The sequence below is a fragment of the Macaca mulatta genome, chromosome 6 (assembly GCF_049350105.2).
Source record: "Macaca mulatta isolate MMU2019108-1 chromosome 6, T2T-MMU8v2.0, whole genome shotgun sequence".
Lineage (NCBI taxonomy): Eukaryota > Metazoa > Chordata > Mammalia > Primates > Cercopithecidae > Macaca > Macaca mulatta.
Window position 1 is genome coordinate 185,564,980 of NC_133411.1, and position 68,995 is coordinate 185,633,974.

The 68,995-nt window shown below is 54.6% G+C and overlaps 3 protein-coding genes across 13 annotated transcripts; 2 read left to right on the top strand and 1 right to left on the bottom strand.

Moving 5' to 3' along the window:
• Positions 1-3,239: 3,239 nt before the first annotated feature.
• SNCB (synuclein beta) lies at positions 3,240-13,493 on the bottom strand. Of its 4 annotated transcripts, none has more exons than XM_028849113.2 (6): positions 13,245-13,493; positions 12,501-12,630; positions 9,715-9,744; positions 9,383-9,501; positions 4,247-4,336; positions 3,240-3,876 (listed from the first exon to the last, which is right to left on the bottom strand). In XM_028849113.2, exons 2-6 carry the CDS (start codon positions 12,619-12,621, stop codon positions 3,844-3,846), a joined length of 393 nt encoding a protein of 130 aa, XP_028704946.1. In that variant the 5' UTR covers positions 12,622-12,630; positions 13,245-13,493; the 3' UTR covers positions 3,240-3,843.
• A 7,935-nt stretch (positions 13,494-21,428) lies between these two features.
• Positions 21,429-30,397, top strand: EIF4E1B (eukaryotic translation initiation factor 4E family member 1B). Its single transcript, XM_078004379.1, has 8 exons — positions 21,429-21,499; positions 25,825-25,936; positions 26,871-27,067; positions 27,443-27,538; positions 28,183-28,246; positions 28,929-29,042; positions 29,176-29,315; positions 29,657-30,397. Exons 1-8 carry the CDS (start codon positions 21,429-21,431, stop codon positions 29,769-29,771), a joined length of 909 nt encoding a protein of 302 aa, XP_077860505.1. The 3' UTR covers positions 29,772-30,397.
• A 597-nt stretch (positions 30,398-30,994) lies between these two features.
• TSPAN17 (tetraspanin 17) lies at positions 30,995-43,051 on the top strand. 8 transcript variants are annotated; one of them, XR_001445675.3, is made up of 9 exons: positions 30,995-31,600; positions 35,612-35,662; positions 35,750-35,896; positions 36,746-36,916; positions 38,903-39,028; positions 40,087-40,143; positions 40,704-40,820; positions 40,899-41,164; positions 41,520-43,051. XR_001445675.3 is itself a non-coding variant. In XM_015141468.3 (9 exons), exons 1-9 carry the CDS (start codon positions 31,514-31,516, stop codon positions 41,698-41,700), a joined length of 999 nt encoding a protein of 332 aa, XP_014996954.1. In that variant the 5' UTR covers positions 30,995-31,513; the 3' UTR covers positions 41,701-43,051.
• The last annotated feature ends 25,944 nt before the right edge of the window (positions 43,052-68,995 follow it).

A 68,995-nucleotide genomic window follows, 5' to 3' on the forward strand; every position in this document is an offset into this window, starting at 1 on the left:
CCCCCACCCTCAGCCCAGAGCCCGTTTCTAGGCAACAGGATGGATGCAGGGATGGTTTGAAGGGGAGAGAGCTATAAATAGGGAAGGGAGAAAACAAAAATAAAGTTCCAGAGAAAGCTGTGGAGCTGCATTACTGGGGGTGGGGGTGGGGAGACCGACGAACAGTGGGGACGGGGGACCCTCCCCAGCCCTCCATCAGTGGGAGAGGGCAGTTTTCAGGTTAGCCGCCCAGCAAGGGTCCTCAGGGTGCTGACACAGGTGGAAAGGCAGTCTCTATGTGCACAGCAAAGCAGGATGGGGGTGAGGAGGAGAAATCACTTCCAGTTAGAGGACTAAGGAAAGCTCAGAAGAGGGAGGGTTGCAGCAGGCAGAGGTGACGGCTGCTGTCTGGGTGGAGGAGGAGGCCGGCAGACAAAAGGAAATCATGGGCCAGGTGAGGTGGGGTTGGATCCACAGATCTCAGGAGATCTGGGATCAGCCTCATGACCACACTGCTGGGGACACACAGACACACAGCGAGGTGGGCTTTTCCTCCACCCGTGACACTTGCCACCCCCCAGGTCTTCCCATACCACCCTCTTCTCCACTAGGTTTCAGCTCCAACCTCCCCTCCTCAGACAACTGACCTGGTCGCCTTATTTTAAGGTTGCTCACCACCTCCTCTTCATCACATTCTCTCACACTGCTCTGCTTTGTTCTTCGTAAAACTCAAGATTACCTCGTTCCACGTATTTCTCGGCCATTTTGTGATCACTAGGTGAGCTCTAGTTGGAGCAGTGACCTGAGGGCTGTTCCCTGCAGCCCCTCCTTCATCTAAGGACAGAGCAGCTGTGCCACGCACACTGTTGGACTAAACGAACCCACAACACTCGTGGGCAACATGTGTACATGCGTGAACACTGATGCAGACAGAGCACACTTCATGCCCATACCACCTTTGTAAGTGTGCACACACAGCTCAAACCCACCCACGTGCATAGCCTCGCTCCCTGGCTCCATGAAATTGCACAAGTGTCCGTAATCTCCACACTGCTACCTCCACATTTTCCTGTTGCTCGTGTCTTTTGTTTATCTCCCCTCAGAGGCAAAGCAGTCCCCTTTTGGAAATTCCAAAGGAGTTGAGCTTTGGAGACAGGCTTGGGGCTGAATGTGGCCTTTGCCACTTCCCAGCAACGGTGACGGTGGGCAGGGTAACTGCCTCTCCAGCCTTCATTCCTTCATCCATAAATTGGGGGTAAAAAACAAGAAAGACTTGAGGGCAGTTTCCAGTGAAATTACTGGAGATAAGCGTTTCATGGTGGGATGTACTGGGCACTTCGGAAATGGCTTGGTCCCTGTCACAAGGGAGAGCCCATGAGATGTGTGGCCTCTCACATGCACACGGTCAAGGCTTCTGACACAAGACTGGTATCTTGGCTGACACTTCTAGCCTGTGCCTGGAATGCATTGACCCTGGCAGATAAGAACACTGGTCTCTGAGCAGAACCATTCTCAGTGGGACCAGATGTGAGGCTTGGCACCCAGGAAGCAGGAATGAATCTCCCCACAAGCCAGATGGCAAACCTGGTTTTTGGCGTTTAAAAATGGGGGTCAGGTGCTGGTAGCTGGATTGGAGGCGGCATACTCAGTCTTTAGAGGCCAGGCAGTGCATGAAAATGAGTGAAGTGGATGGGTGTGATACAAAAGGAGGGGACAGACCGTGGCCAAGCGGAAAAGGTGTGTCCAGCCTAAAGGCATTCAAATTTCACAATTTTAAAACCTTGTGCTCGCAAATCAAACATATCTACAGGCCAAATTCAGCCTGAGGGCCACGAATTTGCAATCCCCACGGATTGTGGTTGTGAGAAGCATCTTAATTCAACCAAAAGGGATCTGGAGCGCGTGACATCCTCACATAAGTGACTCAGAGAATCCAAGACCACCGGTTTGTTCCCCGCGCCCCCCCCCACCCCCCGCACCCCGTCTGCCAGCTGCCTCCTACTTCAGGAAATAAAGGTCCCTACCCTGCGGGCCAAGGTGACCTGAGCAGAACGGTCTCCCGCAGCGTTCAAGGCCTTCTTCCCAGCTTGGCACCACTTCTCGCCTCCAACAACTTAGGGAAAGAGGCGCTAACACTCGGGGGCTAACTGAATAGAGCAAACTTCTTCCAGCTAGGGGCTGGAGGGCGACGCAGTCTTGCGGCACGGAATTGAGGTCGCACCGAGGTTTAGAATAGGGTAGGGTCTTGCGCAGGCGAGTTTGGGGGCCTCTGCGGCACAGCCACGCCAATATCCCGTCCGGGTGGGGGCGGGGCCTCTGCGGGACGGGGCGGGGCCTCGGTGCAAGCGCGGAAATAAGGCCTCTGCGGCAAGAGGGCAGGGGCGGGGCCTCGAGCGGGGAGTGCCTGTGCCAATAAAGGCAGCACATGGGGGGGCGGTGCCTCAGCGCGGAGTCAGCAGTATCTCCGCCTCCATCTGTCTCACTCTGAGGCGGTGTTGGGGGCCCCCTAGTGCTGATCCTGATCCGCTCAAGGCTCCCAGGCGGCATCCCAGACCTTTGCGGGCCCTCGCCCACCTCAAACTTTTGGCCTCAAACATTCCGGCGCCTTCGTGGGGGTGGGAGGGTGGAGCACCGGAGGCCAGGGCTCTGCTGGCTCCAGGGGCAGTTGCCCATTTCCCCTCCCCTTAGACAGGTTTTTCCGCGTTGGGTAGGTATGCGCGGGGCTTTGTGCGTGTCCACGTTCTGGAGTGGGAGAGGTCTTTCAGCGCTCGAATGGGAGCGCGCTGGTCTGCACGTGTTGGCCAGCGTGCGTGCACGCGTGTTTGCACGCTTGCGCGGCCAGAGTGCGCACACTCGGGTTCGCGCACTTGGACCCACGGACAGGCACGCGGGGTCCGCACGTGAGTGGGCATCGGCGCGCCTGCGCTGCCTGTGCGGCCAGATGTGAGCCCTTCCGCCCCAACACTGCGGCGTCATGGGGCTTCCCTAGATCCTGCACTCCCAGCTGGCACTTTAGGGACTAGCAGGCGGCGCCCGAGGCCACCTTCCCGCCTCCCAGCCCGGGGAGCACCCTCCCCGACCTGCCATCGGGGGACAGAGTAGAAGATGGAGACACGAAGCCAGAGGTGGCCAGTCTTGTACCTCGGCTGTGTGTGCCAGACCCCGAAGAGCGCAGAGGGGCAGACTGGGACCTGGAACACCCGCCGCCACGTGCCGCCCCCACCCGGCGCCCAGCCCAGCCCTGCCCGTGCGGCGCCGGCTACAGACAGATTAGCTTTATTCATGGACTCGCGGGGGGCGGCCGGGCCCACCCGCCCGGGACACGCTCACACGGGGGGGATGGGGACTCTCCATGCCACAATCACAACACACGACGCCCGCGTTCGGACCGGGCCGGCTGGGGGCGGTGGGAGGGGGGACATGGCACAGCCTGGCTCCTGGTTTTGGTTAAAAAAAAATGTTCTCGGAGTTAATGGGAGTGGGGCGGGGTGCTCTGAGGCTGCCCGGGGGCCCCTTGGAGAGCCACTGTCGGGGATCGGGGAGGAGCCGTCGCTTCGGATCTTCGTTTAAAAACACATAGAACATGCTACATCCGCGCAGACGCTGGACGGGAGGAGGCAACACTGCAGGGGCGAGGCTCCCAGCCGCGGCCGCAACCCCGGCCCTGTCCACGCCCCAGGGTTGGACGTGGGTGGGTAGGACAGACAGATGGACAGACACTAACACAGGCTCCGAGGAGGTTGCCTCAGAGCGGAAGGAAGATCTCGTGATTGGGGAGAAGGAGTCAAAGGACAGCCCTGGCTCTAGGGGGCGGGGCAGGGACAGGGACAGAATTGTGCTGCTGGTGGGGGCTGTCCTGGGCCCCTACGCCTCTGGCTCATACTCCTGATATTCCTCCTGCATCACAGGGATGGGGGTGAAGTAGAGAAGAGCAAAAGGGAGGAGGAGTTGGAGACCAAATGGCCAAGCCCTGGCCCAATAACCCTCTCCCTCAAGGAGGAATAGTACCTTCCCCTTTTCCTGGGCAGGGGAGGAGCCTGGAAGTTGGGGACAGCAGAGAATTCCTGGGCAGGGGTTCCTGGGGCCCAGCGCTAGACCCTATCTGCCCTCTCCTCCCTGCTCCCACCTCCTGGGGCCTGGGTTCTAGAAGAAGGGTGTCAAGCTCCCTGGCCCAACCATCTCATGCCAGGGATGTCCCACCCCAGCTAGGGACGGCAGCAATCATCCTGGATTCCCAAAGTCCCGCCCAGCCCTGCTGCCCCCTCACCTGGGGTGGATCCTCGTAACTCTCCCCTTCTGGCTCCATCAGGGGCTCAATCAGCGGTTCCTCAGCGGCTTCCTGGGCCACTTCCTCTGGCTGTGGGCAGAGAAGGGCAGGGCTGGTGAGGACAGCCAGGATGCCCCCCAAATTCCCACACTGGGAAGCTTTGGGCTGGTTGGAGTGGGGAAGGCTAGGGTGGGTTGGCAGAGCAAGGATAATTTCTAATTCAGCTGTTTATTTGGAATGCCTTGGAAGTGGGAGGGAGGTTAAGGGGGAAATTCCCCTGCATCACAGTTGAAGTGACCGTGTGGAGCGGGAGCTGGCTCTCCACAGTGCTCCCCCCATGCATGGTGGCCTCTGCACTTCCACCATTTGGATACTCAGTCACCAGCTTATGCCTCATCCTTTGTGTCAGGCTCTGTGCTGGGCATCGGGACCCCAGAGATAACCCTGGGGTTTCCCCTGGGCTGAAGGGAGCTGGAGGCTCAGGGACAGGGCTGGGCAGGGGCTCTGAGCCATTCCCTGCTACCTTCCACTCATCCCTCCCCCAGGCCCTGTGTGGCCTCATTTCTTCAGCTGTTGCTATTTTAAGATAAGCTGGAAGCCACAGCTCGTGGTGTTGCTTGGATGTGTGAGCTAAGACTCTCCCCTCCCCACTGCGTCTGCTGCCCAGACAGGCGCAGACCAGCGGGCATGTATGTGGGTGGGCTGCCAGACACATGGCCAGACACCTGCAGACGACCACATGTATGTGAACAAACACGGGACCGAGCTGGCTGCACACACAAGCACACGCGACAGCCTGGGATCCATGTACAACCTGTGCAGGGCCTCCTGTGGGCTGGCACACACCTGGGATCCAGGAGCAATGGTGCCGAGGAAGGCCTGCCCTGACCACATCTGCACCCTGGGTGTCCCAGTCCCATCCAGGCAGCGTCAGCTCCTTCACATTACCTGTCTAGGTGGGCCCTGTGGGCACATGAGTTTCCAGCTCCTGACCTGGCTCATTTCCCCACTGCACAGATGGGTATGCCAAGGCCTAGGAGGTGGGGAAACGTTATTTTGCCCCCAAGTCACCCAGCTATGACCAGAACCCAGGGATGGAATGTAGTGTTTAAAATGCCAGCTTAATAGCTGGGCACTGTGGCGCATGCCTGTAGTCCCAGCTACTTGGGAAGCTGAGGCAGGAGAATAGCTTGAACCCGGGAGGCGGAGGTTGTAGTGAGCCAAGATCGCACACTCCAGCCTAGGTAACAGAGTGAGAATCCATCTCAAAAAAAAAAAAAAAAAAAAAAAAAAAAAAAAAAAAAAAAAAGCCAGCTTGAGCACATTGTCTGGAAACAACCCAAATGTCCAACATGAGAAGAATGGATGTGTGCCTTGTGAGCTAATGACACAATGGAATACTACACAACAAGAATGAAGAACAACAATGCATACAAGAGCAGGGCTGAGTCTCACAAGCTTCCTGATGAATGGAGGAAGCCAGATACAGAATAGAAGAGCATGGACTTCATGATAACATTTTTTTTTGAGACAGAGTCTTGCTCTGCGGCCCAGGCTGGTGTGCAGTGGTGCAATCTCTGCTCACCGCAACCTTCGCCTCCTGGGTTCAAGCAATTCTCCTGCCTCAGCCTCCCAAGTAGCTAGGATTACAGGCATGTGCCACCATGTCCGGCTAATTTTTGTATTTTTAGTAGAGATGGAGTTTCGCCATGTTGGCCAGGCTATTCTCAAACTCATGACCTCAGGTGATCTTCCCACCTCGGCCTCCCAAAGTGCTGGGATTACAGGCATAAGCCACTGCGCCCAGCCTCATGATAACATTTACAATAAGTCAAAAAACACCCAACTAATTTTGTGCTGATAGAAGCCAGGAAGCAAGGCCAGGAAGAGTGGCTCATGCCTGTTACCACTCCCAGCATTTTGGGAGGCCGAGGTGGGCAGATCACTTGAGGTTAGGAGTTTGAGACTAGCCTGGCCAACATGATGAAACCCCGTCTCTACTGAAAATACAAAAATTAGCCAGGCATGGTGGTGCATGCCTGTAGTCTCAGTTACTCAGGAGGCTGAGGCAGGAGCATCGCTTGAACCCAAGAGGTGGAGGTTTCAGTGAGCTGAGATTGTGCCACTGTACTCCAGCCTGGGCAACAGAGTGAGACTCCATCTAAAACAAAAAGTCAGAAAGCAGTTCCCCTTGGAGGGGGATAGGCAGGGCCAGGACTAATGGGAGGCGGGTGAGGCTCCTGGAGTGCAGACGTCAGGGAGGCCTGGCCTCCCTCTCCTGGCCGTGCAAGTGAGACTCCATGAGCGAGTTCCCCAGACACCTCTTTTGTCTCCCCCTAGTCCTGGCCCTGGGGATAGGAACTGGAAGGGGTCACAAGGTGGGGTCCTGGGGGATAATGTTCTGTCTCGAGCTGGCTGCTGGTTACAAGGGGAATTCCCTTTGTGAATATTTCATGGAGCTGCCAGTTTTCTGCATGTACATTGTACTTCAATAAAAAGTTCACTTAAAAAAAATCCCATAGCCTGTAATCCCAGATACTTGGAGGGCTGAGGCAGGAGGATTGCTTGAGCCCAGGAGTTCAAGATCAGCCTGGGCAACATAGCAGGACCCCATCTCAGAAAACAAACAAACAACCCCAGCCTGGCCACCTGGTAGCTACCTGGCATCAGGCAAGTGATTTTGCTTCTACTCTCAGCAGCGTTGCATGGGAAACGAGGCTGGTGAGGATTCCATGATGATGGATGGAAAGCAAGCTTGAAGCAGAGAGTCTCAGAAATGCAGACCCAGGGTCTGCATGAGTCCCCCCATGCTGCTGGTGCCCAAGGAGCTGTTGTCTGGGTTATAACTCTACGATCTTGGGCTCCCTTGGGAGGGTAGACTTGAGGCGTCAACAAGCACCAGTAGGTGAAAGGTGACCAGACAGAAATGATTCTGTTCAACCACCCACATCACAAACAGCCTTGGGGCTGACAGAGAGGCTGCACCTGCCTCTCTTTTGCACCCCAGCTCACAGCACTAGGACTGGCCCTGTGCCATCACCAAGCAACTCCAGTGACATGGCCTGAGCTTATCCTCCTGACCACCTTATGAGGGAGGCAGGCAGGAACTGGGGTCTTGGGCAAGTGACTTCACTTCTCTAAACCTCAGTGTCTTCATCTGTAAAATGGGCTGGTTATGGTGCCATATAGGTACATTGTGAAGAGTCAATGAGTTAGTTCATGTAAAACATCTAGGACAGTGCCTGTTCATGAAAGAGATCAATGAATGGGAGTGATTATGGTAACATGATTATAAGAAATGGGAAGTCATGGCTGGGCGCAGTGGCTCATGCCTGTAATCCCAGCACTTTGGGAGGCCGAGGCAGGTGGATCACCTGAGGTCAGGAGTTCGAGACCAGCCTGGCCAACATGGTGAAACCCCGTCTCTACTAAAAACACAAAAAATTAGCCGGGCGTGGTAGCAGGTGCCTGTAATCCTAGCAACTTGGGAAGCTGACGCAGGAGAATCTCTAGAATCCAGGAGGCAGAGGTTGTGCCATTGCACTCCAGCCTGGGCAACAAGAGCAAAATTCCATCTCAAAAATAAATAAATAAATAAAAATAGAAAAGAGACAGGGCTGGAACTAGAACTTCTGAGTCAAGACCCTGACTTCCAACAGTGGAAGGAATCAACTATGCAAAATGGCAGGAGTGGAGGGCAGCATGGGGTCTCCCACAGCCTGGTGGATGCACTCATGCTGAACGTACACTGGTCACCCAAACCAAACGCTGCAGAAGGAGCCCCCATCCCCATGGAGGCAGGGTCTGCACATGTCCGTGGACAGGCACAGAGCATCCACAGCTAATGCCTGCACACACATGTCATGGGGGTCCACTTCCAGGCACACCTGTGGTCACAGGATCCCCTGCAGGCAGACACAGACTGCTTGCGTGATCACGTGGCCACAGTCTCTTGCGGGGCACTCACAGTATGCAAACCCAGCTCTTTACATCCATGGTTCTCATAGTACGCTCCCTGGAACTGCAGCATCAACATCACCTGGGTACTTGTTAGAAATGCAAATCCTCCAGCCCCACCTCAGACCTACTGAATCAGAAATTGTAAGGATGGGGCCAATGATCTGTATTTTAACCCAGCCTCTTGGTGATTGATACACACTCAAGCTTTGAGAATATCTAATCTATATTATCTCCAATCTGCATAAGAGTCCTATTGTGTTCACTCACATTTTACAAGCGAACTATCGGGTTCAGAGACATGGTGGGACCTGCCCAGGGTCACGCAGCCGGGAAGTAGCGGAGTTAGGATTCAAACCCAGCTGAGGTTAGGGGTAGGTGGGTTCAGAGCTCACAACTCTTAATCCCCTTTTATCAGGGAGTCCTAGTAGGGGGATCTGTCTCCATGCACACATGAGTGGCCCCCAGGAAACACAACTGCACAGATCACACCCACCCCAGCACAGCTCCCACCTGCTCCAACCTGCCTCAGGGCCTTGGTACTTGCTGTTCCTATGGCCTGAAATTCGCTTGCCACACATCTCAAGGCTGCCTCTCTCATCCTTTGGGTTTCAGCTCAACTGGTTCTTCCTCAGAGAAGAACCAGTTGAATAAAATAGCCCTGTCACCCCTTGCCTGTCTGTCCCATTGCTCTCTCTGTCTTTTCTCTGTAGCACTTATCCCCGTGGAAAGCATCCTGCCTGCTGGCTTGCGTTTTACTATCATCCCCCACTACAATGTCAGCTGCAGGAACGTAGGAACCTATTCACTGCAGCAGCCTCCACGACAATTCCTCTCTGGCATGGATACTTGTTGAATGAAAAGAAATGAATGAACAATCATTGACACATGCAGACGTGGCCAGTAGTCATCTGGGTCACGCTGGCAAGCACGATACACACAGACAGCCAGGTCTGGGGGTCCGCATCACTGGGAGCATCACACATCACACCCATGCACGCCTTTATTCAGATGCATTCTGAGCTGAGTCTAGCACGGCCCTGCAGGATGGCAGGCAAAGTAGCTTGTGTTCCATGCTGGTGGCAGGACTGGGGGGGCGGGGATGGTGACAGGTTTATTTGTGTGCCTGGTGTGTGTGTGTGTGTGTGCGCGCATGTGCGGGTCAGGAGGATCGCTTACCTTCAGATCAGTGGGGAATTCCTCCCTCTTCACCAGGCCTGTGGCTGCTGCGATGTTCCCTGCCCCAGAGAACACAGCTCCTCCCAGATGTGAGGCCTGTTCCTTGGTTTTTTCAGCCACTGGAGCAGGGAGGGGGTTGAGGAAGGGGTTTGGGAGCAAGGGGGAACCATCGATGCCCCACCTTGTATCCCGGGACCTGCCCTTCCCACAGCGCATTCCCGCAGAAGCCTTGGGGGTCTCCCCCGCCCCTGCCCTCTGGTTCCCGGCCAGATCACCGGCCTAAGTAAGAGAAGGGGCTGGTGCCAGGGCTGGGCTGGTACCTGAAGCCACACCTTGTACCACACCTTCTCGGGTCTTGCTTCCTGCAGGGAGAAAAAGCGGCACATTTAAGGGCTCTGTGCTGAGGGAACAGAAACTCCAGCACAGCATGGTGATGACAAAGTGGGCATCCCGTCACTGTCCCCACATCCTACAACCTGCACCCCCATGTTAACCCCCCTCTTATCACTGCACTGGGCCCCCACAGCTCTGTCTGCAGGAGTTGCAGTTCTCTCTTGCCTGACGCGATACCCCACCCCTCTAGTGGATGCTGGCTGAGGGCCGGTGCTGTGTAAGGTCCTCTGCCTGCCCCGTTGCACTTCGCTTTTCCCCAGCCCTGGGAGGCGGGTGCTGTTATTGTCCCTGTTCCACAGATGGAAGCTCAGTGTGGGTTCCGCCACTAGGAAGTGGCTGAACTGACATTCAAGTTCCGGCCTTTCTGGCCCTCAAACTTCAGCTACCAACCACTCTAACAGCATGTAGCCCAGGATGGGAGGCAGGTGGGGGGTGGGAGTAGGGGTGGAGCTGGGAGGCGACAAAGCTATATATTTGAAAGGTTCCCCTTGTGCCCAATGCACCACTGCCCACAGCCCACTGCCCCATTCCATTTCCTTTAAAGAGTCTCTTCTCCTAACAGGGGTGCAAACCCCTTCTTCTGGCCAAAATCGGGGGTGTCAGGCTCAGGGTGGGTCTAAAGGTGATGTGCAGATTGTGACTGGCACCCATGGCATTGGCTGGGCCTTCCTAGGAGGGTAGCACCTTAGTCACATCAAAATGGCTGGGGGCTGCTGGGAAGGCCAGAGGGCCTGATCTGGGCTGGAGGATGGAGCCGGAAACGGGGCGGGGAGTATCCCGTCTGACAATGTGGCAACACAGACAACAGCGATGGAGCCAGAACTGGGTGTCTAGGCAGGCTGAGCCTGGCAGGGGGTTGGGGTGAGAGGCTGGCGTGGGAAGACAGGGTTCTCAGGGCGACGGCCAACCAGCACCCAGAAACAGGAGGGGCAGGCTGCATGCTCCCCTTTCACTCCTCCCACAAAACATCAGTTTCCACCTACTCTGTGCCAGGCCCTGGACCAATCTCTCACTGTCTAAAGTGGGTAAGAGAACAGATTCAGTTCCTGGACCTCAAGTAGTGGGGAGAGGACTTCCAGCCTCCAAGGACTGTGTGAGGAGGGAAGGAACACTGCCTGGGCCTTGAGAAATGGGGAGCAGATAGACATCAGAAAGGAAATTGCAGAGGGTATCCCAGGCCCAGGGACCCACTTAGACAAGGCAGAGCAATGTGCTTTCAGGACAGTCCATGTGCCAGGAGCCATGGGTGTGGTGGGAAACGTAAATTGAGGCAGGACCATGAAGGGCATTGAATGCTAGGGTACAGGGAGCCGAGGCTTTAACTTGTAGGAACTGGGGTCCATCAGGGGCTCCCAGGCAGAGGGAGGAACAGGAAGTGCCAATCTAAGGGGAAGAGCAGTATGGCTTGGAGGGGCTGAGTCTATTATCAGAGAGACAATGTCAGGGAGCCAGAGGCCAGCAGGAATGAAAGACGTTGGGGAGGAGGCAGGAGGGAGGCCAGAGCTGGTATCAAGCAGACATGCAATTTAGCCTTCTCCCGGTCTCCATTGCCACCGCCCTCGTCCCTGCCACCCTCATCCTGTGGCTTTACCATCTCCCATCAGACCTCTCTGCAGTTGTTCTGTCCCCAGAGGCCCAAGCGACCTTTCTAAACTAATCACATCATGGCAGTCCCTTGCTTGCAATCTCTCGTGGCCATGATAACAACGTTTTGCCCTGGCCTGCAAAGGGCCCTCGTGAACTGTCTCCTGCCCATCACTCTGACCTCACCTCCTACCACTACTTCCTGCCTTGCCTCCAGCTCACCCCAGGGCCTTTGCACCTGGCTTTTCTGCAGCCCTGCCCCCTCTTATTACTCAGGGATGAGGCATTCTCTTCGGGGAGCCACTGGATGTCAACTTGCACTACTGAAATGCTCTGTATCACCATCAGGAGAGCAGGAACCATTCTTTCCTGTTCATTGTGAAACCCCAGCATTCGCAGGAGGCCTGGCACATAATAAGTGGACACAAAATATTTTTCAAATGGCCACAATCCAAATATGCTACAACCCTGGGCAAGTTATCTAACCCTGGCCTTTCTCCTGATACCAGCCGGTGGTTGCAAGGAAAGCGGACGGGGAGGAGAGATGGCAACGGTAAGACCACAGGAGTGGTGATGCAGGCGGACCTGGAACACAACTCAACTCAGCCTTGGAGGTGCTGGAGGGAGGCGCCACAAGGGAAGGGGTGGGGCTTCCGACTCTATAAAGCTCGTTCAAACCCCAGTTTCAGCATTTACCAGCTGGGTGACCTTGGGCAAGGTACTTAGACCTCTGGGAAGCCCAGTTTCCCTTATCTGTAGAATGGGCTGGAGCATTAAATGAGGAAATGGATGTTATGACATTTTACCCAGTACTTGGCATACAGCAAGTGTTCAACACCAGGTAACTAGTAATAATGGTAATAAGGATAAGAAAAAGGAGGTTCTCTGCTTTCATCACTGCACCGGTCCCTGGCCTTTCAGCTGGAGCTCCCCCTCATCAGCCCGCCCCGTGTCCCCATTTCCGGATACAGACCCAGGCTTCTATGGGCTGGCTATGTCCCCCGTGACCCCTGCTGACCCCGCCCCATCTGCTGACTCATATTCTCCTGCCCAGAACCCCCCGTCTCGGGACCCGGCCCCAGCTCTACACTCTTGGGGGATCCCCAGCTCTGCAGCCCCAGAAACCCCGCCCCTCGCCCACCGACGTAGAGGACGCCCTCCTTGGTCTTCTCCGCTGCCTCGGTGACCCCCTGCTTGGTTTTCTCCGCGGCTGCCACAACGCCCTCCTTGGCCATGGACAGGCCCTTCATGAACACGTCCATCCTGGCGACCTGGGGAGGGCGATACACGGGCACCGGTGCTCTGGCCCCGCACCCTCACCCCAGCCCCTTCCGAGGGACGTGGGTCCCCTCCTCCTCCCGAGACCGCGGCGCCCTTCTGGACCCTGAGCCCCGTCCCGCTTTCCCCCATCCCACCCCACTCCCCAGTGCGAAGCCTCAGGGCCGCGGAGAGTCCTAGCGTCCTTGAAACCCGGGAATGCGGGAGGGGCCACTGCCTCTGTTATCCGGGCCCTGCAACCTGCAGCCCCGTAGAACCGGAGTGCTGGTTCGGCGCGAAGATCCAGGACCCGCCTGTACACGCACGGCAGAGTCACACGGTCATGCACACAAACATACACCACGGACAAGCTCACGTGCACACACAGGACACGCAGACGCTCCAACGCGCACGAACACCCCGACCCACACGGGCGCAGACACACGTCCCCACAGCCGCCCGGGCAGCTGCAAACACCGGAGCATACTCACATACTCCGGGGTGCACACTGATGTGCATCCTCCGGACCCCCCTCCATTTTCCATCCCCTTCCCCAGCTCCCTCCTGCCGCCTCAGTCCCCTCTCCACCCTCATCCCGTTCCCCATCCCAGGCGCGCGGCCGCCTCACCTGGATGCGGGGCCGGGGCTGGGGATGGAACGGTGGCTGCGGCGGGCGGACGCGGGGGCTCCGCTAGGCCGGGACGGGGTGGACTAGGGGCCGGAGTGGGGATAGGGCCGGGGTCAGGTGCTTGGGTCGCGGGTCCTCAGCAGGAGCGCAGCAGTGCCCGGGTCTCCGGTGCGTCGCCAGCCACCGCTAGTTCCTCCCGCCCTGCGAGCTCGCGCGCTCCGGCTCCGGCTCTGGCGCTGCGGCAGCTCTGAGCTCAGCACCCGCCTGGCGGCCGCGCCGCCCCCTCGGCCTGACTGACAGGGGGCGGGGAGGGTGACTGCGCGTAGCCGATGAGCCTCCCGGGGCGGGCCCGGGACGCGCCCCTGGGGGCCCCGGCCGTGAGACTCTCGTAGTCTGTTGGGAGGTGGAGGAGGGGGACAATGCGGCGTGCGAAGAGTGGGGAAGAAATCACGCGATTGGATTTGGAGTTCTGCTGGGCTCGAATCTCAGCTGTGCTTTTTATTAACCGTGGGACCTTGAGCTACTTGGCTCTCCTTTCTGAATGACAGTTTCCTCCTCTGTAAAACAGGAATGGTTAATTCAACGAATGTTTACTGAGCGCTTAGACAAGTGGTGCAGGTTCAAGGCTGGAGGCAGTGGAAAAGCAAAACAAGGTTCCTGGTCTGGGGAAGCTTACCATGGGGGTGTTTGCACGTGTGTGTGTTCGTGTGCTCAGCGGGGGAAGACAGGACAGAAAATAAACGGATCAACATCGAAAGCAACAAGGTCATTATAGCTTGTAATTTGTGAAGGTAACGGTGATGTAACACGGGGACTAGAGGAGGGGTGCTTGAGACAGGGTGGTCAGGGAAAGCCTCCACCAGCAGGTGAATTGTAGAGACTCCAGAGAGGCACCATGGCACCACAATGGGTGAGGACAAGATCCATAGAGAGTGCAAATGCAAACGCCCCAAAGCAGTGCTGTGCTGACAAAAGACAGCGCAGCTGGAGAGCCAGGATGGAGGGAGGTGGAGAACAAAACCACTTTTTTGTGTGTTTATGGTGGGGACTGTCAAAATGATCACAGAATGCCAGGCACACAGTAGGCCCTCAGTTGGTGCTATGATAGAATTATGCCCAAGAAGCTGTAGTATCCCAGAGGAAAGGGACTCTGACAGCTCAGGGGAGTCAGGAAAGGACATAAAAAGAGGTGACATCTGAACTGTGGCCTGGCAGGAAGGGGAACACTTCATCTAGCAGGCTAGCGAGAAAGAGAATTTTTGGCTATGGGTACAACATGGGCAAAGGCACTGTGGCCAGAAATGCAGGGTGTGTAAGTGACAGGTAATTAGGTAAGGGGGCCACCAGCAGCCAGACTGCAAAAAAAAAAAAAAAAAAAAAAAAAGAAAGAAAGAAAGAAAAAGAAAAAGAAAAAAAACCCAACCAACCAACCAAACAAAAAACGTTCCCAGGCCGCTGGTAGAACTGCAAATTGGCGCAGACATTTTGGAAGGCAATTTGGCAGTGTTTACCAAAAGCATAAATGCATGCGCCTTTGGAGCCAGCAGCTCCCCTTCCAGGAATTGATCCCGTGTGACTCTAGTCGTACATGCACACAAAGATATCTGTGCAACGATTCACTGTAGCATGGTTTTTTGTAGCCAAAAACTGAAAATGATCTAAATGATCACCTGTACAGGACTGGCTAATTAACTGTGGCATGTCCACCCAGTGCAGTGCCACACTATGGTTGGGAAAGATGAGCTAGACCCATGTGTGCTGACATGGGAGTGTGCCAAGATGTGGTGTTAAGTGGGAGAAGCAAGGTGCCAAACTGCAATGTGTGGAATGAGCCAATTTTGATACAAAGGGAATTATATTTTATGTATAAGTATTTATAATTTTCTATGTGTCAAATATATATTATATACTAACATATACATACTTATCACATACTATATACATTATACACAGACACTTTATATACAAACATACGCATATTTATGGCTAGATATACAATTCTTTTTTCTTTTTCTTTTTTTGAGATAGAATCTCCCTCTGTCACCCAGGCTAGAGTGCAGTGGTGCAATCTTGGGTCACTGCAACCTCCACCTCTAGGGTTCAAGCAATTCTCCTGCCTCAGCCTCCCAAGTAGCTGGGATTACAGGCATGTGCTACCACACCTGGCTAATTTTTGTATTTTTAGTAGAGACAGGTTTTCACCATATTGGTCAGGTTGGTCTCGAACTACTGACCTCAAGTGATCTGCCCTCCTAGGCCTCCCAAAGTGCTGGGATTATAGGCGTGAGCCACCTCACCTGGCCACACATCTGTAATAATTTCTGAAAAAACTGTTAAAGGGCGTTGCACCTAGGAAATGGGACTGAGAGGGTTCCGGGAAGGAAGTTTCACATTCCATTGCCTTCCTTCCTGGTGCTGTTTGATTATCTTCCCTTGGATAGTATTTTACTTGTATTATTTTAAGAACTAGTGGCCGGGTGCAGTGGCTCAAGCCTGTAATCCCAGCACTTTGGGAGGCTGAGGCAGGCGGATCACGAGGTCAGGAGATCGAGACTATCCTGGCTAACACAGTGAAACCCCGTCTCTACTAAAGATACAAAAATTAGCCGGGCGTAGTGGCGGGCGCCTGTAGTCCCAGCTACTCGGGAGGCTGAGGCAGGAGAATGGCGTGAACCCGGGAGGCAGAGCTTGCAATGAGCCAAGATCGTGTCACTGCACTCCAGCCTGGGCAACAGAGCGAGACTCCATCACAAAAAAAAAAAAAAAAAAAAAAAAAAAGAACTAGCATGGAGGATACCTGTAATTATTTTTGGTCTGTCAGCATCAGAATTCCCCCTTCCCATGTTTAAAGGGGTCCCCCACCTTCTGAGGCAGAACCCACCTTCCCCTCTGAGAGATGACCATACCAAATAATTGCTTTCTCAGTCTTCCTTGCAACCAGGACATGTGACTGACAGGTGCAGCTCCAGACTTGGGACCTGAAGCTAGTCCCAGGAAGCAGCAGGGAAGGAGGCGGGGGTGTGTTCTGGTGTGGAAAAGTGGTGGTGGCAGCTCCTGCCAAGGATCATTGGCAGCACTGACACTCACTGTGGGAGTGTCCAACACCAACAGGACAAGCTGCACTGTCCATGCCCAGCCATGGTGTTGGGATTCTTCATGGGTCTGCCTGGTAGTGGGATTTGGGGCATCATTTCAGACTGTGTGGTCACCAATGTGGATTTTCTAGCTATCCTGGAGATTATTTGAGCTGTCCAGTATTTTTCTTTTTTTAAGAGATAAGGCTTCACTGCATCACCCAGGCTGGAGTACAGTGGCACAGTCAATCATAGCTTACTGCAGCCTCGAACTCCTGGTCTCAAGCGATTCTTCCATCTCAGCCCCTTCAGTAGATGAGACTACAGGTGCATGCCACCATGTCTGACTAATTTAACAAATATTTATTATTTGATTGTGATTTACTTATTTTTTGTAGAGATGGGGTATTTGTTTGTGATTTACTTATTTATTTTTTGTAGAGATGGGGTCTCACTAGGTGGCCCAGGCTGGTCTCGAACTGCTGGCCTCAAACTGCTGGCCTCAAGTGATCCTCCCACCTCAGCCTCCCAAAGTGCTGGGATTACAGGTATGAGCCATTGCACCTGGCCCATGAGCTGCCCAGTATTTAATAAACTCCTTATCTGCTTAAATCACCCAGAAGTGATTTCTGTGGCTTGGGATTAAGAAGTCCTGATGCCAGAGTATGAGATAAAGAAAGATGAAGGAGGATGGAAGAGCAGGGAAAGGAGGAAGGGAGAAAGAAGATGAAATGAAGTGTATCTGAACTTCAGATCACAGGAAACGGGAAGTCACTGAAGGATTTTAAGCACAAGAGACCTAATGAGATGTACATTTTATGGGGCCAAACGGAGATGGGTTGGAGGAGGATAAGGCTGGCTGTAGAAAGATCAGTAGGAGGCTGGGGCAGACTCTAGAGGAGGGAAAAGGACGCCTGAACTACAGAAGCTCCGGTGGGGCTGGAGCAGGGCTGGAAGGAGAGATGTGAATATCACTTGGGAGTAACTTATTAGGTGTTACGGGAGAGGGATAAGGACAAGTCGAGGAAGATTCCCAGGTTTCTGGATTGGACAATGGAGTGAGTGATGCTGCTGCAAAATGAAATAGGCATTGAGGGGGTGGAGCAGCTTGGTGGGAGATGATGATGAGCTTGCCTGGGGGAATGACAGACAAGCTGGAGGGGGTGTCCAGCAGACAGTAGGGTATCTGAGCCCAGAGCTCAGGAAAGCACTCCAGGCTGGCTTCAGGTGCAAATTTGAGCCACAGTGTACTCAGAAGAATTCTTTAACAAATGACACGAATGGCTCTCCAAGGTTGGGATGGGAGAAGGGCAGGCAGGAAGGAACACCTACATTTATAGTTTGCCAATGTCTGTGGGGTAAAATACACCCACTACAGTTGATTCTAAGTTGTCAGTGTGATGTCACTGAACAGAAAATTGGTTCAGTTATCTAGAATTTTCGTGATACAGATAACGTAGATAAAAATAACCTTAAGAGCACAGATAATAGTAAAATAACTAGGAAGTTATGTGTTTTGAGTATTATCTATGTTTTTAACATAATTTAACTATAACTTTATATAATTTAATTTTTAACAGTGTAATGGCTTTAACAACTGGCTCACACAATTCCTGAAGTTTTTCTTTTTCTTTCTTTCTTTTTTTTATTTTTTTTTGAGACGGAGTCTTGCTGTGACGCCCAGGCTGGAGTGCAGTGGTGCGACCTCGGCTCACCGCAACCTCTGCCTCCTGGGTTCAAAGGATTCTCCCGCCTCAGCCTCCCAAGTAACTGGGATTACAGTCGCCCACCACCACATCTGGCTAATTTTTGTATTTTTAGTAGAGATGGAGTTTCACCATGTTGGCCAGGCTGATTTCAAACTCCTGACCTCAGGTGATCCACCCACCTTGGCCTCCCAAAGTTCTGGGATTACAGGCTGAGCCACCGTGACCAGCCCAATTCCTGAAGTTTTAACAATTGTTCTTGTGAGCCAAGTGAAATCAGTGCCCCACTGGGTTTGGAGTCATTAGCATAGAGGTGGTGGCTGGAGCCACAGGGCTGAGTGTGATCCTCTGGGGGTGCATAGAGAGTAAAAAGAAGAGAGTGCCCAGAACAGACTCCTAAGATGCTGCAATCTTCAGCGGTCAGAAGCAGAGTAACCTGGAGAAAGACTGAGAAGGCCCTGGCAGTGAGAAAGAAAGAGAAGCTAAAGAAAGTGCACAGAGACCTTGGGGATAGCGATCAACTAGATAAATGCTAGAGGGAGGCTGAAGGAGACCAGCAGTGGAGAGTCTGCAATGGATGGGCAGCAAGTGGGTAGTTGGGAAGCTGAATAGCAGTGAGCCCAAAGAGGGAAGGGGCAGCAGGGGACAGCCTGCAGGAGAAAGTGACATTCGAGCTAGGTTTTGAAAGATGAGAAGGACCTCACAGGTGGTGGTGACCATTCCCAGCAAGGCATCTAGCAGGTGGGAAAGTCCAGTGTCAAGGTAACAGAAAATAGGTTAAATTCTGAGTCAGGCAGGAAGTTCGTTTGGCTGCTAGCACAGAAGCTTAGGCAAAGCAGGCATTTGTTCTTTCACTTAAACAAGTTCAGTGGTGGGCAGTCCACAGGTGGTGTGATGACTTCACAGTTATCAGGAACCAAGAATCCTACATTTCTGGTGTACCATTCTTAGTACATGAATTTCATCCAAATGGCCCAAGATGGCTGAAGCAGCTCCTGCCATCATGTCAATGCAGACAGCAGGAAGAGGGGAGGGGAGGGTAAAAAGAATACCTGCCACTTGTCTCTTTCTTTCTTTTCCTTCCTTCCTTCCTTCCTTCCTTTCTTTTTCTTTCTTTCTTTCTTTCTTTCTTTCTTTCTTTCTTTCTTTCTGTCTGTCTGTCTGTCTGTCTGTCTGTCTTTCTTTCTGCCTTTCTTTCTTTCTTTCTTTCTCTTTCTTTCTTTCTTTCTTTTTCTTTTCTTTTCTTTTCTCTTTTCTTTTCTCTTTTCTTTTCTTTTCTTTTCTTTTTTTGAGACGGAGTCTAGCTCTGTTGCCCAGGCCTGAGTGCAGTGGTGTGATCTTGGCTCACTGCAGCCTCCGCCTCCCGGGTTCAAGCGATTCTCCTGCCTCAGCCTCCTGAGTAGCTGGAACCACGGGCACATGCCACCATGCCCGGATAATTTTTGTATTTTTAGTAGAGACAGAGTTTCACCACATTCGCTAGGCTGGTCTTGAACTCCTGACCTCAGGTGATCTGCCCGCCTCAGCTTCCCAAAGTGCTGGGATTACAGGCATGAGCCGCCGTTCCTGGCTAGGTTCACCAATTATTAACATTTGCTACATTTTTCTCTCTTGCTCCATATGTGCTTCCCTCAGAAGAAGGGGGCACGAATACTGGGTCACCACTTTCTAGCAGGATGGATCCTTTCCCCCGCCACATACCCCTACCACCCTTTAGAGCATGGGGTGGCAAAGCTCGGGCTCATGGGCCTCCAGTGGCCAGTTCCTAAACCTGCAGGTCCTCAGGACTTCTCACTGTTTTTGTTCTCTCTTTCCCCAGGAAATGGGCCTTTCCGTTCTTTTCTTCCTCTCCCCTTCCTAGGAATGTACTCTGGAAGCTTCTGGGAAGGGAATGTGACAAAAGGTGGGAAAGGGTTTTAGAGAAAATCCTGGTTGGGGCAGCTGGAGCAGAGAGTTCTCTTAAGCAGATCCTGGGGATCCCAGCCCCACCTGGGTTCTGCAAATATCCAGATGTGCCTTTGTAACTGTGTGTGTGGCGCCTGGCAGGTTAAACATTTAGCAACATTTCTGCTGTCCAGAGGCCTCAGAGTCCTGCAGGGCAGGCAGGACGGGGAGCTGAGAACAGGGAGGGGAATGGGGGACATGTACTGAACATCTACAATGCCAAGTACATCCACAGCGCCAAGTACTCCATCCATTATGTCATGACGTCCTCACAGCAGTCCTTCAAAGCAGGCATTTTCATTCCCATTTTACAGATAAGGAAATTGAGACCCAGAGAGGCAAAGTCACTGGCCTTTGTTCTTTTCAATCAGTTTTCCCTGAGTGCCTACCCAGTGCCAATATCATTCCAGGAACAGGAGCTGCAGAGGGGCAAGGGCCCCTCTGGAACTCAGCATTCTAGTAGGATGGGCAGACAATTCACAACTAGTAACCACAAAAGATGTTTCCACTGTGCTGCTCTTGTAAAAATCATCAGCGACACTCACTTTGCTAAATCTATTGACCAATCCTCCCTGCTCCCTCTGACTTCTGAGTACTTCCCATCAACCAGATGCTGTTGTAGGCCCTGGGGACACAGCTGTGAACAAGAGAGGCCTTGGGGGCCGGGCGCGGTGGCTCACGCCTGTAAGCCCAGCACTTTGGGAGGCCAAGATGGGTGGATTACCTACAGTCAGGAGTTCAAGACCAGACTGGCCAACATGACTCTGTCTCTACTAAAAACACAAAAATTATCCAGGTGTGGTGATGTGCACCTGTAATTCCAGCTACTTTGGAGGCTGAGGGAGGAGAATCACTTGAACCCGGGAGGCGGAGGTTACAGTGGGCCGAGATCGTGCCACTGCACTCCAGCCTGGGCAATAGAGCAAGACTCCGTCTCAAAAACAAAAATAAATAAATAAATAAAATAAAAGGGCCTTGGGGACTTTGAGGAAGGCAAGTGATGAGTAAAATAAATCAGTAAAATATATGGTATGTCAGGAGGTGACAAATCCTGGGGGCAGTCAGGGAGGAGAAGCAGAGGAATTGCTACACTGGGGCTGAGGGGTTGAATAGTCACATACGATGGGCAGGTATCGCCTCCCCTAAGAGAGGTTAGGAAGGGAGGGGACAGCCTCTGGAAGTCCTAAGGCAGGAGGTGGCTGGCACATCTGCAGATCTGCATGACTGAAGACCACCATGGTCGTAGCAGAGGGAGGGAGAGGAGGGCTGGAGGGATGAGGGCCTTGTGGGCTCCTGCGCTGTGAGCAGAGGAGGGAGTGATCTAGATTTCATTTTAATGGCTGCTGTGTAGGGAGTAGGGAGTGGACTATTCTTGGGCAAGGGTGAAAGCTGGGGACCAGTTCAGAGGTCATCACCATCACACAGGTAGCACGACTGTCACTTGGGCTGGGATGGTGGCAATGGAGACCAAGAGAAGTGGTTGGGTCCTGGATGTTTTGAAGGGAGAACTGGTCATGGCATGTGCTAACAGGTGAGAAAGACAGAGCCCCAGGACCATTCCAACGTTTTCAGCTGAGCAGTTGGAAGGGTGGAGAAGACGGTTGGAAGAGCAAGTCTGGAGCGGGGCAGAGGAGGTGTCAGGAATTCAGCCTTGGACATGGTAGCTCTGAGATGCACGTTAGATACCCAGATGGAGCTGTCGGGCAGGCAGTTGGATATGCTCTTCTGGATTTCTGGTGGTGGCTAAGCATGTCACCGTCTCAATGACATTCAATGCCCATTACTGGATAAGGGCATGAAACAGCAAGTACTGAGAGAACAGAGAAGAGGTGCCAGGGCTGAGTCCTAGGGCCTTCTGATGCAAAGAGGAGAAAGCATCCATTTTGTTCACAGCTGTGCTTCCCAGAGCCTAAAATGGTGTCTGGCACAAAGTAATTGGTAGGTCATCATTTTTTGGATGAATAAACGAAATAAGTAGTGTTAAGCACTAAGAAAGAAATAGAACAGGGTGATGAGTTCGAGGGCATGGGGGAGAGTGTTCTTCTCTAGATAGGGTAGCAGTCAGGGAAAGCCTCTTTGGGAAGGTGACATTTGAGCCAAGCCCAGAAGGACAAGGAGAAGTTCTGTAAAAAGTTGCAGAGAAAACTGGAAGTGCAAAGGCCCTGAGGCAGGAACAAATCTGGCCTTTTGGAGGCTCCATGTGCTCAGGGTATGGGAGGCTGAATCGCCCAAGAACTTTGCAAGCCCAGGATCTGGACTTTGGATCACATCCTGGGTGTCCTGGAGGTTGTTTTTTGTTTTTTGTTTTTTTTTTTGAGACGGAGTCTTGCTCAGACGCCCAGGCTGGAGTGCGGTGGCGCGATCTCGGCTCACTGCAAGCTCCGCCTCCCGGGTTCACGCCATTCTCCTGTCTCAGCCTCCCGAGTATCTGGGACTACAGGCGCCTCCACCTCGCCCAGCTAATTTTTTTGTATTTTTAGTAGAGACGGGGTTTCACCGTGTTAGCCAGGATGGTCTCGATCTCCTGACCTTGTGATCCACCCGTCTTGGCCTCCCAAAGTGCTGGGATTACAGGCGTGAGCCACCGCGCCCGGCCTTTTTTTTTTTTTTTAGATACAGTTTCATTCTTGTTGCCCAGGCTGGAGTGCAATGGCGCGATCTTGGCTCACCACAACCTCCACCTCCCCAATTCAAGCGATTCTTCTGCCTCAGCCTCCCAAGTAGCTGGGATTACAGGTGCCCGTCACCATGCCCAGCTAGTTTTTGTTGTTGTTGTTTGTTTGTTTGTTTGTATTTTTAGTAGAGACAACGTTTTACCATGTTGGCCAGGCTACTCTTGAACTCCTGACCTCAGGTGATCCACCTGCCTCAGCCTCCCAAAGTGCTGGGATTATAGGCGTGAGCCACCACACCTGGCTTTGGTTTTAAACAAAGAAGTTATGTGACCAGATTAATATTTTAAATGATCCCCCCGAGGAACCTGGAGAACTTTCTGTAGGAAAGCAGGAGTAGAAGCAAATGGAGTGTCAGGAAAGACTCATGTAGCAGCCAAAGTCATAGCCAACTTCCCTGGGGTCAGGGGAGTCGGGAGGGAGAGGAATGAGCAGATTCAAGATATTTTAGGAACAGGATGGTAGGGCTGGGATTCAAGAGCCCCTGCTGGTTGAATCCCGACATGAAGATGTGCCCCATAGACAGACTTGGGAGGGCCTCAGGGAGAGGCCAGGATGCCTGCAGGGCCAGGGGGTTGCTCTTAAGGTCTCTCCTTAGTCACCTCAATCCAAGATTCCAGCGGCTTCCCCAGGCTGGAAGCTGTGCGAGGTGGTGGAAGGGGTGCTGTGGCTGAGAGGGCCATTCCATGCCAGGCTCTGGGCCACAGTTGTAAGGTAGCTAAGACCATGCCCGGTAATGGGGGAGAGCCCTTCCTTCCTTTTTCTTCATCAGATCTAGATTCCTGGCCGGCACAGTGGCTCACACACGTAATCCCAGCACTTTGGGAAGCAAAGGCAGGAGAATCACTTGAACCCTCCCAGGCTGATCTGAGACTAGTCTGGGCCACATATTGAGACCCCATCTCTTTTTTTTTTTAATTGAAAATTAGCCAGACATGGTGGTGTGCACCTATAGTCCCAGTTCCTCAGAAGGCTGAGAAGGGAGAATGAACCGAGGAGTTTGAGGCTGCAGTGAGCTGTGATCATGCCACTACACTCCAGCTTGGGCAACGAGTGAGACCCTGTCTCAAAACAACAACAACAAAATCTAGATTCGTGATCTCTTCCCAGCCTGGTCCTCCTCCAGTGCTCCCTCTGTCCAAATTTCTTCAATGCTCCTCCCACGGAGAGGTGGCAGTATGTCCCCTCCCTTGAATCTGGGCCTGTGACTCTAGTAGAATACAGTGGGTCTGATGTGGTGCCAGGTTTCAGGCCCAGGTCTTAAGAAACTGGCAGCTTCTGCTTCCTGTCTCCTGGGAGGCTTTCTCTGGGAACCCAGCCACCACGCCGTGAGGGAGCCAAGCAGCCACATGGAGAAGCCACGCAGAGCAATCCTGGCCAGCACCCCCAGCTGAGGCTGTGGCGGACAGCTGGCATCAGCTGCCCCACGTGTGAGTGAGCAGATGACTCCAGCCCCAACCTGTAAGCCACCCTAGCTGACCTCCCTTTGGAGGAGAGCTGGGCTGTCCCACATTGCAGGCTTGTGAGCATAATAAATGATGATGATTGTTTTAAGCCACTAAGTTTGGGGTGGTTTGTTGTGCAGCAATAGATAAATGGGACACAGTGCTTCACCCCTCCAGGGCCTACCAAATATCACTGAGTTTTCCTTCTACATACCCCTTGAATCTATCATCATCTCTCCATCTTTTCTGCCATCCCATCTGTCACCTAGACGACTACATTAGCATCCTAGTCAGTGTTTCCCCACATCTTCTTGCAGCCACAGGGTTCTGTTTCCCACACAGCAATCCAGAGAACCTGCTGAAAAGCATATCTGATGGCCTCCCCAGCCAGTCTGCACACACTCGAAATGCTCAGTGGCTCCCCACTGCTCCTAGGATCAGGCTTACCCATTTCTTTCCCCCTTTGGCTTCGCCCACATTGGCTTGTCTTCTCGTCCTCTGGTATTCCACAATCCCTTTGCCCCAGGGCATTTGCACATACTGTTCCCACTCCCAGAGATGCCATCCCCCACCCAGTTAATTATTTCCTATTATTTCTTGTTCATGCTTTAGATCTCAGCTCAAATACCACCTCTCAGTGAGCTTCTTCCAACCCAGTGGTTCTTAAAACGGGGTCCCTGACCAGCAGCATCTGGGAACTTGTTAGAAAAACAAACATCCTGGGCCAGGCGCATTGGCTCACACATGTAATCACAGCACTTTGGGAGGCCAAGGTGGGCAGATTGCTTGAGTCCAGGCGTTCAAGACCAGCTTGGGCAACATGGAGAAACCCTACCTCTACAAAACAAAACAAAACCACCACCAACAACAAAAACTAGCTGGGCATGGTGGTGCATGCCTGCAGTCCCAGCTACTCGGGAGGCTGAGGTGGGCGAGTCACCTGAGCCGAGAAGTCAAGATGGCAGTGAACCGAGATGCCACCACTGCACTCCCGCCTGGGCAGCTGGAGTGAAACCTTGCCTCAAAACAATATAAATAAATAAATAAAACGGACACATCCTCAGGCCCAAGCCCAGAACTAAGGCATCAGAAGTTCTGAGACAGGGCCCAGCAGCGTGTGATGAGCGAGCCGTGCAGGTGATTCTGATGTACACACCTGAGAACTGCTGCTCTGAAGCCCCAGCTTGGATCGTGGACTTTTTAGGTTCTCCCAGCCCTGAATCCCTTTCCTTCAGTGGGTTGTGTTTGTGATGAAACAGATTGTCTGATGGATGCGTAATCTCATAAACCTGAGCGCAGAGCCCGCTTGTTTTTTGCTCATCACCGTAGCAGCACCTAACCCTGTGCCTAGCACATATGAGGGCTTAAGGATGTGGGTTGAGCAAATACTCAGCCTCCAGATGGTCACGAGCCGGGGAGGAGCAGGGCCTTTTATACGTCTGGGATCCTAAAAGTGCCCAAGGGGAGGATGCAAAACTTTAAAGGACCTGGGGAGGCTTCAGCCTCCACAGAAAAGGGGTCATTCAGAAGGCTGAGAAAGGTGTCCAAAGCTTCCCTGCCTTCCTTCCCTATCCCAGTCCCCAACCTCCACAACCTGGGAGAACCCTCAGCTGACTTCTGTTGAGCAGGAGCCAGGCCTTGTTCTATGGGTTCTATATCATGTAATACCCTCAACAAGCTTCTGAGTTGTGTATGATTAACATTCTCATTTTACAGATGGGGAAACTGACTCGATGAAGTGCCAGCTTGGCTGCAGTCAGGCTAGAATCAGGACTGGAACCCAGGCTGTGTGGCTGCGGCCCTGACCCTCACCATCCATGTCAGGCAGAGAACACGCAGGTGGGGCAGGAGGTAAGGTGGGGGCTGTAGGGAGCCTCATGTGTCTCCAAAGGGACTAGGGGCCTGTGAGGCAGTAGGTCCAGGAGGACCTTTCCAAATTCTCAAGAGAAACCAAAAATGTGAATCTTAGTATAAAATCCCCCTATGTCTAAATGTTGGCAGATGATTAAACTTTTAAAAAACTCAGATGCCACTGGGTATGGTGGCTCATGCTGGTAATCCCAGCACTTTGGGAGGCTGAAATGGGAGATCACTTGAGCCCAGGAGTTTGAGAGCAGCCTGGCAACACAGTGAGATCCCTTCATCTCTAGTCAAAAAGATGTTTTATTTAAAAACAAACAAACAAACAGACAAACAAACAAACAAACAAACTCAGGTGCTTCCAGAGACCAGATGAATACCTGCTCTGATGCGAGGATGGGGATGGTGCCAGAGGCCCCACGGCCATGTCAGTGTCTCTGCTTCTGCCATCTGCAGGGCCATCCACCTCACATTCTGGGGTCACCCTCCATGGGATGCAGACCTTGCTTTCCCTTCAGGTAGACTCCAAATATTGACCCTTACCTTCATGTCTTGGCCCCCACGGTGTGGGGCTGGGTTGGCTTGGTCACAGCTGCTTCCCCAGCCCCAGGCCTGCGTGGAGAAGGCACTCACTAAATGTTTGCTGTTGAGGTAATCAGGCTGGCCTCTCTACCCCAGTGCACCACGGCCCCGCCCTCTCCCCCACCCCAGCTGGGCGGGGCAGGTGCTGGTGGGTTAAAAGCTGGTAGCTGGGGGCTTTTCAGATGCTGGGTCTTCCATGGAGCCTGAGCTGGGCATGGCTACTGCAGGCCTTGTGAGTGCTCCTGCCTTCCCCTCCTGGAGCAGGGGACGGGCAGGGTGGGCACAGGGACAGGCAGGGCCAGAGCTCACTACCCATCCTGACTCCTTTTTTTTTTTTGCTCAGGTGAGTGAAGCTAAGGGTGGAATCCAAGAGTGGAAGGAGGAGGAGAAGGAGAAGGAGAAGGAGGAGGAAGCAGCAGAGAGGACGCCCATGGGAGAAGAGGTTCCAAACTCTCCCAGGACTTTGCTGTCTCTGAGAGGGAAGGCCCCGATGGGGATCCCCATGGAAGTCAAGCTGGAGCTGCACCCCCTGCAGAACAGGTAGGAAGGAACCTGCGGGTGGAACACAGCCCCCTGCTTTCAGGCCAGACTCTGTGCTGGCAGCGTGGCCTTGGGCAACTGCTCCTTTCTCAGCCCTAGCTCTTCATCCGTGGGAGGCCAGAGCTGACCTAAGCCTTGGGCCCTGTTGACCCTTCCAGCCCTAACCCCTCAGAGACTGTGGGTCAAACACCCCCACTCCTCCCCTGCCCTTCAGGACAACTGATTTCATTCAACTAAGAGTGGAATTCTGCGCCCCAAATCTCATCTCCCGGTTCGCCCTTGAAGGGGAGGGTCCTCCCTGTCAGTCCAGGTGTCCCAGGAGTGGACTCAGGAGCTCTCTGCTTCCGCCTGGCTACCTCCCGCTTCCCCCACCAGGTGGGCTCTGTGGTTCTTCAAGAATGACCGCAGCCGGGCCTGGCAGGACAACCTGCACCTGGTCACCAAGGTGGACAGTGTGGAGGACTTCTGGGCGTGAGTGTCTGTCCCCAGTGGGGCTAGAGTTGGGGGTCTTTGAGCTCTGGGCTCCCTCTCTCCGGGTTGAGCCAGCCCTCCCTGGGGCCTTTAGCCTTGGTGAGGGCTGGGGCTTGGTGGGTTCTGCCCAGGGGGTGTAGAGCACAGCCACCCCCCACCCCCCCACCTTCTCTGGGCTCAAGGAGAGAACCTGGGGAGTGGGAGGAGCAGGGAGCTGACCCTGACTCAGCCACTCCATGACATCGTGACCTGGGCAAGTTCCTTCCCCTCTCTGAACCTGTCTCAGCTGCAAGGGGAGGACTCGGCTGCCCCAGTGTCCAGGTGCTCACAGGAGTGGCTCTGAAAGGGCTGCACTAAGCCCTAGGGAGGGCAAGAAGGCCTCGGCTGTAGCTGGAGGGGGGTGCACGAGGGGGTCCAAAACCCTCCCCAGGGGTTGGCTCAGCCTTCACTGGGAAGGCTCTGTGGAGAAGGTGGGTCTTGAGAGTTTGGATAAACGGGGGGTGAAATCCCAGGTGGCAGGCCAGTGTAAGCAAAAGCTTGGAGGCCATGGGGTCGGATGAGGAGTTGGGAGGGCTGAGCCCAGTTGGAACCAGGCCCTAAAAAGCCTTGACTTTTGGCATGGGGGGGCGGGGGGCTCTGTCCAGGCTCTACAGTCACATCCAGCTGGCCAGCAAGCTCTCCTCCGGCTGTGACTATGCCCTGTTCAAGGTAAGCTCCCTTTCCCTCCTGCAAAGGGACAAGGGGTTGATCCCTCCCGGCTTCCACTGCATTAATCCCTCAGAGGGGTGGGGGTGGGGAGCTACGGGCCACCTCTCAGCACAGTTGCGGTTTCTGACTGGAGGAAATGCTTTACAGGAGCCCATACTGAGTAGGTCAGGCCCAAGCCGCACCTTGGAGGACCTTAAGAGGCAGGAAGGGGAAGAGGGAGGGAGAGAGATTGCTGGCCTGGCTCCTTAACTAGGGAAGGGCATCAGAATTGCTTGAGGACACTCACTGATGCCACACCTATCCCTGGAGGGCTGACATTTAGAGATCTCCCCAGGTGACTTCTGCCCTGCCTGGGAACCATGCAGCCAAGCCCGGGATGTCCCCCTTGCCTGCACTGGGGTCTGCCCCCTGAGGCTTCCATAATCCACCCCCATTAGAATGCTTGTCTCTAGAAACTCAGTAAAGGAGACATGCACATATACAACGCTATACAAGGTGACCAGTGCTGTCTGTCCGGGGGCTGAGTAGCTGGGGGTGGAACCTGCTTGCACAGAGGGAAGGAGGATAAGAGAATCTGGCCTACTTAGGGCCTCAGCAGAGAGCGGATAAGACTGGGATGGTAGGTGGGTCCCCACTTCCCTTTGAACACAGGGAGGCAGTTGACTTGCCATCTGCCTTGCAGGATGGCATCGAGCCCATGTGGGAGGACAGCAGGAATAAGCGGGGTGGCCGCTGGCTGGTCAGCCTGGCCAAGCAGCAGCGCCACATTGAGCTGGACCGGCTGTGGCTGGAGACGGTGAGTTGGAGGAGGAGGGTCCTCAGGGGAAGAGACGGGCTGTGTGGGTCTCATGGTGGCAGTGGTCTCAAGGATGGCAGGCCAGTCCCTATGTCCCAGCCGGTGATCTCACAACTCCCTACTTCCGGTCCAGCTGCTGTGTCTGATCGGGGAGAGCTTTGAGGAACACAGCAGGGAGGTATGTGGGGCTGTCGTCAACATCCGCACCAAGGGGGACAAGATCGCTGTGTGGACGAGGGAGGCAGAAAACCAGGCGGGCGTGCTGCACATTGGGTGAGGAGGTTCTCTGGCACGGAGTGGGGGCTGGGTCTCTTCTAGAGGGAAGGTGGGTGGAGGTGGCTTGACCTGCAAGGGAGACCTCTGGAAGTCTCCATAGCCTGTCTCCTTTCTGCCTTGCTCACCTGTATGGAAGGGTCTGGTGTCCAGATTTCTAACTTTCTATTATGGCAGTGCAGTTCTCCTTTTGCATTAAGGGGGTCATACTTTGTTTTTCCACATGGGTAAGACACAACAGGTGTGGCCAGAATGAGGGTAGCAGTCTGGTGGCCTAGGTTACCTCTAGGACCCTCTGATGACTACCTGTGTCTCTTTTCCTGTGTCCCCCACACCTGCAGGCGTGTATACAAAGAGCGCCTGGGCCTCTCCCCGAAGACCATCATTGGGTACCAGGCCCACGCAGACACAGCCACCAAGAGCAACTCCCTAGCCAAGAACAAGTTTGTGGTGTGAGGGGGGCCTTGGCACCCCTTCTCTGTAATGGGACAGCCACCACCCGAGCCTCATTACTTTGTGGGGGTGGGGTGGGGTGGGACTGGGGATCAGACAGCCCTAGTTCTTACCTGTCCTCAAGTGAACAGGAATGCAAACATTCTTTAACATGAGTTGGGGCCTGGGCCCTAGGGGCCAGGTGGGGGTAGTGGTGGCAGTCTGAGGACCTAGCTTGTCCCGGGGCCACAGGACGGCAGGAGGGTGGAGGAAACTCCCGGGGGTGGGGTGAGTCATGGGGGGGAAGGAGAGCTCTATGGTAGGTGCAAGAAGCCCATAGTCCAGTGTTTACTCTGTTTCTACCCAAGAAGGGGGCGAGGTGACCTGAGAGACAGACTCTCCCATGGGTGGGGGGCTTAAGGGCACAGACACTCTGGAGGTTGAACGCCATCATTTGTACAGAGGGATATGTGGGTTGCTGAGGACTGAGAGAGCCTTGCAAGGCCGCTCCCCTTCTCACTAGCTGTGGCCAGGCTGTCTGGGCCTTGCCTGCCTCAGGACCAGACTGAAGTAGAGGTGGGGGGATGCTCGGCTAGACCTCACCAAGGTTCTGGTAGAAGTGGATAAACTTGATAATAAAAGCTTAAGCATGTTTCTGTTCCTGTTTTAAATAAATACTTCTGAACAAAGTTGGAATTATTTTTAAGAGCGCTTCAAACTGGAGTAAGATTCAGATTCCCCCAAACTTTGATCTGCCCGTGTCCTGTCTTACAGGGGCTCATGTGAGATCACTGGGTATCAAGGAGCCTGACCGGGACCCAGGCCAGTATGGAGGATAGGGGGTGCGGTTGGGGGAACTCAGCCACCAAAGGGGATTGAGCCAGGTGCTGCGGCATATGCACTTGGCAGGGTGCAGCCGGCGTGGCACCAAGGCCCAGGCCCTCGTTTGGCCTGAGTTTGAGCCCGAATAAGTAGAGCTGAATTTCCGCTGGGTGAAGGTGAGCCTGATGCGACTCCACAATGATAAAACGTCCTGCACGTGTTAAAAACTCAATCCGGACCAGCTTCCCCATTCGCCTCCCGGAGTCGCAGTTAATCTTCCCCTGGGATGGGCTCCAACAGCAGGCTGGGGATCGGGATGGCGCTGGTACCTAGCAGGGGAAGCAAGGTAGCCTCCGGTGCCATCAGCCGGCGTCCCAGGCGGGTCTGCAGGACGCTGGGAAACGCGGCGGCTGCGGCCTGCGCGGGGGCGGGGCCTGGCCGAAGGCGGGGCTGCGAGGAGGTCCGTATCAGGCTGCGGGGACGGAGCTCGGGGACCGAGCCAGATCCAGAGGCTGGGCTCAGACGGGACTGAGTTGGGCTATGGGGGCGGAGCCAGGTGAGAAGGCGGGGCTCCAAAGGGACTAAGGGCCATGGGGGCGGAGCCTGATGCAGAGGCGGAGCCCGGTCCAGAGGCGGGGCTCGGACAGAGGCGGGGCTCGGACAGAGGCGGGGCTCGGACAGAGGCGGGGCTCGGACAGAGGCGGGGCTCGGACAGAGGCGGGGCTCGGACAGAGGCGGGGACAGCAGGGCTCCGGGCAGGGCGGTCTGGATGCTGAGGGCGGTCCCTGAGGGGCGGGCGGGGCCCGACCGGCGCTCTGTGTGGCCGAGGCGATGAAGCCTCAGCCGCCCGGCTAGGCCCTGGGCGGCTCTAGCCCAGGGCGGCCCGCGGGGCGCTGGGCCTGGCTCCCGGCTCCGGTTTCCGGGCCGGCGGGTGGCCGCTCACCATGCCCGGCAAGCACCAGCATTTCCAGGAACCCGAGGTCGGCTGCTGCGGGAAATACTTCCTGTTTGGCTTCAACATTGTCTTCTGGGTGAGCGCGGGGTCTGCGCCTTCCCCTGTGCTGGGGGGTGGTGGGAGAGGGAGATTCAGTCTTCTGCTGGGGGAGACCACTCCCTGCCCCAAGAGTTTGGAGCTCGGGACCATCCCCCCAGTTCTGCCACCCCCACGCCCACTTCCAGGACTACCCGAGGTAGCTACAGAGGCCCGGATTGCTGGGGGCGGGTCCCAGCTACAGCGTGGGGTGGGGGTTGGGGTAGGGAGTCTCCCTGAGTAATCCCGAGGCCCTGTGGAGAAAGGGAAGGTGTTTCCTTGAAGACCCTAGGGGCGTGCTAGGTGCAGGTTGCCCCCTCTCTCGCCCAGCCCTCCTGCCCTCCCTGGGATGTGGGATGTGGGATGTGTGCCAAGCCCCACCAGTGGTTTAGCCGGTAGGGAGGAGATTCTGGCGTGAAGGGAGCCACCGGGCCCTTTACCCAGCCTCCGTTCCCTTCCAGTAGTACCTGGGTCAGGTGCCTCACCTTAGGCTCCTGCAAAGTGGGGTGGGTCACAGCCCTCTCCCCACCTCAGTCCTGCACAAGGAGGCTGACCTGCTAGGATGGGCAGGGAGGGGCAATAGCGAGTCCTTGGTGGCTGGGAGGGGATCTCCCCGGTTGAGAGCCTGGGAGCTGGCCTTGGGGAACAGAATTCAACATTCCACAGCTGACAAGCTCAGGCTCCTGGGCGGAGCTGCCCCTACGGGGGAAGGGAGCAGCTAGTGCCCCTCCCAGGGTGGTGTCTGTCCCCCTGGGCCATGCCAAGTCTTTTTTCCCATCTCTCCAAAGCTGTGGCCTCTGCAGTCTCTGCTCCTGAGGCCTTGGGTCAAGATGCCAGGCCCTCCCACTTGTGTTCAGCAAGACTCTGGCACTGCCCTCCACCCACATGCCACCGAGCTCACTGGTGTGGTGGGTGCCCTTGCACTGCAGCGCTAGGCTCTTGAGGGTGTGGGCAGTGTGTGGGAGCACTGGCAAGGAAGTCAGAAGGCCTGGCTGTAGCAGGCCTGGCTGGGACACCTTGGGCAAGTCACCTCTCCTCTCCAGGCCTCAGCTTTCCTGCCCGGGAGGGGATGATAAAAAATCTGCCCGTGAGGGCTGTTAGGCAGATACAATCAGTTCAATCTGTTGTGTTCTCACAACTACCTTATTATCTACATTTTACAGATGGGGAAACTGAAGGAATACACACAGAAGTTAAGTCACTTACTTAGGGTCACACAGCCAGAAAGTACAGAGCCAAGGTGACAGCCCAGTGGGCTGAGGGTGGAGGTGAGGCAGAGCTGTGAGCAGAAGCAACCTCAAATACCGAGGGGGAGCAGGTGTGAGAGACCCGGGTTTGTTGCTGGGGCGGAGCGTGGGGTGTTATGTTAAGGCAGCATGGAGAAGTGAGGGCTTCAGGTGATGGGTCTGATCTGGCTTCTGTGCTGGAGACCGCTTGCCTGGCTGATGTGTGGAGGGTAGGTGAGGGGTAGGGCCTGGAGGTTTGGAACGGGGGCAGGGCTGGGGCAAAGCTGGGATGGTGAGGTGGGAAAGGTGAGGAAGGCTGCTGGGAAAGTCAAGAGGCTGAATTGACTGGGCTGGGTCACTTGGGGCCTGGAGAGATTTCAGGTTTGGGTCAAGGTGGCCTAAGGGAGGATGCCTGTGAAACAGGCCCAGAGGTTTTCATGTTTAATGTCAGGCAGACCCTGGTGTTGCTCTGCTTGGAACCTGCTTGTGGTTTCTTTTTTTCTTTTCTTTTCTTTTTTTTTTTTGAGACAGAGTTTCACTCTTGTTGCCCAGGCTGGAGTGCAATGGCACAATCTCGGCTCACTGCAACCTCCGTCTCCCGGGTTCAAGCGAGTTTCCTGCCTCAGCTTCCCAAGTAGCTGGTACTATAGGTGTGTGCCACCACACCTGGCTAATTTTGTATTTTTAGAAGAGATGGGGTTTCTTCATGTTGGTCAGGCTGGTCTCGAACGCCTTACCTCAGGTGATCCGCCTGCCTTGGCCTCCCAAAGTGCTGGGATTACAGGCGTGAGCCACCGCGCCTGGCCATCCGGCTCATGGTTTCTGACTGCTGCTAGAGTACTGTCTAGTCTCCTCTCCACAGCCTCCAGGGCCCTGTGGGTCCGGGCTGTCTGCCCTTCAGTTTGTTCCTTGAACTAGACGTGGTCTTGTGTCAGGGCCTCTGCCTCTGCCCAACCCTCCTCCTGGAACAGGCTTTTCCCTCTTGCTCTTTTCATCATTCAAACCTCAGCTGAAATGCCCCCACCCTCCCTCCTGCCCTCTCTAAAGCTCACCTCCAACCCCAGCATCCCCCCTCTCATCACCCTGCTCGATATTTGTTAAGGGGTCTGTTTGTATCTGAAGTTTCCCTGTCTGCTCGCTCACTGTCCGTCTCCCCTGCTGGAGTGTAAGCTCCGTGAGGGTCGAGTCCGTCCTATTCACCAGTGAATTCCCGGCATGGCGGGGATCAGTGCCGGTGGGTTGTGGAGGTATTTGCTGCAGGCGGGTGGACGAAGGGGTGTGGGACCAATGTGAGGTCTGGGTGGAGATCGGGAGATGCTGGTGCCATGATGGGATGGAAGACGAGTGTGAGGAGGAAGAACGGCAGAAGGCTGAGGCTGGAGGCCGTGGGACCAGCTGCAGGTGTGGGGCAGGTGAAGGCAGAGCATCCTGGGAAGGAGCTCGGGGAGGAATGGGGTTGAGTTAACTGAAGGTGGGGTTCAGGAAGGAGACAGTGGCACTCAGTCCCCTGTCCGAAGGCCAAGGGCAGGCCAAGTGGGAGGAGGCAGGAGAAGTGATGTTTGGTTTCACATCAGCAGACCTACCAGGTAGAATGGAAGGGAAGATGTTTCCAGAGAAAGAATAGAGCAGTGTGGGGAGCCCAAGGTCAGGGAAGGGAAGGTGATAGAGGCCTTGGCCGAGGCTATGTGCTGAGGGAAAGGAGTCTGCAGAGAAAGCAGGTGGGTGGGGAGGTTGTAGGAGGTGGGGTCATGGCCCCAGGCTTGGCCCCTCTGAGACCGCATGCCCAGGGACCTGCCCAGGGTCAGGTGTGAGGGTAACCAGCCTTGACATCCAGGGCTCTTCCCAGGAGGGAATTGAGGCAGGAAGGTGGGAAAGCTGAGGATGGAGGAGGGGCACTTGGACTGCCCCGGTGGGGAGTCTGGCTGGTGTTCTGAAGGCCCAGGCAGAGCTGTGACCATGGGGCAAAGCCACTGGCATAGGCCGGATGCCTCCCAAAGTGCTGGGATTACAGGCGTGAGCCACTGCGCCCGGCCATCCGGCTCATGGTTTCTGACTGCTGCTAGAGTACTGTCTAGTCTCCTCTCCACAGCCTCCAGGGCCCTGTGGGTCCGGACTGTCTGCCCTTCAGTTTGTTCCTTGAACTAGACGTGGTCTTGTGTCAGGGCCTCTGCCTCTGCCCAACCCTCCTCCTGGAACAGGCTTTTCCCTCTGGATTCTGCTGGGGATCATTGAGATTCCTCGTCATTCCAGGGCATCTGATTGTGAGCCACAGAAACTGACTCTGGCAGGCAGTTAAAGGAGTAGGATGGGGCTGGGGAGGAGTGTCGAAGGTGGGGCAGCAGTCACAGGACTCTAGGGCAGCAGGAGAGCTGGACTTGGGAGGGTGCAGAACGGAGGCTAGGAGCCTGGGACCCAAACACCAGCTTTGGTCAGGAGTAGAGGCTCAGTATGCTGGTGCCGTCACTACCCCTGCTGCCACTGCTGCTATTGCTCCTTGGCAGGAGTGTCTTGGCCACAGTCTGCTCCAGTTTGGAGTTCCAGGAAGGGGCCCCTGATGTCCATCCCAAGGCTAGGGGAGGGTTCAGTCCTCCAGGCTGTGTCCTGTGGGGAAGAAGCACTGGGATATGTTCTTGGGAAGATGGAAAGGACCGCAGATCCTGTTCACAGCCCTTGTGCCTCTTCCTCTCTCCACTGGCTTCCCAAAGGCCCTGCCCACTGGGGAAGGATGAGCCGGGAGAGTCCTGGGGCTGCTCCCAGCCCTGAGCTTTTTGCTGCTGCCCTTGCAGGTACTGGGAGCCCTGTTCCTGGCTATCGGCCTCTGGGCCTGGGGTGAGAAGGTAAGGCAGTGGGTGGGCGTGGGGCGGGCGTGGGACGAGGTGGTGGGAAGGTCAGCTCCCCACACCTGCCTCTGCTGCCCGGCACAGGGTGTACTCTCCAACATCTCAGCGCTGACAGATCTGGGAGGCCTTGACCCCGTGTGGCTGTTTGTGGTAGTTGGCGGCGTCATGTCGGTGCTGGGCTTTGCTGGGTGCATCGGGGCCCTCCGGGAGAACACCTTCCTGCTCAAGTTTGTGAGTGCTGCCCTCGAGATCCACTGGGAACCCCAATCTCCTCCCGTCCAGTTCTTGCAATACAGTTGGAGCCTAATGATGTGTAGCTTTATTATTATGCTATAATCGTCATCGTTAGATTTATGTTATCTATATTTACTAGGATCCTTTCTGTGGTATGGTAAGTGACCGAGACCTGGTGGCCCAAGCATAAAATGTTTATTGACTCAAATAAGAAAAGTCCAGGGGTGTGCTGGCTGCCGGTGCATTTTGATCCAGGGACTGCTACAGTGTCACTTGGCCTGCTTTCTCTCTGTTTCTCAGGTCCCCCCGCTCCCCCGTTTTGGCTCCATTCCTAGGTAGCAGGAGGCTCAGGAACAGAGCCGGCTTCCCCATGCCCTCCCAGGAACTCCTGCTGGAGGCTGAGAGCTCTCTTCCCAACTGTTTTCCCAAAGTGCTTTAATTGCATTTCCTTGGCTCTGATTGGCTGCCTCTGGACCAATCCCTGGAGGCCGAGGGAGGTAGTGCTCTGATTGGTGAGCTTTGGGCACTTGCCAGTCCTGTATCTGGGACTGGTGGGTGCGGGGATGTGGCTCCATCCGAACCTTGGAAACTAGAGGTTTGCATGGAGGATGATTTTTCAGAGAGCAGGGTGTGATTACCAGACAAAGGGAATTGGATGGGTAGGTAAGAACAGATGCCTTTTACCATCATATAACAATACTGAAATAATAGAAGGTGGGGACCCTGGGCGCCTCTGGGTCTTGGTGGAGGTAGAGATGGAACCCTTCCCTGTGGCACACTCAAGCCCTGGGAGGCCACCAGAGCCCTGCGTCTCCAACCCCCACTGTCTGTGTGCCCCAACCCCAGTTCTCCGTGTTCCTCGGCCTCATCTTCTTCCTGGAGCTGGCAACAGGGATCCTGGCCTTTGTCTTCAAGGACTGGATTCGAGACCAGCTCAACCTCTTCATCAACAACAACGTCAAGGCCTACCGGGACGACATTGACCTCCAGAACCTCATTGACTTTGCTCAGGAATACGTGAGTCCAGTGTCCAGCCTGGGACACTTGTAGGAGGCACCTTCCTGGCAGACGAATGAGGAAGCAAGTTCCCTGTGATGGGACCATCTCCTTACCCACCTGGGCTAGCGGGCCCCAGGAGAGAGACCCAGGAGTGTCCTCGTCCGAGGAGAGCCAGCCCCTGGTGATCCTTATGGCTCCCCATTTGCCTAGTGCCATAGGGCCACGGCCTTGGGGAACAGAGGGCATGGGCTCCACACTGGCAGCTCCCACGCCAGGGCCCGCGACACACAGGAGAATGGAGAAAATGAGACGTAAAAATATAGATTTCTACTTCTGCTCAACCCTGGGCCCACAGTATCAGCTGGAGCTGTTGCTGCCGCCTTTTTACTGGTGCAGAGGCTCTGTTTGCCACTGTTCCCAACACTCTGTATTTTATTATATCTGTCAGCCCTTATCTCTCATTTATACTGTATTTGGCCTCTGTGCATGTTAGAGTTTAGACCCCTGACGGAAGGTCTGCCCTCAAGCTTGCAAACTTAACCCTAGTGAAGAACAGCCAGAGAAGAGTTCCCGAAACCCTGTCTGCCTCCCACCTGCACCATCTCGCCCACTCACCCCTTACCACAAACACACAGTCACACACTGTCACCCACAGTCACACCCACACCCAGTGACATACTCACAGGCACACTTGATCACACCTGCACCTACACATGGTCCCACAGTCACACATGAGTCACACCCGATCACACCCACGCATGGCCACAGGCCCTTGGCACCAGTCACCACCAAGAGTCAGCTCTGGATCCAGAGATGAGGCAGAGCTGGTGCCTGCTTCAAGCAGCTCTCAACCCAGGGCAGAGGCAGACATAGCCAAGCAGTTATGATGCAATTCATTCATTCAGCACATGATTGTTAAGGGCTTACCATATGCCAGACCCCAAGCCAGGCCCTGGGGATTTGGCGGGGAAAAAAGCTGGGACCTGTCCTCTCAGGGATAGCAGTTGGGAAGAGACAGATGGTGAACAAGCAGAACAAACGAATGTGTGCATGTACACACACGTGTGCAAAATTGTACATTGTGGTAAGAGTCAAAATGAAGGGTGGAGAATGGGAAGGCCTCTGCGTGGAGAGCTTGAAGCCTCCCAAAGGAGGAGAAGGAAGAGAAGGGAGAGTGTTCTCTAGCAGGAGCAGCTGGCACTGAGCAGGTGCCAGGAGGCAGGTGGAGGCTGAGCCCTGCCCTGGGACCAGCACATGCAGGGCATGTGGCAGGCCTGGCTCCTCCAGCTCTCTGGCTTGGCCCCGGAGCCTGTCTGTCTGCTGCCGAGCTCGAGCTCCCCCAGCCCCGTGTGCTGCTCTTCAGCCGCGGTGCTGCTGCTCAGTGAAGGCTGTGCGCACCCGTGTGCCCCGCAAGACCGTGGTTCATGGCAGATCCCAACCTCGCCATTGCCCCTGACTAGGGGACAGCTTAGGGTGTTCTGGGTGGGGGTGATAGGGTGCGGATGATGCCAGCTGGTATGGAGGAAATGGGGTGGGATGGCTATGGGAGTGGCAGGCTGGGGTGGGCAGGACTCCCCTCCTGGCCCTGCACTGCGGAGAAGAGGGCTTTGTAGAACCTCTGGGGCAAGTGTGGGAGGCCTGCTGCAGACATGGGGCCCAGCGGTCTTTGCCGCCACAGGGCTTGGCCCAGCGCCTGCCTCTCAGGTAGTCTGGAGGAAGCCATGGTCGTTGAACCAGTATCCTTGTCCCACTCCCTCCCTTTTCCTAGCCTCTCTTGGGCCAGGGGGAAAGCTCAGGATCCCCTCCCTTGCACCCCTCTGCTTCCCCAACCTGGAACCTGGAGGTTGGGCCCAGGCCTGTGGGGATGGGGAGGTGGCCACCCACCTGGCTGTCCCAGCCCCGTCCCTGACAGCCCTGTTTTCCTGCAGCCTAGGCTTGTCCCCAAACAGGCTGAGGCTCCCGGGGTGGGCCTGGCTCACCTGGGGCTCTCCCCTTCCCCCACAGTGGTCTTGCTGCGGAGCCCGAGGCCCCAACGACTGGAACCTCAATATCTACTTCAACTGCACTGACTTGAACCCCAGCCGGGAGCGCTGCGGGGTGCCCTTCTCCTGCTGCGTCAGGGACCCTGCGGTGAGTGGGGCTGGGGGAGGAGCGGTGCGGGGCTTTCCAGTGCACAGACTCGGGGGAAGCCCCCCACAGGGCCCGCTCTGCTCTGCCCTGCTCTGGAGGCACGGATGCTGGGGGAGGCCATTTTACATGGGTGGCACTGAAGCCTGTTGGGGCGCGGCCGCTTTCCCTGTTCAGCAAGACCTGTCTTTTCTATTGTAATGAGATGGAAACCGCAGGACGCTGGGGCACAGGGATGGGGACTGGCCTGGAGGGCCTCCCTGCACCCCGTACATCCACAGAAACACAGCCACAGCCATTGTCTGCCCCTGGCCAGCTTGAAGGTTGGCCAGGCTGTCACTCTCAGTTACAGTTGTATGTGGCAGGGGTCGCCTGGGCCATTGCCAGCCACCACCCCACTGGGCCACCATTGCAGGGTAGGAGGGAGTGGGGACCTCTGTCCCTTATGACTTTCTTCAGGGCAGAAACCTCTCCTGGTGATGTTTCTTCAGTCACAATTCATCTGGGATGCCAAGGGCCAGGTTTCTCCCCATTCTTATCTCCCTATAAGATAAGGCAGGATTCCTGAACGGAGGCAGGTCTAGCTTGGTGATTGCAGCCATGCATTCCAGCGTCTGGGAAAGAGGCACGTGGGGCCGGGTGCAGTGGCTCATGGGAGGATCATTTGAGTCCAAGAGTTCGAGACCAGCTGGGGCGACACAGTGAGACCTCAGGTCTACAAAAAAAAAAAAATTAGACAGGCATGGTGGCACAATCCTGTGGTCCCAGCTACTTGGGAGGCTGAGGTGGGAGGATCACTTGAGCCCAGGAGGTTGAAGCTGCAATGAGCTATGGTCATGCCACTGCACTCCAGCGTGGGCAATGGAGTGAGACCCTGTCTCAAAAAAAAATAAAAGAGGCACATGGGCCTCAGAGAGCCTCACTTAAGACTGGCAGACACAGCAGACTCCACGGGCCTATCTGCTTCCTCTGAGAAGGAAAAGCCACTGCAATGACCAGGTACCATGGACCCCATGGGATGTGTTCCTCACCAAGTCACTAACTGGCCTGTCTCCCCTCAGGAGGATGTCCTCAATACCCAGTGTGGCTATGACGTCCGGCTCAAACTGGTGAGAGGGGTAGGAACTGCGCTGGGGCAGGCGGGGGTACTGGGATGGGAATGCGACTGTCTATAACCTCTTCTGGAACGGGTGAGGTGTTCTTTGGGGAGAGGGTGCTGGGTCCCAGGAACCAGCCAGACACCCAGGCAGCAGAGCGCGAGCAGATTCCTGGGCCTGGGAAGATGTGGGTTTACTCAGTCCTGCTCTGTGGAGCACCCTTGGGGTGCCCGGCTTTGCCCTAGAGACCAGAGATTTGGTGCTCATGAGACAGTCGGCTCTGGAGGAGTGGAGGGAGAACGACGGTAAGCCCTTAGAGAAAGCAGTATGAACAGCCATGTGACGGTTTCAGTTGAAAGCCTGGAAGAAAATAAGGGAGGTAATAGGAGAGGAGCTGGGCAGGCAGGAGGGGGCGTGCGTCCGTGCTGAGACCCCATGAGAAGAGCCGGCTTTGTGGAGGCCCTGTGGGGAGAGGTGCTGCAGGTTTAGGCCCTGGGGTGGGTGTGAGCTTGGCAGCCTGGGGAGGGAGGGAGCCGGCCTGAAGGGCAGGCAGGCTGAGCCTGGTGCCTGCGTGTCCCCAGGAACTGGAGCAGCAGGGCTTCATCCACACCAAAGGCTGCGTGGGCCAGTTTGAGAAGTGGCTGCAGGACAACCTGATTGTGGTGGCGGGAGTCTTCGTGGGCATCGCCCTCCTCCAGGTACGCTTGTGGCCCCACGTGCCCCTCCCCTTGCCGGGGCTGCCCTTGCTCTCCCCTCACCTGTCCTCTGTCTTACAGATCTTTGGCATCTGCCTGGCCCAGAACCTCGTGAGTGACATCAAGGCAGTGAAAGCCAACTGGTGAGGCCGCCACAGGCCATGGCCACATGCCCGGCCTACCCAGGCCTCTGGGGGGCCCCCCAGGACCCTCCTCCTATACTCGTGATGGGCAAGGCTGCAGGAGGCGTTCCTGCTGGGACTGAGCCCTGAGGGGTTTGCCTGAGCTGCTGTGCTGTCCACCCACGGAGAAAGCTGCCGTGCCTCTGCCTGGGCCGCTTGTCCTGTGTGCGTGTGTATACACACATGCAGGCACACATGTGCACAGGGAGCCACTGTCTCGGCTACATTTGGGGTGGTGGGCTCTCCAGGGGACTAGGAAGGGTGCAGCTCAGAGGGTGCAGGCCAAGCGGGGTGGGAGGCGCTGTGTGGAGGGCCCCCCGTTCCCCACCCCCCGATGCTGGGATGCACTTTTCTGTGCACAGCTGTATGGGGCGCGTTGCCCCAGCCACCGCCTCACGCAGCTTCAGAGCACTCTTTTCTATGAGCTGTAACTTTGAGCCTGCCAGGAACCCACCTCAGCCTCAGTGTCCCAGACTCTGAAATGGGTCCCAGAATTTTCTTTCTCTTGCTTGCCTCTCAGGAGCAAATGGAATGATGACTTTGAAAACCACTGGCTTACACCCACCGTTTCCGAGGTCCTGTCCACGGCGGGGCCTCAGCAGAACTCTGTGATTGGGGCCCCTGGCCTGGCCCCACCCAGCCGACATGCTTTCTTTGGCCTGGGTGGTTTATACCCTGAGCCAACCTTTAAAAATTGGTAGATTTCACATAAGCGTCCAGACCCACAGCTTCTCTTGAAGAATGACCACCTGACTACGCCGGCTCTTCAGTGGCAGCACTACCTGGGACACTGCCTCCCCAGTCACCGAGGGCCCAGCTGGCCCGTGCTACTCACCTAAGTGCCGCCTGACGCTTGTACACTAGGAGCTGGCCTCTCCTGCCGCTGCAGGTTATTCCCTGCACCTCGAGGCCGCTGCGGGCCAACCTGGAGTGCAGCACAGGGACCTGAAGGGTGGGGAGGCTGGACCCCACTCTGAAGAGGGTGCAGCCTGGGAAGGGCGGCTTTGCTGGGGACTGCGGTGGGAGTAGAGTGCCCAGGAGAGGGTCTGAGGGGTGGGTTGGGGTCGGGACAATTTTGCAAAAGAAGTAGCTGGAAGCCATGGGACTGGGGGGAGCCTGTTTGGGGGCTCTGGATGGTTGATTCCTAGGAATCAAGTTCAGCATCTTCGCCGTGGCTGCAGAGCTGCCTGATGGGCACTAGAGGGCGCGCCAGCCCCACACTCCCTGGGTCTGGCTTCCTCCTCCAACCTCACTGTGGTAGAGCCTGTGCCTGCCTACTAGCGCCCCGGGCTTCCGAGAGTTTGGGAATTTCTCAAGAGCCAACTGGCTCAGGCTTGGGAAGGCTGACTGCTGCCCTCAGCTCCGCCTCATCAGCTATGTGAAGGGGTATGTGTGGAGTGATCCTGCCGCCCCCTGCCTGGGCTCATCCAGATATCTCAAAGTCAGATGCCCCTGGGTCCACATAGGTGGTATAAACGGATGAAACAGGCCCTTGAGTTGGGAGCCTGCTTCACTGTGACTTTACGTCTGTTGCTGGAGACAAAGACATCGTGATGAGAGAAAGTTCTCACAAGCTAGTCGGTAACAGCCACTTACCTTGAGACCAACAGAGTGTGGTGGGGATGGGGGCAGAGCACGGGTCCCCATCTGACAGTGGCCGCTGCCATATTCAGATGTAGCTAATTGCTGTGGTGTGGGAATACAGGCCTAATGCCAGAAATCTGGAGAAGCCAGAGATACAGATTTGTATGCAAGATGTCCTGATTTTTTAAGTTGTTGGCAGAAACGAATTCAGAAATCAAATCTGCAGGCCAAACAAGGTGCAGGGCCCAGTTTTGGCCCCATGCCCCTGTAGGTCCCTCCAGGACAGTCACCCCTGGGGCCCTGGCTGCTCTGCTATTCAGGGATGCTGGGCACTGCTGCTGGGTGGCCAGGGTGTGGGGCATGCGCCCAGCAATGTGGCTCCTTGGCCCCGCTGGACAGTGTCCTGGGCCCCTGACAGGCGCTGGCTGGGAGTGGTTTATACATATACAATAAATGCAGCTCGCAGCATTGTGCATGTGTCTTGCATTTTCACTTTTATTTTACCCCTCAAGTCACATAACACCCTGTGTGGTGGAATTTCTTTTCCTGTTGAGGAGATGGACTCAGGAGGGAGGTTGCCTGGAGCGCACAGCTGGGAGGAGGGACACCAGTCTGACCCCTCTTGCTGGAGTTTTGCACCACACCTGTCCTGTGTATCTGATGCATTTGGGTAAAACCTCTGTACTCAAAATAATAAGGGTGGTTCATTCATCCCCCAAGTGTGAGTTGAACATCAACTGAGGGGTGGAGATACAGAGCAGGGCGAGGTCCTGCCTGTGTGCTGCGTTCTTGTGGGGGAGACACAGAAAGCAAGCTGGCCAGAATTTTTGTTAGTAATACATGCTATGAAGAAAGCAGGAGTGACTGCAGAGGGGCCTGGGAGAAGGGGAGCGGAGGGGCACCATCTCTGGGCTTCTCTGGGGGAATGATGTTCTAGGTTTTAGTACCAGCTTCTGTAGAGGCCCTGAAACCACGGTGGGCTCCATGTGAGGGAGCCTGGGGTGGCTGGAGATGTGGGAGTGGGGAGGGGCAAAGGGCATGAGCACAGGGAAGTGGTGTAACCAAGATCTGTTTGGAAACAGAATTGAAGAGATGGGATGGGAGTGATGAGTAGGAGCGGTTGAGGCCCTGGCTAGGGACCCAGAGTAATCCAAAGCTCAGTTCTGCTACTGGATATCCATTCTTCCATCCATCCACCCACATTCACCATCCATCCATCCATCTACTCACCCACCCACCCATCCATCCACACATTCACTCATCCATCTGTCCACATGTTCACTCATCCATCCATCATCCACTCATCCACCCACCACCCACCTACCCATTCATCCACATGTCCATCCATCCATCCATCCACTTACCCACCCACCCACCTACCCATTCATCCACACATTCACTCATCCATCCATCCATCATCCACTCACCCACCCACCACCCACCTACCCATTCATCCACATGTCCATCCATCCATCCATCCATCCATCCATCCATCCACTCACCCACCCACCCACCTACCCATTCATCCACACATTCACTCACCCATCCACCCACCTACCCATTCATCTACACATTCACTCATCTATCCATCCATCATCCACTCACCTACCCACCCACCTACCCATTCATCCACACATTCACTCATCCATCCATCCATCCACCCACCCACCCACCCACTTACCCACCTATTCACCCATTCATTCACATGTTCACTCATCCATCCATCTGTTCACTCATCCATCCACTCACCTACCCTCCCACCTACCCATTCATCCACACATTCACTTATCTATCCATTCACCCACCCTTCATCCATTCAGCCATCCACTTACTCGTTCATTCATTCATCCACTCACCCATCCATTCATCCAGTCACCCACCCACCTACCCATTCATCTATCCACCCACCCACCCTTCCTCCATCCATTCACCCATCCACCCACCCATCCCTCCATCCATCCATGTTCATCCTCCATTGACTCACTCAGCTATCCACTGCCATTCACTCAGGTAGGCCCTAGCTAGAGGCTGGGGTTACTGAGGCAGCTCAGACCTGCCCCTACCTTCCCGGAGCCCAGTATCTTGTTGGAGGCAGACAAGGAACGCTTGCTAATGTACAATGTATACGTGGTGACAAGGACATGATGATCATTGCTAAGTGGGGTCTTGGGCTGGCTACAGACAAATTTCCTGTCCCCATAGTAGAACTTAGAGCAGTTCTGTGCACCAAGGGGCTCTGACCCACAGATGATGCAGCTTCTCCAGATACGCAAAAAACACAAGGGAGCTTGTAAGGCTGGCCATCCCTCTAGAAGGGTCCCTGGGCCTTGGGACCAAGGTCACCTCCCACCCTTCGTCAGGATAAGATGCACACTGGTAGAGACAGGTGCATACTGGCAGCCTGGGAGTCCCCTGTCTAACCACAGGAGAGGCTGCCAGCAGCTCCCTGGGCAGCTTGGTGGGAGGACATCCTGTGACACCAATATGCCCTATAGAGAGGGCTGAAGGGACAGAGAGCACCCAGGCTGGCGAGTTCCTTTATCTCTGGGTGAGGTGGTCAGATGGGCTGGAGAGCTCCCTCTCCCAGTTACCACCAGAGGGCACCAAAGTGCCGCCTACGCAGCACAGCAGGCTCAGCTCGCGGAAGGGGCTCTGTGTAGGGTCATTGGGGCGACTCCTAGGGCCAAACAAGCCCATGCCATCGTTTCAGAGACCCGGGGGCCCACCCTGCTGGTGTCAAATCCAGGCCTTACCACCCTCTGCCTTGTCTTCTCCAGGGGGTAGAGCAAATGATGCTGCCTGCCCACGGGTGCCTCTCTCAGTGCTCACAGGCCCCGAGCCCACTTGCTGGGCTGGGCGGTTGGTGGTGTCTGCCAGACAGAGCTGGAGAAGGAGGCGAGCGTCCCTCTCTCTAGGAGGATGACGCAATGTGCTCCACAACCTACACCTCCATTCACTCATTCAGCCAGGGCAACGGAGCACCCTGTCGCTGCCAGGCACTGCCGCGGGCACTCACGTGAGGGACAAAACAAAGGCCCCGCCTCGTGGAACTCACAGCCCAGGCCAGGGAGCAGCTGGCTTTGTCTGCCAAAGGTCACATATAATGGCCAAAACGCAACTACTTTTGCACCAACCTAATTAAATCCACTAGGCTGTGGGGCCGTGCTCCCCTTGACTCTGCCTTCATGGTGGAAAGCAGCTCCGGGTGGAGTGTCCCCATCACATCGTACTCGTGGACGCTGACGGCCAACCTCATGTGATTTTCATGGGTCATGAATATCATCCTCCTTTTGAATTTCAACTATTAAACAACAGAAAACCGTTTTTGGCTCTCGAGCTCTATAAACACAGCTAGAGGGTGGGATCCACCTCATGGCTGGAGTTTGCAGACTCAGGTCCAGGAAGGGAGGGCACGGTGCACGGTGAACATCATCACGTGAGCCTGCCCTGCTGCGAGTGGGGACACAGCGGACCAAGCAAGGGTGAGGCAGGGGCAGGCCTGGCACTAAATGGGTCAGTCGGAGCGGGCCTTGCTGTCAATGCCAGATGGAGCAAAGACCTTTCATTTTAACTGTAACACATTTTTGACAGCACGAGTGAAATAGGAACCCATTCTACTCAGAAAATTGGCCGGGTGTGGTGGCTCATGCCTATAATCCCAGCACTGTGGGAGGCAGAGGCAGGTGGATCACCTGAGGTCAGGAGTGTGAGACCAGCCTGGCCAACATGGTGAAACCCTGTCTCTACTAAAAATACAAAAAAAAAAAAAAATTAGCCAGGCGTGTTGATGGGCGGCTGTAATCCCAGCTATTTGGGAGGCTGAGGCAGGAGAATCACTTGAACCTGGGAGGTGGTGGTTGCAGTGAGCTGAGATCATGCCACTGCACTCCAGCCTGGGCAACAGAGCAAGACTCCGTCTCAAAAAAAAAAAAAATAAAGTTCATGCATTCAGCCGGTTCGTGTCATGACTGCAGGGGTGCCTCCCAGCAGGGGTGAGCCATGCTTTTCCTCTCTACCCGATGCATGAGGATTGTCAGGCTGTGCCCACTTTGGGGCCCTTCCCACGCCAAGACATATTGGTACAAGGCATGGCCAAGACCTTCTGCTTCATTGGGCAGGAAGACGAAGGACATGGGAGGTGGCCCCAAATCAGGGTTGATGATGGAGGTGGCCCCAGCAGGTCCCAGCTCAGGCCTAGGGGCCTCATTTCTGCTCCTCAGCCCAGGCGTTGGTTTGATGGGCAGACCACAGGTCTGGAGGGTCTGGGCGTCAGCCCATCAGAGATGGGAAAGTCACAGAGGAACCCCTTGCCTGCCAAGGCTGTTGCCACAGTAATGCTTCCCTGGCCCCCTTGGCAGCCATGTGGAGAGATAGGGATGTCAGCACCCTGCAAAGAGAGGGGCCTCTGCTGTGGCCCAAGCATCCAGCCCTTGACTAGAGGCTGCCTTGGGTGCCGGAGGCCTGGCTGCACCTGCACACCTGGGTCCTGCTTCCCGGGATCATCCTCTCTGGGAATTAGCTCTCTAGGTCCTCCCTGCCAGAGATCTGCTTTCCTCCACCAGCCCCTTCCCAGGATGCTCCAGTCTGTCCCACTCCCAATCTGTGGGAACCTCCCTGGAATCATTCTTGGGGTGGGTGCAGTCCACTCCAGCAGGACCACGTGGAATTCAGCCAGCTTGCCATCAGCCAATGTTCACCAAATAACGTTGTGCGCCAGGTAGTGCTGGGCACCTGGAATTCATTAGTGACTCCAACACAGTCCCTGCGCTCCAGGGGCTCACTGTCCGGGGGAGACACAGACACGTACATCACCAGGCTTTAAAAGTGATTGATTTGTTCAAATAGGTAGTATAGGCAGGTGGCTAAAAACCACACACTGCATGGAAAGATAAGTGCAAATCCCCTCTCTCCCCTGTTCCCTGGTCCCCTTCCCCTCCCAAGGACAGCGACTGTGGCCAGTGCTATCTGTGCCACCCTGGACGCGGGCTATGCCTTAGAAAGCCGAGTTCCTCAAGAAACAAAGCAGGCCAGAGCCACATCCACAGACCCGCACGGCCCGCCGGAGGCTTCTGTACACTCTGTCTGCGTTTCTCACTGACCAGCATTTCTGGGAGATAATGACATATCAGTATGTATAGATCTACTCAGTTATTTTCAACAACAGCAAAGTGATAATAATAACAAGAATTTATACTTGCTATGTGCTGGACGCTTCTCAGAGCACTTTGCTTATATTAACTGATCTACTCCTAAGAACTCAAGGGATAGGCACCTGCTGGTCTTGCTGCACAGGCGAGGAAGCCAGGAGTGCCCCACTGGGTGGACACTGCCTGACGCACTCAGCCCATCCTCTTGCACATGCAGGAGGTGTCTAGGCAGCGAACACCCTTGGATTCTATCTTTGGGCACTTGGATCTCTGTGGGATAAATGTCTGGAAGTGAATTGCCAGGTTAAAGGGCAGGTGCATTTTTAATTTACATAGCTGTTGCCAAATTGCCCTCAGAAGAGGTTATACTGATTTATGGTGCCACAGATACTGTTGTGTGGAACCTCTGCCCTCCCGCTAGTGGCAGCCGGAGCCTGCCCTCCGTTCACCCACCCGGTTCATCTTTGTCAACCTGATGGAAGAAAAATGGTCTCTCTTTGTGGTTCTCCTTTGCATGGCTCTTATTATGAGAGAGGCTGAGCATCTTTCCATGCAGATCAGTGCGATTTGGCATAGTCAGAATTACCAGAGTGAGCTCCAGGGGCGGGGAACCCCCCGGGCTGGAGTGGTTCTGTGTGGGTTGAGGGAGCTGGTGGTCTGGGAGTCTTGCAGGTCGGTGGTGTGTTGGGTAGATGCAAGGAGGGTGCTCCTGGTGGAGGGACCGGCCTGAGCAAAGGCTCAGAGGGGTGGGTGGCAGGGGGGCCTGGCCTGGCCCCTCTGCTCAACAGCAAGCCACATGGCCCCTGCTCCTTGGACCCCTAAGGCCCCAGTCAGGTTGCTTCCTCTGCTCTCTTTCTCTGTTTGAGCTAAACTGTGGTTCCCGGAGGAGGGCTGGGAGAAGGTCTCCGCCCCACAGGGGGCATCTTCCAGCATCCCCAGAGGGAGCATGACCCCTAGCATTCAGTGAGGAATCCCCCACGGCCCGCTCCGCCTCCTGGACTCCTCCTGCCCCTCCCACCCACCCCAGCCGCAGGGGCACTTACATCCTCATTAACACGGCTCAGTGGCTGGCGCTGGGAATTGATCTCCCTCGGGCCCAGTGTGGACAGCGGCTAATGAGGATGAATGGGGCAGGAGGTGCCGCCGAGGGACGGTTACCCGGTAGCCCACACAGGGCGGAGATGTAGGCAGATGGAGAGGTGCAGAGCCAGGCCCCACACGCAGCTGGGACTGCTGGCCAACCTGGGTCCTGCGGCAGGATGAGCAGACGTGGGAGATGCGGCTCGGAGGAGGGGAGCTCTGGAATTCAGCTGCCCATGGGGGTGGGAGCAGGCCTTGGGTTTAGGGCCCAGCCTTAGAAAGTGGAACTGGAGTTCTGGGGTGGCATCCAGGAAGGCTATGAGCATTGCGACCCCAAGGTTAGGCAGGCAGTGTCGGAGGGGAGTCAGTGTCGGGGAGGGAGGGAGACACTCCAAAGCTGGACCTGGCAGCATGGGGCAGGCAGGATGCCATTGTTTAGTGAGTCAACAAACACCAAGTGCTTACATGTGCCAGGCACTGTGCCAAGGACTGGTGCCCGTATGAAGTGGCCAAGATAGTCAAGATCTTCTTCCATGGATGGGGGCATAGATGATGATAGATGCTCAGAAGAAAGTAAACAGGGTTATGTGATGGGGTGATGGGACAGAGGTCCTACTTGAAGAAGATTTCCAGGGACGTCTCTCTGAGGAGGCAGCATGTGGGCTGAAACCTTCATGGTGAGAAAAAAAATCATTCCAGGCAAAGGAAACAGGCAGTGCAAAGGTCCTGAGGTAGGAATGGGCTTGGGCATTTCAGGAAAAAGAAGGGGCCATTGTGGCTGCAGTGTGGACTGTGAGGAAGAGATGAGCTGAGAAATGGGTGGCAGGAAAGCAAAAAAAGTCACGGTCAAGACCAGAGCCCAGGTGCCAGGTCTAAGGGATCAGTGGGCAGGACCCCCTTCCTGAGTGGTATGGACCATACACAAAAGCTGAGAGTGAGGTCCTTCCTGGGTCAGCTGGGCCTGAGGACCTAAGGGAAGCCAGGCTTGGGAAGACTCCATCACTGCCTGGTCATTGTGCCTGCAAATGGGAGAGGGGAGGCCCCGGGGGTCTGGGCCAGCCATGGCCAAATGCACAGGATACAAAGAGGCTTTCTTGGTCACTCTAGGAGAAGCCATCGGGCCCCTGTTGCAGGCATGGCTCAGTGACCTCCTGTCTCGTCCCGCTTCTGTCTGACTTGAGAACCCAGCTCCCAGCAACTAAGAAATCTATTCATGAGTGTTAAAGTTTTTGTTTCTGTTTTTACAACAGGATCTTGCTCCATTGCCCAGGCTGGAGTGCAGTGGTGAGATCATGGCTCACTGCAGCCTCAAACTCCTGGGCTCAAACGATCCTCCCGCCTCAGCCTCTTGAGCAGCTGGGACCACAGGCAGGTGCCACCACGCCTGACTCTTTTTTTGTTTTTTTTTTAAGTAGAGACGGGATCTCACTATGTTGCCCAAGCTTATCTTGAACTGCTGGGCTCCAGCAATCCTCCCACCTTGGCCTTCCAAAATGCTGGGATTACAGGCATGAGCCACGGTGCCCAGCCTGAGCGTTAAAGTTATACAATAAAGCTCCGTACTGAAGGCGGATGGAGCCAGCCTAGCAGGCACGGACACTCAAGAATTCTTTCAGGGTTTGAGACCTAAAACCCATGTATGTTTCTTACGGGCAATTTAAGCAATTTTCAAGGGTGATCTTGACTGTTCTTTTGATTTTTGTCATGTGTGCTGACCTCACTATCGAATACCCAGGTTGGATGTTGCCACCACAGTTCCTGTGGGCTGAGGCGTGCCCTCGACCCTCACTGGGCAGGCGCTCACAAACCAGGGTCTCACATGAAAGGACCACAGCAGACTCGTCTCTTCGACAGAGAAAAAAAATAGAATAGTGTTTGGATTACGGATGCTAGCAAAATATGATCTTGAAAAAATATTTGATAAATTTCCGCATCAATTTATAATTAAAAAAAAAAATTGCCGGGTGGGGTGGCTCACGCCTGTAATCCCAGCACTTTGGAAGGCTAAGGTGGGTGGATCATCTGAGGTCAGGAGTTTGAGACCAGCCTGGCCAACATAGTGAAACCTCGCCTCTACTAAAAAAAATAAAAAAATAAAATAAAAAATTAGCTGGGCGTGATGGCCCATGCCTGTAATCCCAGCTACTCAGGAGGCTGAGGTAGGAGACTTGCTTGAACCTGGGAGGCAGAGGTCACAGTGAGCTGAGATCATGCCATTGCACTCTAGCCTGGGCGACTAGAGCGAAACTCCATCTCAAAAAAAAAAAAAAAAAAAAAGTCACAATTTCTTAGCAACTAGAAATAAAAGGGAATTTCTTCCACCTGATAAAGGGCATGTACCAGACATATGGAAGAAACTTTATACTTCATGTTGAAACGTTAGCAGCAGGAACAAGACAAGGATGCTGACTCAGTGCTACAGTTCTGCACTGTCATGGAGTCCTAGCCAATGCAGTAACACAAGAAAATAAATAAGAAGGATAGAGATTAGCAGGGAGGAGACAAGGGCAGGAACCATCTCTGTCCTCTTGTTTCCAATTAAGCAGATACCTAATAAATTGTATTAAATTGAAGAAAAATTCATTATATCCTTAAAGAAAGTTCTTGAAAGTGACAGAGCAGAATGGAGTCTAGCAGAGTAGCTAGAGTCTGAAAAATTCAGTGGTCTTCAAGAAGTTCCATTGGTCATGGATCTGCCAAAAAGATAGAAGCATGATACTTCCCTAAGACCAGAGCAGAATGAGAGAGCTCTTGGGATGCCAGGAAAATCATTTTCAAAATAGTTGAGGCTGATCCAAAAACAGGGGCAAGATGTTTGGGTTGGCGGAGTCTTTGTGGCAGAGGACTCAATGGCCCCTGGATTCTGAAGAGGGAGCAGGGAGCTGTGGGGAACAAGCCAGGCGGTGTCTTCTAGCCACGGGGAGCTGCAGCGAGAAGAGGAAGCCTTTTCACTCTTTGCCCTGGGACACTGAGTGTCAGAATATGCTGCTGTTTTCCATGGGGTTCTAGAATATTGAGTTTAATTCCCACTTCCTGTTTATTCACTGCCAGGTTTGGGTTCTTGATGTGTCTATGACACACTTAGGAAAGGTAGCCCTGGCTCAGGGCAAGCTGTGTGTCGGGCACCTACTGCTTTTGCCTGGTCCCCGTCTCTCCCCCAACTTCTGGTGGTGGCACCTAGATTTTCCTTTGGGGAGAATCCCTCCATCTTTGATTCGTGTTCTTCAAGGGGAGAGGCATAGGACCCAGTCCTGACATCGGCATGTTCCACGGCCTTGGCCGTGGAGGGGGCAGAGGATGCCTGCTCCTGGGTCCTCCCTGGGACAGACAGGCTCCGCTCCCTCCCCTTGGAGTTCTAAAAGCTGCTGGTGACCACCTTCCTGCCTGTGGTCCCAGAGTGAGGCTGACAGAGAAACATAGAGTCCAGAGAAGGTGGACAACCTTGGCTTGGTGATGGCACTTGAGCTCTAGGGGTAACCATGTCTTATGGCAGAGCCATTGTTTTGTCTAAGGGGGTCCGAGCTGGGTTTCTGTCATCTTCAACTGAAAGTCCTGATGGACATAGTGGGAAAGAAGGGAGAAGTTGAAGGCCTGGGTCAGACATGCCCTCTCTCGAGGGCGGGGGCAAGATGTAAACCACTTCCAGATGGAGCCCAAGCTGGCGATCCCTGCTTCTTCCTCTGTCCCACAGCGCCCCTCCCAAGGGAGCTGATCCAAGATCCCTAGAGGAGTGGAGGAATGATCAGGCATCATGCTAAGGAGTTTTTGTAAAGTCAATTTATTGAGTCTGATTTACACACATCGAAGTCTCCACACTTTAGGTGCATATTTCAGTGAGTTTTACAAATTTATTCCCCTGTGTAACCACCAAGATAGAGAACATTTCCATCACCCAGAAGGTGCCCTGTGGTCCTTCCACGTCAATCTCTGCTCCCACCCTGCTTCTAAACAACCATTGAGCTGCTTTCTGTCACCGTGGGTTAGATTTTTTTTTTCCCTAAAGTTTTGCAAATAGTCAATCCTCAGTATTCACGGATTCCATATTTGTGAAGTTGATGACTTGCAAAAATGCATTTGTAACCCCCAGATCAATCCTCACACTTTTGTGATCATTCCTGGACATCAGCAGAGCACTGAGAAGTTTCATTTGCGGATGCACACGTTTCCTGCGGAGGTCAAACTCAATGAGTGCCTTTCCCCCATCTACTCAGGGCCACCTTTCCCGCATTTTTGTACTTTTTGTTGGAGATTTCGCTGTTGAAAATGGCCTGCAAGCATCGGAGTGAGGCGCTGGCTGGTGCTCGTCGATGCTAGAAGGCTGCGATGTGTCTTTCAGAGAAAATGCGTGTGTTGGATAAGCTTTGCTGAGTCATGAGTTGTAGTGCTGTGGCCATGAGTTCATGCTCATAAATCAACAGCCTCTATATCAAATAAGGTATCTTTAAACATAAGCACACATGCCACAAAGTATGCATTGGTCAGATGACCAAAATCTTGTGTGCAAAGCCTCGCAGGAACCTAAGTCTGCATTTCCCTGGGAGTAATGCTTCCATACTGGCGAATTCAGTGTTCCCGGGAATGTCACCCAACATTACTGCCAGGCATGAGAGCCGGCCATATATGCAGTCATACAGATGCTGCCTTTTGAGTCTGGTTTCTGTCGCTTAGCATAACGCTGCCGAGATTCATCCCTGTTGTTCCTTTTGTTGCTGAGGAGTATTCCATTGTGGGGCTATGCCAGCTTCTCCATTCACTCAGCAGTTGATGGAGCATTGGCGTTCTTTCCAGCTTTTGGCGATTATGATCAAAGCTGCTGTGGACTTTCATGTACAAATCCATGTGTGGACCTATGTTTTCATTTCCATTCTAATTGTCAGCATAGGAGCACATACATTTATTACTTGCTTAATGCTTACAGTAGCCCTGCAAAGCAGCCTCATTTTATGCATAAGGAGTTGGGCTCAGAGCGGAGCTATGGTGGCCTGCTGAATATCACATGGCTCACAGCAACTGCCACCGGTGCACAGTCTCTTCTCTGGGGGAGGCCTGGGGGTCCCTATTCAGCGTGGCTCTGTGGTGGGTGGGAAGGCTCTGTCCTTGCCTCTCCAGGGGCCTAGAGGTCCTCAGCTGCAAAGTGCAGATTCAGTCCCCTTTGAGATCCCTGAGCTCCAAGCCTGTGATTCAAATCCTGCTGGGGCCTGAGCCACAGCAGTGGGCTGTACCCCAGCCCCATTGCAGCCCTTCACAGGCCGAGCAGGGCTACAGCCAAGACTGACAGGCTGGGTGGGCTGGCTGGCTGGCTTCTAGGGCTTCAGCTGTCCTGAATGCATTCCCCTGCTGGAGGTGACGCCACCTGTTTTCGCTTTAGGGGTTCATCCTCCTCTAGCATTTGCAGGGGATGAGCAGTGGGGACTTCCACCAAGGCCTTACACTCTCTGGAGGAGGCCCACATGCCGAGGGCTTGTCTTCTCTGGCCCTTCTCTATGGTGGGGCCTTGATCTTTGTGCAGAGAACTGACACAGGGACTGAGAAATGGCCAGAGCAGGCTCCAGGCAGCCTTCGCTCTGCACCCTCTCCAGGCCCAGGTTTCTGTCTCCCAGCTACCCAGCAAGCTGCCTGACAACCTCCCAAAGCCTCCCGGAAGCTTTCGTTGCTTGCACTCAGCGATCCCTGCGTGCCACAGTGGATGCTCCCCTCCCTCAAGCCCCTAAGGCCTCAGCACCAGCTTGTCTCTTAGCAAACCCTTCCCCTGGACTCCACCTCCTGCCCCTCTGTTGGTGCAAGGAAGCCCCAGAGAGGGGACAGCCTGGTACTTGACAGCAACTGATGCAGAGGGAAGAGCCCAGGCCCAGGGAACGAGGACAAAGATCTGGGTGCTGAGTTGTTGCTTGTCCTCTGGGGCTCATCTTCCTCACCTCTAAAATTGGTGCCATTTCCACAGTTTCATTCATTGTCATTGACCCCATCTCCTGTGGGTCCAGGCACTGTCCCTGAGGCTGGGGATCAGGGGAGGAGAGGGACACAGACAGGCCCCTGCCCTGATGGAGGAGAGGCAGATGCATTGTTGCAGACCTTGGAGATGACAGAGGAGGTCCCAATGCTCTGGGGACCAACTTGGGGCATTGTCCATGCTTTGGCCAGTCCTGGTACCAGAAACTGACTTTGACTACTTTTTTTTTTTTTTTTTGACAGAGTCTCTCTCTGTTGCCCAAGCTGGAGTGCACTGGTGCAATCTTGGCTCACTGCAACTGCCTCCCAGGTTGAGGTGATTCTCCTGCCTCAACCTCCCAAGCAGCTGGGATTACAGGCACGCACCACCACACCTGGTTAATTTTTTTTTTTTTTTTTTTTTTTGGTATTTTTAGTAGAGACGGAGTTTCACCATGTTGACCAGGCTGGTCTTGAACTCCTAATCTCAAATAATCCACCCAGCTCGGCCTCCCAAAGTGTTGGGATTACAGATGTGAGCCACTGTGCCTGGCCTGACTTTGACTGCCTTAGTGCAACGGGGAATTAATTGGAAGGAAAGGGCAGAAGTCAGGGCCATGCTGGGGAGCCGGGTGGTGAGAACTGAGGGAAAGCCTCTCTACGGTTTGGCCTCCCAGATGAGAAATTCCGCTGAGATTCGAAATTGCACAGAGGGGTGAGTACCCACCAGGGTGGAGGGTGAGTCTCATGACTGACAGGCGGCTCAGCTGGCCTGCAGTGGGCTCCCCAGAACGTGGGGGAAATGCAGGGAAGGAAAAAGTCCTGAGTGTCCCCTGGTTGGGGACACTGGTGGAGTGGGAGCGGAGTGTCAGGTGGGGCTTGCCGGAGGCACTCCATGCACAGGAAACAGACCTGTGAACTCCAAGGGGCAGAAACAGCAGGAGTCTTCAACACTGCGAGCCCCAGAAGTGGCTGCCACCTACGCGGTGGCCAGCCCGGGGAAGGACTTCCCACCTGTTCTCTGACCCAGCGGCTCCACACGGTGGCCAGCCCGGGGAAGGACTTCCCACCTGTTCTCTGACCCAGCGGCTCCACACGGTGGCCAGCCCGGGGAAGGACTTCCCACCTGTTCTCTGACCCAGCGGCTCCACACGGGAGGGTCTTCATGCACATTTGTGAAGTTCGCGTGGGACGAATGAAGCCCAGCACACGGGCCTCGGCAGTCTCTCCTGGCCCCACCTGCTAGGAATTTAGAAGCGAGCTGCAGAGACCTGGCACGCGCAGGCTACCAGCCGGTCACTGAGGTGTGTGGCAAGGGCTGGGGAATGCCCGAGGAGGTGACCCACCTGGATGCGAGGCAGGGGCTTTCAAAGGAGGCCAGGAAGGCTGAGCAGTGTAGGGCAAGGCCGTGGCAGAAAGGAGGGCATTCCTGCGGGGAGACACACTGGGGTTTGATTCTTGGGGCCTGACTCTACCCTGTGAACCCTGGAGGGAGCAGGGGGCTGGGCAAACAGAGGTGACCTGGGGGTGTGGCAGGAAGGGGAGGGTGGGGTTAGGGAGGAGCTCTTGTGGGGGGCAGGCAGTGGGGAGGCGAGGAGATGGGGTGGGGGGGATGCAGGCCCCTGCAGGTCCTGCAGAGGACACCCCAAGGTTACCTTGGCCTATGGCTCCGTGGCACAAGCTGCTGGCGGCAACGACAACAGCGAACCAGCAGCCTCTCTGAGTTTTATTATCATTCAAATGAGGACGTGGAGAGGTATTTCATTTGATTGGTAGAATAATAGGAGCCATTTATCTACCTTCTCTCAACCTTTCATATCTGTTTCACTATTTTATGGGATCGCATACATCATAGTAAAGGCAAAAATGTATTTTTTTCCCTTGACTTGGGGCTGGGGGGGCAGCAGGGATGGGAAGGAGGCTCTCAGAGTGGCTGGCAGGAGCTGAAGGAAATGAAATCGAAAAAGACTATTATTGGTGACAGACAGTTACATCTGAAAGGGAATAAGAAACTCCCCAGTGCGGGTGCGGAGAGGAGTTTTAAATGGAAGATCTAACAGCCTCCAGCTCTAGGTCCATTGAGAGGCAGAGGACTGAGGGAGGCGTGGGGGTTGGGGGCTGAGACAGGGAGTGTGGCGGGGCACGGGGCGGGGGCGCTTGGGCACCCGGAGGGTCCTTGAGGGAAACAGCAATGAGGCTGGCTCAAGGGGCATGTGGCCCAGCTGTTGGAATTCTTTGTCTTTCTTGGGTTATGATAAATTACACATGTCATACAAGGATTCATTCTCCTTTTGAAAACACTAGAACTTCGCAGGTAAAGACCCTGTGACTATCAGCCCCAATCCCAGCCCCCTTTACCCTTCCCAGAGGTAACAACTATTAAGATTTTTTTCCTCTTGATTTTACAAATATATAAAGATGCCTTAAAAGAGGTAATACTCTTTTCTTTCTTTTTTTTTTTTTTGAGACGGAGTCTTGCTCAGTTGTCCAGGCTGGAGTGAAGTGGTGTGATCTTGGCTCACTGCAAGCTCCGTCTCCCGAGTTCATGCCATTCTCCTGCCTCAGCCTCCACAGTAGCTGGGACTACAGGCATCCGCCACCACTCCCGCCTATTTTTTTTTTTTTTTTTTTTTGTATTTTTAGTAGAGATGGGTTTCACCATGTAAGCCAGGATGGTCTCGATCTCCTGACCTCGTTATCCACCTGCCTCTGCCTCCCAAAGTGCTGGGATTACAAGCATGAGCCACTGCGCCTGGCTGAGGTAATACTCTTTTGTGAATTCCCGCCCCACCATCCCCCTCCTTTTTTTTTGAGACAAGGTCTCACTCTATGGCCCAGGCTGGAATGCAGTGGTGTGCTCTCAGCTCACTGCAGCCTTGACCTCTTGAACTGAAGCGATCCTCCTGCTTCAGCCTCCAGAGTAGCTGCGTCTACAGGTGTGTACCACCACGCTGACTAATTTTATTTTTAGTAGAGGAGGGGTCTCCCTGTATTCACAACCCAGGCTGGTCTTGAATTCCTGTATTCAAGCCACCTTCCCAAAGTGCTGGGATTACAAGCATGAGCCACCGCACCTAGTCCTTCACCCCTTTCTTAAAAGGTGTCACGCTATCTCATTCAGCACCTTGGTTTTTCTCATTGCACGTATTTTTGAGCCTTGTGTGGGTCTCGGTCACTCCTGGAGCTGTCTGGGGTGCTCCTGTCTGTGATTGTCCTGTGCTGTAGCCCCCTGGTGCCCCCTGATGAACCCTTGGGTGGCTTCCATCTTTTCACGGTGACAAAGAATGCTTCGAGAGGTCTGAGCAAGGTTTTCTTGAGGCAGGTAAGCAGTGAACTCTGATGGGGAGGGTGCATTTCAGCCGGAGGAGACACTGTCCCATTGCTGTCCAAAGCGTCTGTGGTGGGGCTGCACCCAGCTGGCCGCTTCGAGGGGAAGCGCACAGCTGCTCTTGCACAAAAGTTCCCTGTGGGGTCGTCTTGGGCAGGAAGTTGGTGGCAGAGAGGGGAACAGCAAAGCCCTGGCTGGACAGTGTGTCAGAGCAGAAGTGGGGAGGTGGGACCTACAGAGCTCCAGGGGACCCCACGAGCTCCAGGTGCGACCCCACTGGGTGGGGGTGGATGGGATTCCTGGGAGGCAGGCAAAGGGCAAACGGGCCAGACCTGGTATGTGAAGGCGGGCCGCAGGCTCAGGCTGGGTGAAAATCAGCAGCACTTGGTGGCTGGCAGGGTAGCCCGCCAGCACAGCCAAGGGGGCAGGGCAAAGGCAAAACCCAGGTCTCTGGGTGGTGCCAGCCCAGGGCAGGGGTGTGCAGAGCATGGGCATAGAGAGTCCTCCAGGGGCCCTGGCTCCCTCATGGCAGCACGGAGACGGGGAGGGTTCCCTCCAAGCATGGGAGACAAATCGAGGCTTATCAGGTATGGGGCTGAGGCTCCCTGCTGAGGCTGTCCATCCCCCACCATGGGATGGCACTTGGTCCCAGCCCTCAGAGATATGATGGGAGCAGGTGGGGGAAGGGGGCGGGTGGCCTGTTGGGAACTGGGCTCTCTATCCTGGGAGACTCTCAGGTTCCAGAACCCTCTCAAGAGTCCAGTTGCAAGACTTACAAGGAGTTTCTTAAACAAACAAACAAACAAACAAACAAACAAACAAAAAACTCAGCGTTATTGAGATGTAATACACATACCATACAATTTGCCCCCCTTAAAGTATACAATTCAGTGGTTTTTAGTATATTCACAGACATGTGCCACCATGACCACGGTCCATTTAGAACATTTTCATCACCTCCAAAAGAAACCCTTTAGCTATCACCCTATCTCCACGATCACAAATCTCCATGCTGTTGCTACAGGTTTTCCTGGTCCGGGCATTTCACAGGAGAGCAAGCACATGGTGTGTGGCCTTCTGCACTGGGCTCCCTTCATTCGGCACCATGTTTGCAGGGATCATGCACGCTGGAGCCTATAACCAGCACTTCATTCCTTTTGAGCCCGAATGATATACCACCTTCTGTTTATCCATTCATCAGTCAATGAACAGTTAGGTTATTCTCACCTTTTTTTGACTTCGGATGGCCCCTGACTTACAATGGTTTGACTTAATGGTTTTCAACTTTACAGTGGTGTGAAAGCCACATCCATTCAGGAGAAACTGTACTCCGAGCACCCATGTGAGCATTCTGCCATGAGATGTTCAACACTTTATTATAAAAAAGGTTTTGTGGGGCTGGGCACAGTAGGTAGCTCATGCCTGCAATCACAGCACTTTGGGAGGCCGAGGTGGGTGGATCACCTGAGATAAGGAGTTCTAGACCAGTCTGGCCAACATGGCAAAACCCCATCTCTACTAAAAATACAAACAACAGCCAGATGTGGTAGCGGGCTCCTGTAGTCTCAGCTACTCAGGAGGCTGAGGCAGGAGAATGGCTTGAACCCGGGAGGCGGAGTTTGCAGTGAGCCCAGATCGTACCATTGCACTCCAGCCTAGGCAACAGAGTGAGACTCCATCTCAAAAAAAAAAATAATCATAATAATTGAAAAAAGTAATATAATAAAAATAAAAATATAATAAAAATAATAAAAATAAAAAAGGCTTTGTGTTATATGATTTTGCCCAACTCATGTCAAAGCTCTGAGCATGTTTAAGATAGGATAGGCTGAGCTATGATATTCAGAAGGTTAGGTGACTTCAATGCATCTTCAACTTACGATTATTTCCAACTTAGAATGGGTTTATCGTAAGTAGAGGAGCATTTGTACTATGAATAATGTTGCTATAAACATTCGTGTACACGTTTCAACGTGGACATATGTTTTCATTTCTCTTGGGTGTGTGTACCTACGGGTGGAATTGCTGGGCCATTTGGTGGCTCTGTTTCAGGAACTGCCAGACTGTTTTCCACAGGGGCTGCAGCCACTTCACATTCCCACCAGCAGGGTGTGAGGGTTCTGACTTCACACTTCTCACCAAGGCGCATTATCTGACTTTTAAATTCTAGTCATCCTAGTGGGAGGAGTTGCTTTTTGAGGAAACTTCAAAAGCAGGTGGGGCTAGGTGAGGTGCCTCACGCCTGTGATCCCAGCACTTTGGGAGGCCAAAGTTGGAGGATGGCTTGAGCCCAGGAGTTTGAGACCAGCCTGGGCCACATAGCGAGACCCTGTCGCTACAAAAAATTAAAAAATTAGTTGGACACGGGGACATGTACCTGTAGTCCCAACTACTTGGGAGGCTGAGGCAGGAGGATCACTTGAGCCCAGGACTTTGAGGTTGCAGTGAGCCATGATCGTGCTACTGCACTCCAGCCTGGGTGATAGAGCCAGACCCTGTCTCAAGAAAAAAAAGAAAAAGAAAGAGAAAAAAGCAGGTGGCAGAGCTAGCTTGGTGCACCTCTGGGCTCCAGGACCACAGGACTATCGGGAGTCTGCCTTGGCTTCATCTCAGTGAGACCCTGGCCACACGAGCAGCTCCAGCCACTTCCTGATCTGACCTTGGAGCTTGGAGTCTCCCTCCCAGCGGTTCCTGCAAAGCCCCGGGGGACTCTGAGTGGCCTCCTCTTGACGGTCAGTTGTGAGTCCGCAATTTCCTCTTACGATTAAGACGGTCCCAGGAGGGCTTTGGTCACTTGGAACCTAAAGATACTTGACTGGTCCCATCAGTCCTCCTGAGTGGCTCAGAGTCTGGGAGCCTGCCAGGGCCCACGTCACACTCCCTGGCCTGACCAGACCAATGAGCCCATCGCCTGGAATCTGCAAGCCCCTCCGTTGAGCTGGGAGCCCTGCGAGGGACTCCTGCTGGCATTAAACCTACACCACTGCTTTCTGAGTTTCACTCTCCCCCTGGGGTGTGGTGATGATGCCACCCAGCCCTGAGGGGACTGTGACAAACGCCGCCCCTTTGTGCATCCTGGCTCTGACAAGGACCGCCTTTTTCTTGGGTCCTTGAACACAGTTTTGTTACTGTTGGGGCTTAACAAAGCCTTCCTGAATGCCCAGGAGAGCAGCAGGGACCTAACCAAGGACTCCAGAGGCTCAGGCCCAGCCCCGCCTGGCTCCTCCACCCCAAATTCAGCCCCGGGGTTTTGTTCACCAACTGCTGGGTTGGACGTCCTGATTTCTATGTCCACTTGCTGCTGGGCGACAGGGCAGCTTTTCCTGGCCCCTGTCGGGGGTCCCCAACCAGGCATCTCGCTGATTTCGTGGACCTGCCCCACAGTGGGCCACCCGGTTCTGTAGCACCCACCCCCCCAGGGCTGCCCCCACTTCCAGTTTTCCAGGGGGTGACACTGTGGTGTCACCCCTAGTGAGGGCTGTTTTGTTCCTGTCACATGCCCCACTACCACAACAACTAGGCCCTATCCTTGAGGGACGCAGGCTGAACAGAGAAGCAGAGAAATAAGAGAAGGGGAACCTTAGCTGTGGAGCTTCCAAAGTCCAGGTCCTACCACATGCAGTACATTTGGAACGCTGTCTGCAGAGCACGTGTCTCCCCCTCAGCGTGGACAGATGAGGTTAAACATTGGCTGGGAGGAGAGAAGAGTATAAGGAACTAAGGGCGAGGGCTCTCCTGGGCTGGGTGGGGGTACGGCTGGGGAAGGATAAGCACCCCGGGGGAGTGCAGCTCTGATCTCGGAATTGGTGGGGCTGAACCTCATTTCCTGGGAGGGGCAAGGTCGCCAGGCGCCCTGTGCCCTGAGGAGGTCAGGAGACACTGGAAGGGAGTGAGCAGTGGCTCAACAGAGGGCCTGTGACAGCCCAGCGAGCTCTCCTGTAGGGAGCGGCCAAGTTCCCAAGAAGGGCCTGGAAGGGCGTCCCAGTTGTGACAAGAGGAGGCCACAGCCAAAACTTGCTTGGTCCTCACAAGCAGAGACCAGATGGGGACACAGACAGCGCATCGGCTGCCAACTCGGAAGGGAGATGATGGCCAGGAACCAGATGTCCCAGTGTATGTCTTGGGGGTGCCAGTAGGGATGACATCGACTGATGACCCATCTGCCACCTCCCCTGATGTTTATGACATCACCCATATTTGCTGGGATCTGAGGGGAGCAAGAGATGGGGGAGGGGCCCTGAATCAACTGAGTTGAAGCTGACAGAGCTGAACTGAACTCATCAAGACTTTTCTGCTACTCAGTAGAAAATGGAGGTTGGAAAGGAAGAATGCAGAGAGTAGGAAAGTAAGGTGGTGGTTTTGGCACACCTGCGTGAGTGGCCTGAACATTCACACCCACAACCCGGGGCTGCATGTGGGACAGTGAACGCAGCCTTTGGCGGGGTGGCTGTTCCTCCCCGTCCCTGGTCATGCGATGGGCACCGGTGCGTAGCTGAGCGTGCCCTCCTCGCTCTCCCTCCGGGGGTAGGTGTCAGGGGAACAGAGAGGGCTGGGTGAGTGGTGAACACAGCCATCTATCTTCCTGCTCCCCAAGTCCCCGTTTGGTGAGGATGTTGCCAGGAGCAGGTAAGAGCTGGGAGGGCAGGTAGTGATGACTAGGAAGGAAGGGGCAGTCCCAGGTACCTGGGTGACCTGGTGGCCACGGGAGAGGGAGAGGCCTGGAGGTGGCTGGGAGAGGAAGGCTCAGAGGAGGCATTGGGTGGTGGTCAGCGGACTTAGGAGCCAGAATCCACTTCGGGTTCCTGGGCATATTCCCTAAGGAATCGGAGCCTCCGGTCCTCACCCCAAACAAGGTGGGCTCCACATGTCTGCCTGGCCCACATCTTTCTCCTTCCTGGTTCTCACTTGGCAAACCTTCATCTCCCAGTGGTTTAGGCAAGGCTGACCCTGGCCTCTGGCTTCAGGCCTGGCCAATGGGGCTATATTCTTGCACCCCTGTTGGAACTGTTGGCAGAGGGAAGCTGGCTCTCTGCCAAGGTGGCTGAGCTGAGCAGTGAGCACACAGACTGGTGGGCCCCTCCTTGCTGATCTCCCCAAGCTGGGCCCAGGTCCCTGCCAGGCCCTTTGCACCCGCTGTTCACTTCCCTGGGGTGCCTTCTCCTCTGCCCTTCACCTTCGGCCCTTCTCATCTGATGCTCAGTCCAGTGGCCCTACTCAGAGAGGCCGATCCCGCTCCCTTGAAAACAGTCCCCAATCCTGTCCCAGGGCCTTCCCTATGTCTGCATTTCTTCCCAGCACTTGCCAGCATCCGAATGAGCTCCTGAGATACTTTCACTGACCATCTCCTCCTCTGATATCAGCCCCCAAAAGCAGGGACCCTGTTGTGCTGCTTCCCGAGCCAGGGCCCAGCACAGAGCAGATGCTCAGCAGTCCTGCCTGGACACCAGATGCTCCTGAGAACTCTGTGTCTGGTGTGGGGTAGAGTCTCCAAGGTCACATCTCGGGGGTGCGAAAATCCCTGCTCAGGTTTTCTAAAACAAAACTTAATTTCTGTCTTGAGTCCCCATTAGAGTAAATTCAGGATAAATTTGGCCCATTTTGGGGTGTTCTTGGTCCATTTGTGGTTGCACTCAGGTGGAGGAGGGACCCAGGAAGGGTCAAGGCCTTGAGTGGGGCCGAATTCCCCAGACATCTGTGTGACGTCCACGCTGCACCTACAGCCCAGGGGTCTCTGCCTTCCACGCTGGCTCCACACAGTCCTCCATCCTGCCTGGTACAGGATCCATCCCTGCCACATGCCCCTCTTAGACCACCAGGGTCCCCCGTCACATCCCAGGACCAATCTGGTGACCCCTCTGCTTCAAAACATACATTCTGCCTCAGTGGGGCACATGGGGACTCTAAGCTGCCCCCAACCCGTCTGTCCAGGCCCCTCCCACAGGAGTTAGGAGGGGCTGTCTTGGTGGCTGGAGACCTGATGGGTGGGTGTCTCCGTGGGCCCCACTGCTCCCTCCCGGACATCCCCCTTCCTGGGATCCCCAGACTCCATACAGGGCCAGGATAGTTCCTCTCCCTGTCACCCTGGGGCTCTCCCAGCTGCCAGGCAGAAGGTTGTCAACACCAGGAGGAGGACATATCCGAGCCATCCCGGACGCCAAGCGTGAGTGAGCAAGGCTCGTCCTGCAAGGGGTCTGGGGATGTGACTGGGTGTGCAGAGGCGGAGAGAGAGGCCAGGCTCGGGCTTCATCTTGTTTAATCCCCAGAAGACCTAGCGGATCCCTGTTTAGACTCCTGCAGGCTGCAGTGCCGCTCTGTTCCGGCCTTGCCGCCTCCCCGCAGCTCAGAGGATGGGACTGGGGTCCAGCTCCCTGCCCGCTCCGCACCCGGCACCTCGCAGCCTGCCCGTTCCCCCGCCCCGCTTCACTTCGCCTCTCGGGGTTCGAGTCTCAGCCTCCAGCCTCGCCCCGCACCTCCCGCCCCGCCGCTCAACATTCGCCTCCGCTGCAATTTATTACTGGAGGCCGCAGAATCAGCTGCGTGGAGCGCGCCTCCCGGGAGCCGCCGCGGTTGGAGAAAGGCATCCACCCGCCTGGGCCGGCTCCCGGGTGCGGGGCGGTGTCCCAGGGAGGCGTCTCCGCCGAGCTGCAGGCCGAGGGGCGCGAGTCGGGTCCCAGGGGCAGGCATCCGGTAAGGGCCTCGCCCACCCGGGGTGGCTTCTGCGCCACGGGGCCTGCGCTCCGCCCTTGGGATCCGCGAGGGTTGGAGACCGGGGACCCGGCAGCAGAGGGCGCCATGCAGAACGGCTCGGTGTGGCCCCCCAGGGAGGGTGGATTTAAAGAAAACCAGTCGCCGGGCGCGGTGGCTCAAGCCTGTAATCCCAGCACTTTGGGAGGCCGAGACGGGCGGATCACGAGGTCAGGAGATCGAGACCATCCTGGCGAACACGGTGAAACCCCGTCTCTACTAAAAAAAAAATACAAAAAACTAGCCGGGCGAGGTGGTGGGCGCCTGTAGTCCCAGCTACTCGGGAGACTGAGGCAGGAGAATGGCGTAAACCTGGGAGGCGGAGCTTGCAGTGAGTCGAGATCCGGCCACTGCACCCCAGCCTGGGCGACAGAGCGAGACTCTGTCTCAAAAAAAAAAAAAGAAAAATCAAAAAAAGAAAACCAGTCACATTAAAAAGCCAGGATTCATGGAAATAACTGGATTGCTGGCTTCTCCTGAAAAACGGGCAGTCGGCACAGGGCGGCCTTCCACAAGGCAAACCGTGGGGGCAGCCCCGTTTACAAGGCCCGGCTGCCCTCTTCAGGTACCCAGTGCCTTGCCCTACCCCAGGGAACATTTGGCCTGAGACCCCTGCTCTGCGTGGGGCACAGCAGAGGCCAGGGGAGACTGTGGCCTAGCTGTTCTACGGGCTTCTGGAGGGCAAGGACTCTCTTTTTGTTTTTATCTTTGTATATTACTCTGGTACATAAAGGCTGGCATATGAAGGTGTTGAATAAATTTTCAATGAACAGCTGAACAAATGATGATGGTGATGAATGAATGAATGGATGGTGATGACTACCCAGAATTATGAGGCTGAATGAGACTCAACCACTTGAAAAGGTGAGTCCACATTGCAGGCCAAGGAAGCAGAGGTGCAGAAGCTGGGGGCCCCTGAGGGAGTCCAGGCACTTGGGGTGGGGTGGGGACCAGGGCGGGGTGGCTGCCCAGGGGTGGCAGGAAGGCCAGGCTGAGGAGCTGGGATTTGAACCTTCTGGCTGCTTTACTATCCAATCACCTGAGCTTTAAGCATCCCAAGTCTGGGGATACCCTCCAGGCCCAGGGAATCAGACTCTTCACAGGTGGGTGGGGCAATCTGTGCTTTAAAAATGTTGAGGGTCTGCCGGGCGCGGTGGCTCACGCCTGTAATCCCAGCACTTTGGGAGGCCGAGGCGGGCAGATCACAAGTTCAGGAGATCGAGACCATCCTGGCTAACGCGGTGAAACCCCGTCTGTTCTAAAAACAGAAAAAATTAGCCGGACGTGGTGGCAGGCGCCTGTAGTCCCAGCTACTCGGGAGGCTGAGGCAGGAGAATGGTGTGAACCGGGGAGGCGGAGCTTGCAGTGAGCCAGGATCCTGCCACTGCACTCCAGCCTGGGCGACAGAGCGAGACTCCGTCTCAAAAAAGAGAAAAAAAAAAAATGTTGCGGGTCGGCTCAGTGGCTCACGCCTGTAATCCCAGCACTTTGGAAGGCCGAGGCGGGCGGATCATAAGATCAGATGGAGACCAGCCTGGCCAACATGGTGAAACCCCGTCTCTACCAAAAATACAAAAATTAGCCGGGCATAGTGGCGCGCGCTGCAATCCCAGCTACTCTGAAGGCTGAGGCAGGAGAAGCGCTTGAACCCGGGAGGCAGAGGTTGCAGTAAGCCGAGATCGTGCCACTGCACTCCAGCCTGGCGACAGAGCAAGATTCCCTCTCAAAAAAATAAAAAATAAAAAATAAAAATTAAAAAAAAAGTTCCTCCAGGCGATTTTGAAGCCCCCAAAAGCTGCATATCGGGAAAGTGATTGTCTGCCACGGGTCTGCTGCTGCGTCCATCCCTCTTCCTGCCCCGCCTCCCAGGGCTGGGTGTCTTTCTAAAGCCACGGGTCACCTTTCTGAGTGGTGATCAGGCCCTGGGGGTCCATCTTAGCCACTCACCACATTTTAAGTAAGTTTTAGAGAGAAGGAAAAGTATGAAATGACTGTTTGTTTTGCCCAAGCAAATCCATTTATAAAGTGCAGCACTTGTTTAAGAAAAAAACAACAGCTATTGACAAAATATAAGAAAATAAATTAAAGCAGCAGCTTCTTAAAAGGACCCTGTCCGATAATTTGATTTTTCCCCCCTTCTTCCCTCAAAAGCCAGAACGACACAATCAATCTTGCTGTTCCATAGGCTGTCTCGTTACAGCTTTTTCTTACGTGAAAATAAAAAGAAAAAGGAAAAAAGTGGAAAGAAACTGAGTACCATCTGCAGCACCACCGCTTCCTGCCCCCCAGTGGATCCACAGGGACCCTCTGTTTCCCCCTCTGTTTCTTGTCCTGCTGCAGCCCAGCCCTGACCCCCACCCTACCCCAGCTATGCCCTCCAGGTGGAACCAATCAACTGGTCTTAGATGAGACTGGTCAGCTCAGAGGTCTTCCTGCCAAATCCCATGACCCACAGACTGTGGGGATCCTATCTTAAGTCATCAAGTGGGTGAGTCATCAAATTTCTCATCCTGACAGCCTCATCCAAAAAACTGACATTTTTCATGTGTAAAACATGTAGCAGAATGCAGGTGTGCTGAGGGCTTTGCACAGGCAGGTGACCCCCTCTGCATGCAGCACTTTGCTTCCAACATATGCAGCTCTGAGGTGGAGGAGTTCCCACCACCTCCACCTCCTTACAAGACCCTCTGCCCCAAATGTTGCCCTGTGTGGTTACCATCCATCCTGTCAGCCACACACACTGGGTGCCTGCCCAACATTGGCGGCACTCTGATCATCCACCACGGTGAGGACAGGTAAGGTTTGTTGGGAATAAAACCAGTTTTAAAAGGCAGTCCCACCTGCATTTAGATCCAAGGCCACAGCCTGTCCTTGGCCAAATCACTGCCTCCCTGTGAGTTTCTCCCTGTGAGTTTCTCCACCCAGAGAGCGAGGTCAATAACACCCAGGAGTGGTTGTGAGGATTGAATGTGCAGTCATATGTAATCACCATCATCATATTTTATAATCGAGCACTTGCTCATTGCCTGATCCTGAGTTATCATTCCTTTCTGACATTATCAGATTAAGTCTTCTATTCATATTATTTGCCTTAGTTTACAGGTGAGAAAACAGACATGCAGAGAGGTTAGGTTAATTGCCTTTGGTCTTAAAACAAATAAGGGGGAAGGGTTTTTTTTTATTGTGGGGGTTTTCTAGAACCCACGCCCCACTTGCTTGTTAGTCCCCATTTCCCTCTGGAAAGGTCCGCCCACCAAGTGTGGTCTTGGAGGAGAGCAGTGATGGTGCTACCTCCCACAGTGGAAGCTCCAGGGCAGCTTGTTCCAGGCTGTGGGGCCAGAAGTAAACTCAGCTGAGACCCTCAACCAGCCTTCAGTCCTTGGTGCTCTCAGACCTGGTGCCCCAGCCTCCGTGGATTCAGATAACCCCAAATTTACCTTCCCTTTTTGCTTAATATGGGCAGAGTCTATCTCTGTATCTTGCAACCCCAGGACTCTGCTGGCAACAAAATGAGTAATAATAATATTATACCGGCCGGGCGCGATGGCTCACGTCTGTAATACCAGCACTTTGGGAGGCCAAGATGGGCGGATCACAAGGTCAGGAGATCGAGACCATCCTGGCTAACACAGTGAAACCCCGTCTCTACCAAGAATACAAAAAATTAGCCGGGCGTGGTAGCGGGCGCCTGTAGTCCCAGCTACTCGGGAGGCTGAGGCAGGAGAATGGCGTGAACCCAGGAGGCCGAGCTTGCAGTGAGCCAAGATCGCGCCACTGCACTCCAGCCTGGGTGACAGAGCGAGACTCCGTCTCAAAAATAAATAAATAAATAAATAAATAAAAATAATAATATTATACCAAAAGTAGCTATTATTTCTTGAGCATTTATTATGTGCTGGGTCTTGAGATAAAGAGCTTTATAGATGTTATGTTGTCTCATCCTTGCCACCTCGTACAATTGTCCCTGTTTTACAGGCAAGAAAACTGAAGATCGTATACATTTGGATTCTTGTCTGTCATCACACAGCTGGGGAGAGGGCCAGGGACTCAAACCGTGAGCTGTCTGAGCGTAAGTCTGTGAGCATAAAACTCTGTTGATGTGCCTGACATAAGAGGTGCTTACTCAGTGATGGCTTTAGCACCATGTGTGCATGGATCAGGTCTGTTAAAAATTAGTGGGGAGGT

Excerpts from the sequence above, each read along its gene's own strand:
- EIF4E1B (XM_078004379.1), top strand. The coding sequence starts at position 21,429 with ATGGAGACCAAGAGAAGTGGTTGGGTCCTGGATGTTTTGAAGGGAGAA. Across the intron at positions 21,500-25,824 it reads GTCATGGCATGTGCTAACAG|TGCCAGCTTGGCTGCAGTCA; the intron begins GTGAGAAAGACA and ends GACTCGATGAAG. Across the intron at positions 25,937-26,870 it reads ACACGCAGGTGGGGCAGGAG|GTGAGTGAAGCTAAGGGTGG; the intron begins GTAAGGTGGGGG and ends TTTTTTGCTCAG.
- TSPAN17 (XM_028849119.2), top strand. The coding sequence starts at position 31,514 with ATGCCCGGCAAGCACCAGCATTTCCAGGAACCCGAGGTCGGCTGCTGC. Across the intron at positions 39,029-40,086 it reads GCTGCGTCAGGGACCCTGCG|GAGGATGTCCTCAATACCCA; the intron begins GTGAGTGGGGCT and ends GTCTCCCCTCAG. Across the intron at positions 40,961-41,519 it reads AAGGCAGTGAAAGCCAACTG|GAGCAAATGGAATGATGACT; the intron begins GTGAGGCCGCCA and ends CTTGCCTCTCAG.
- SNCB (XM_015141466.3), bottom strand. The coding sequence starts at position 12,621 with ATGGACGTGTTCATGAAGGGCCTGTCCATGGCCAAGGAGGGCGTTGTG. Across the intron at positions 9,745-12,500 it reads GGAGGGCGTCCTCTACGTCG|GAAGCAAGACCCGAGAAGGT; the intron begins GTGGGCGAGGGG and ends TTCTCCCTGCAG. Across the intron at positions 4,337-9,382 it reads AATTCCCCACTGATCTGAAG|CCAGAGGAAGTGGCCCAGGA; the intron begins GTAAGCGATCCT and ends CTCTGCCCACAG.